The sequence below is a fragment of the Spea bombifrons genome, chromosome 2 (genome assembly GCF_027358695.1).
Source record: "Spea bombifrons isolate aSpeBom1 chromosome 2, aSpeBom1.2.pri, whole genome shotgun sequence".
Classification (NCBI taxonomy): domain Eukaryota; kingdom Metazoa; phylum Chordata; class Amphibia; order Anura; family Pelobatidae; genus Spea; species Spea bombifrons.
In genome coordinates this window covers 117496763-117564795 of record NC_071088.1, presented here as the reverse complement: position 1 = coordinate 117564795, position 68033 = coordinate 117496763, and the positions used below count along the sequence as shown (strand labels likewise).

At 40.2% G+C, this 68033-nt stretch overlaps 1 protein-coding gene across 1 annotated transcript; it reads right to left on the bottom strand.

The window, feature by feature from the left end:
- Window positions 1-8297: 8297 nt before the first annotated feature.
- Window positions 8298-45567, bottom strand: ITGA5 (integrin subunit alpha 5). The gene is made up of 30 exons (XM_053455960.1): window positions 45313-45567; window positions 27135-27265; window positions 23034-23149; window positions 22580-22703; window positions 22433-22494; window positions 22203-22248; window positions 21939-22064; window positions 20649-20693; window positions 20409-20452; window positions 20067-20123; window positions 19857-19909; window positions 19353-19558; window positions 18581-18772; window positions 18083-18128; window positions 17850-17957; window positions 16522-16577; window positions 15982-16136; window positions 15734-15871; window positions 14896-14963; window positions 13919-14069; window positions 13280-13372; window positions 13023-13102; window positions 12126-12206; window positions 10774-10879; window positions 10410-10568; window positions 10119-10220; window positions 9708-9857; window positions 8939-9040; window positions 8676-8798; window positions 8298-8505 (listed from the first exon to the last, which is right to left on the bottom strand). Exons 1-30 carry the CDS (start codon window positions 45480-45482, stop codon window positions 8422-8424), a joined length of 3174 nt encoding a protein of 1057 aa, XP_053311935.1. The 5' UTR covers window positions 45483-45567; the 3' UTR covers window positions 8298-8421.
- Between the last annotated feature and the right edge of the window lie 22466 nt (window positions 45568-68033).

The window sequence follows — 68033 nt, the reverse complement described above, 5'->3', positions numbered from 1 at the left end:
AGTGTGGGGACCTGACACAAAACCCCCTGCAGCCTGATCGCTCCATGAGAGCGACAGTGCAGCGTTAACCCCTTCAATGCTGCGATCGCGGCATTTAGGGGTTAGTTCCCGTTTTGGAAGGGGCTCTGCTGCTGGTAGCAGACCAGCAACAGCAAAAATGAGCCCCCACAAGCCCTTTGATGACTCCTGTAGGCATGGAAGCCTACAGCAGTCATCAAAGAGACTCCCCCTGCAACGGCTGGCCTATAGACCAGCAATTGCGTCCCAGCTGCCAGAGGCAGCTTCAGGGACAGGGGAGAGGGTTCTTCGACCTCAACATGAGTGTGGAGACCAGCCCCAACCCTCCCCTGCTGCCCAATCGCTCCATGAGAGCGACGGTGCAGCGTTAACCCCTTCAATGCCACAATTGTGTATGACACATTCGTGGCATTGCAGGGGTTAACATTTGTCCTCAAAAGCTTGTGGGGACTAAATATCAGTCAATGCTGTGCTCCAATGGGACATCATCATTGAAAGAGTTAAAAAAAAAAAAATAATAATAATAATAAAAAAAACAGCACTGACCTGGAAGTTAGTTTTAAAAAATCCTGGCTCCTAACTTTTTTAGCTGGCGCCTAGATTCACAACAAATTTGTCAAGCCCTGATATATACACACTATCGTAGCACTGACAAAAATGTTTGTTTAATTTTTTCAGTACTTAGTGTTGTTATGTTGGTGGATTATACCAGCGTGGGACTGTCAGGAGAGGGCTAGCGACACTCTAGCCCTTCTTTTGCGAGGCATCCTCCTGGTAACTTAAGACTTGCTACAAAATACTCAGAAAAAAAAAACCTCATGTAGTGACCCAAAATCTTTAGATCAGATGAGCCCCGGGGGGCTGTAATAGAGCGCTCCCCCCTCTGTGCCGCAACATCGTGATTGGTGGAGGCTGAGCGCTGGGGGGAAGTGATATTTAATTTCATGACTTCACTTCCCCCAGCGCTCTGGAGTCTGGCAGCATCCGCAGACCGGCCGGTGCAAGCTCGCTGCCTGTGGACTCGGAGGAAAAAGCCTTGTGTCCCTACTCCTGCCTGCACTGATAAAAGTAAACTGAGGTAGGTGCACATTATGTTTCCGTGACAGGAAATATTGGGGGGGGGGGGAGGTAGGTGCACATTATGTTTCTGTGACAGGAAATATTGGGGGGGGTAGGTGCACTTTGTTTCTGTGATGTCATGCGTATATAATGAATTATGCAAATTAGCATGGCCAGTATATTTTTGCAAGAAAGGTGGCAATCCTTGGCTGTAACTGTGTACTGGCAGGCCTGTTTGAGTCGCATACAATATTCATAATCTAGTTAACTGAAAGCAAAGCTAATGTATTCCTTGTTAAGTCAGGACCTTTCATCATAAAATAATATAAGGTTTTGTATGGTAAATTGGGCTAAAATAACAGAATTAAACTATTTTAAACTCTCTGGTGTAAATCAAGGATTAATGTTGATGTAATGTTGGGTCTTAATACACACCCTAATATAAAAGACAACTTGGGAGTGCAATTAATTGGGATTTTGAATTGTATATATTACATTTTAAGGTTTACAGGGAAAAATGAGCAGACTAGTAATCATCTGCTGTCCAAGTCTATATTTCTAAATAGTGAAAACTTGTATTATGTAAAAACTACGCCACGCTATACAATTTAATTGGGGCAGTTAACATATACATAACAAGTATACGTTAATACCTACAGACATCAGGAAGTGAGAACTCTGTCCGTGACCTTGCCCTTTAGCCTTATAGTACTTTTATACAAAATTCCATGAAGGAATGGTGGGCTTATGAGGGCCTTGCTCGTGAGCTTACAATTATATACCGTATTGGCTCGGATATAGGCCGCACCCTAAAAGTTTGGTGCTTTTTTTAAAGAAAAAGTTTTTTCTTTTTTTCGGAGACAGAGGTAAAACGCATCTGCACGATGCGCTTAGACAACCTCCCGTGCCGGCATAACTCCCCCCCCCCATGGGAAGTGCTGGCAGGGGAGGCTGTCTGAGCGTATCAGACAGTAGGATACAGGTCCCCTGCACCGCTGCGGGGGATCTGTATCCTGACCCTGCTGCCTGCCCGAATATAGGCCGCACCCCCACTTTAAAGACTTAAAGTGGGGGGAAAAAGTGCGGCCTATATTCGAGCCAATACGGTATATATATATATATATATATAATAAAACATCTGGGTTTTTTTTTTTGTTTGTTTTTTTTAAATCACACTACTTACAGCGTCCTCCATTTAACCCCTTAACGACAAAGCCTGTAATGTACGGGTTGAAAATGCATTGTATTCAATGGGTTTAGGGACCGCCCATTGTCCTTAAGGGGTTAACCTTTCAATTCCGCAGTGGCACTTTGCATTTTGTTCCTTTTATGCAACTTTTAAAAGCATGTCTGTCGATGCAGAATTAAGACATTGACCGATTGTCCTCTGGGTGTAAAGTGAATGTTGTGTTTTTATTTTTTTTATGTTTTAAAAACATGAAGGAAATATGCTCACACTTTCTGATACATTTAACACACGCCCAGATCAGAGCCCTCTTTTAGAAAAAAGTATGCATGGTCTGGCTGCAGTTACATCTTAGCCTACTTTTGTACTTATTGGCAGAAAGCGCTATAAACGCTCATGAAGCTGTTACTGATGAAGAATATAGTGTGGGAGGATACGTTTGATGTCCATGATGCAAATAAATACATAAGAGCCACTATATAGCACCACAGCATTGACACGTGGCCCACACAATCCTGTGGGGAACCAAAGACATCTACGATTATGCCCCGGAAGCTGCATGATGCAGCTTTTGTGCAATTGCAGCAATTAATGAGTTAATGCTGCATGAGTGATCATTCAGCAAGGGGAGGTCAGGGCTACTCCCTACACTCATGCAGAGACCAAAGATACCATTGATTTTGTCCCAAAAGCTATGGTAGCTGGGAAGCATTCTATGTACTAATGTATAACACACAACCCTTCCCCGGACCTTTCTAATAAGTAAACAAAAAAACTAAAATAAAAAGGGGTACATTGTGTGTATAGTACAAAGCTACAATCCCATGTATCATTTTTTTTTTCTCTTTGAGATCATGATGGTAATATTCAATTTAGAGTTTTAGATATTACAGGGAACGGTCCCTACCAAACTGGACACTTAACAGGAAGGGGAAGGACAAGGGATGCAAAAGTTTTTTCCATGTTTTTCGTGACACTACAGTAGATGCTTAATGACATAAAAGGAAGCATTACATTTTTTGGTTTATGTGCATTGCATTTGGGGTATAAGTAAATCTATAGTTATTTCAGTGTGCATTCTCATTTCAAACTGGATTTGCTTTCTCCTGGGAAATAATCACTAAATTGCATTTAATCAAGTTAGACAAAAGGGGAGCCATGCATTTTAGACATGGAACAGAAGCTCATATTTGCACAGGTTTCCAGAAAGCATATTTAAACATGGAAGGAAAAACACAAAATCACTTCTGTCTGAGAAGACGGAAATGTTTAACAAGAACAACTTGCAGAGGAGAAAAAAAAAAAAAAAAGTTAGATTAAGGGAACGGGTAATATTCTTGATGAATCCTTCGGGAGGTTGAAATTTGAAGTAAAATGTTGAGTTAAAAATACTGAACACCGGGGGGGTTGTATAGGAGGTATTTATAAAAAGGTATACATCTTCTGGAAGAATAACAAAATGACGATAACTTAAAACATTGGCATTCATTTTACATCCAAAAGAGAAGGGAGGAAAAATGGAACACTTCAGAGGGTGTAAAAGGATGAAGGGTGAAGAACCAGTCTTGGAAGAACGAAGGGAACAAAATAAACAGGTCAGGGAAATAATGTCAGCTGTGAGTTCATCTAGGAGGTATGGAAAATGGGAAATAAAGTGACCCTTAAAAGGGAGATGGTCACCATCACAGCTTTTAGCCTAACATTCATTCATTGAAACCACCTATATCTTGTCAGTGAATCTGTTTAATGGTTTTGAAAATAGGAGTCATTACACAAAGTTAAACATTTTGAAGCCAGATAAGAGCTGTTCGGCTCATCTAGTCTTCCAGTCTTGCCCTACTGTAAAAACTAGAACCTTAATCATACAGCCTCTAAAGCAAGAGTCTAAAACAAGACCAAAGGACTACCTCGCTGTATTTCCCTCTACCGCTTTGCTGAAATTTCTTCCACTTATCTACTACCTCATGATTACACCTAAGCCTCAATGAAATTGACTTTTTAAAGAAGATGTTAGAACATTTGGACCCCTAAAGTTTGTGTCGCAGCTGCTACCTCACTCTTTACTGGGGGGAAGTTTTACCATCTCACTTTTTCTCAATCAGCAGTAATTAAGTGGACTTGCTTTTGGATGTTATACAAAATGATTCCCAGACTTTGAAGCTGAGGTTAGAAATAAGCTTATAGATGCTCGTTACTTGCCACCTTCTATTCTGTGGTATGCTTGGCAATAATCCTGATGCTAGTAAGATATGCAAAACGATTTATGATGAAATAAAAACAGATAGTTTGCCAGGTATGAGTGTATACGTGTTCTACAGTCCTTGAAGGAGCTCTCCAACTGTATTCTGAAATAGGTGCATATGAGCAAAGTCTTCCAACAGCCTTAAATATCCACACCGAAAATAACCTATCCGCCTATTAAGATTGCCAGGACAATCATGAGCGTCATTGTTGGATCTTTATTAAAATTGCAGCAAGCTTTAAATTCTCAAATGACATACATTGGTACAGTTCCTCTAACACAGCTGCATCCTTTAACGCACATTGCGAATGATACCCCTCATAGTAAGGGTATCTTTCCAGGAAGATTACTGCCACCCTGATATACATTTAGCCAATGATCAATAACACTATACTAGAGGAAACATGGCCAGCATTTCTTTTCTCTGCAAGTCGGGTGCTCTTATACCTCTAAGCTGTCTTTTTTCAGGAGCAGCAGTCACTCTATAGGCATGCACACACCTATAAACCATGCAGCTTGATTAAAAAGGCAAATATCTGCCTTGGCTGTGGTATTAGAGACTTATAGTATAACTGTCTGATACAGATGTCTTTTCCCTTTACATTCCTAAAGGCATTACCATACCTGGGAACTCTCCAGGTTTGACCCCTAGATTGCCGGGTCAAGACCCGGCTCCTCCGGGTCGCGGGGTCTTGACAGGCCGCTCTCCATGCCTATTTTTCCTATAAATGGGGGTGGTTCCTGCTGCCGTTGGCGGGACCGGCCCGACATCAGTGTGCAGCCCTGGACGCGTCCTGCAAGGGAAGGCTCCAGGTAGCTGGAGGCCAGAAGTTCCCAGGTATGGGCATTACACAAACTGTTAAATTTATTTTTTGATACACACAAAAAAAGTAAACCTTACCCTAAACAATCTAAAGACTCAAATCGCTTTACATTTAAAAAAAAAACAAACAAAAAAAACCAGAATATATAGATTCTAAAAATGGAAGGTGGAATCTTTAAGAAATGTATAAAATTAGGAATCTGCTGAATCTGAACATGGAAATAGTCTACCGCAGGCAAAACCTGGAATCGCAAATGGTAACAAAGATAGATGTAAAAGGGTCAGGTCAGCTTAGACTCTGCAGGAGATACCATGACAGAAGTTTGGAAAGAGACCATAAATGAACAGACAGCGACACGGCGTATGGGAAGCATGGGACAAAGTAATCCAAAAAACACACACTATTGGTTTTATACATTTTATTACAGTAAGATACCCCTGAGAAAGACATTTAAACTTCCCTCCCCCCACACAGGGCTATTCAGTTTTTGATCTGACGAGTGACATCTGCTTCTGAAGCTTATATGAAACCAGTCTGATCCAAAAATGATAAACACATGACATCCCAGGATGTGGGCAGAAATATCACCCAATATGGGAGAAAACAGGAAAACAAAACAAATATTGATTTTAAACAGCACAAACTGAAATATTTAAAACATTTGTACATCCAAATATTGCATTTTAAAGTTATTTCTGCTCTGGGATTAACCATACATGGAGATCTTCATAATTCTTTTTTTTCCATTCAAGACAGATACAGCGCTGTCCACATCGTGACTGCATTTAAAATGTGTTTTAGAATCCAACACACTAAAAATATATATAATATATCTCGCAAGTATAGACACTAGCCGTTTAACTGTTAAGCCACCATACCAAGAGACATACTTTGTAAATCTTTGCATAGATCTTGCTTGTAGGACATTGTGTTCCAAGCCACACTAACAGACTTCAAACCCCATCTTAAATGCAATCCTAATGTGTGCATGTTAAGTTTGCATTAATCTAAAAATATTAACCTTATCAGCCAGATGTCTGAAATTTTTCAACACTAAATTCTGGGTTGGCAGGGGAGATGCAGTGGGCTAAAAATCAAACTTGCCCAGTTTATGTACTATAAAAGGGGCAATCTCCCTGAAACGAGGGACGAGTTGGCCCTAGTAAAATCATTGTTAAAATTGGTGAGATTGTTATGTCAATGAAAATCTGACCAATGTATGGATTGAGTGCCTCTATAAATACCTTCTGATCCATCACTGTGCACAATGCACTTCGTCCAGGCAGCATGTCATGTTTCTACTTTGATAGCAGGTAGACGTTAAAGTTAATTCCAGCTATCCACCGGCACCATCTTTAACATAAGGTTTTATTCATTAGGATGGCTTTGTCATCACTTTAAACCATGAGAACTCAGTTTGCGTGTAAAGGTTACGGATGCTGCCAACTAATGCACCTAAGGGTTTGAATTACCATCACAAAACTGTCCCAGCTGTCAAGGGGCAACCCAACTCTTCCAGTGCCTCGAAAATGGTTAGGGGGAAAAAAATGAATTGTCATCACAGATAATGTGCAAAACCTGCCACTAAAAGTGGTTCAGAGAATTACAATACAAATTAAAATAAAAAATACCCAGCCCCGTGTTTCACTTCATATCAAATACATAGTTATAAAAATATTTAGTATAAACAGCTAAAAACACACTTATTGCACTTGCAACACATTTTTTTAAATATCTGGTAGATCTGGCCAAGCTCCTGTGTCCACGTGTTTTAAACACTTCATGGTAGGGAACCAAGCAACATGAAAAGCACCACAGTTTAATGATTGTCCCCAAGCTTTGAAGTGGTGGTTGTAGCTTTGCAGTGGAGTTTGTTTTTGGTTTTGTTTTTTTCTATATGCCATAAGTGGTTTCAGTCTTTGGTTCACAATTCTGACCCGTTACAGAATTCTTTCTGGTGCCTTCCACATAAATTTTTAATATCCGACAGGCTCTAGGTTTTTAATGTCAGAGTCAAGCCCCAACTTAGATGGCTGGAGTCCTATAGGCAACAGGCAGCACTCATGCTCAAGTCTTCAGTTCCCAGTTTTTACAAGCAATAGGCAGTTTGCACCAGGCTTACAAAAATACCCCAAGCAATTAGTGGCAACTCTCACAATTGAGGACAAGTTGGTTTCTATACTAAGTAGCACTTCATCTTTAATCCAACCCACTAATGCCACTAAATCTTAAAGCCTGTATATCCGAGTCCGCAGTAACACAGTGCAGCCTATTTTGTTACTCAGACAGTTGGTAGTCTTGTCTCGTGTGAAATACACAGAGAAAGGGTATTCAGCTTGAAGAACGCAATGGAACCAAACTTATTTCTATGATATGGAATTCTGTGCACCACTCTCCTGACTGTCAGCTCTTGGGTACAGAAGCCCTAGCTTCAAAGAGCTCCTACATGTTTTGCATAGAAAAGCACACTTCAGATGCGCTAAAAGCACAATAATTTAACCTCTCCCTCTCAGAAATAGTGAGCTGACTCTCATAATGGCACAAAATAATAAAAATCTTCAAACGATGAAGTACATTCACCGACTGCTGATATTGTTGCCAGACCCCCGCCCCCCAGAAGTCCTGGTAAAACCTGACAGTGCGAAGAATCATGGCTTTACAGACGCAATGGCACGTTTTAAAGAAAACCCAATGTCTGGTTCACATGGTGGCAGAACCCGTGGGTATAAATTATTCAAGAAGGACCAAACGTACACCTGTACTCAAGCGGTTTCTTCTTGTTTGGACCACAGGTCCTTTGACTTCCTTGTTTGGACAGCCTGAGGGAAAAGTCTTTAATTTTTAAATAAAAGCATTGTCCTTAAAAGTTCCCCCAGAAAATTCCTTGTCGTAGGAATCCAGAATGATTTAGTCTTCATCCTAAAAATTGGTACTTTCATACTCCAAAGGGGAATTTGTGAAGAAAAAAAAAAAAAAGTAATTGTGGATTCCCTCCCTCCCACAAAATGTAGTGTCAAAGCGATCTGTTCTTTATACCACTTTCCCTTTCAGAAATTCTTTGGCAGTGCAAGGAACTATGCTGGAGAAACCGCTTAGGCCTCAGATGCAGCATGAGGCTTGAGTTCAGCTTTCTCCATAGCTGTTCCATAAGGCAGGGAGCGTTTAAAGAAGCCAAGCTGTATGGAAACAAAATTGAAAACCCACGTAAGCAAAATGTATTAAAAAAATATCTTTGAATTGACATATCAGCTGATGCGCCCCCCCCCACACACACACACACACACACACGTTGCTGTTACTTCTACCCGAAAAAAAAACAAAACAAAAAAAAAACATAGAAACATACCTTGTATAGAACGCATATAAGCAGGGCAAGCAGCAATAGGCCAATTAAAATGGCCAGGATTATTATCCACAGTGGGACATAATGGCTACTCTCTGGCTTGGCCCAGTATACACTTGTGTTGACCTATAAGAAAAAAAAAAAAAAACCAGGACATTAAAATGCAGCAGATACCAAACAACTGAAGTATATTTTGTTCCACATTCCTAGAATAGTGCAGTCACTCTTGCAAGTTTACAATCTAAGTAGTAGATAATGGCATTTACCTGATGACTCCCTTGTGGGTATACAGAGGGCTGAATCTTGTACGGAAGCCGGTGAATATGGTACATTGCTTCACACTGCAGAGCAAATCCCTGGTTTTCCTTCTGAAAGACAACAAACCAGTTAATAGCCATCTCAATGCCTACATATCACAAATACACACCCCTCAACATCTGAAACACACCCGATGGCTGGTTACTTGTAGTCCAGTGAAAAGAGGAAAAAAAAACCACAAAAAAAACAGGTGAAAGTAGTAAGGTTATATTGCATAATTAACACCTAGCGTACAAAAGCTATTGTCTCTGTTGTATGGGTGACACAAGAAACAATTAGTACTGAAACTATAGCATAGTAAAGGCAATAGTAATTTATGAGAGCATATCAGTCTAGTTGACTACTACTGAAGACCCATTATTAGCTTCCAACTAATGATTTTTCACTTTACACTTTTTATAGAAGTGTTACACAGGTAAATTACACAAGGATATTCTTCATATACTGTATGGTTTTAACTCTTACAGATATTTTATACCAGTGCTGGCAAGAAATTATATGGAAAGCTTCTGTTAACTTTACTGACCAGCAGGTGGCACCACAGTCCCAGAGTAAATGGAACATTTTTTGCCGATTAGCTCATGGTGGGTCATTGTCCCAAACTGACCTGAACTTCTAATACAAGGCAACCATGTCGTGCCACAAACGATTCAAAGACTCTATCCAATGATTGATACATGTATACACAAGTTAAAATGTTGTAAAAGGTTGTTTTACCGTTGACAAGGTGTTGTACAAGTAGTTTCCTTGTAGGAAGCTTTTAGCCCATATGCGGAAGCTAACTCCTAGAATGGCGCGTTGCTCTTTTTCAAGAGGTCCAATGTCACAGCGCAGATGGAAACAGTCTGTGTGATGCTGATTGCATTTCTTCTCAGGCAGAGAAAAAAAAAAAAAAAAGTTAAGTTTGGGTAATACATTGCCATCAGACCTAGAAAGAAGCAGCAACCCATGAATGTTCCTTGTGACACTTTACAGATCCTATTTCTAGGGTGGCCAGTATTTCCCTAGTGTTTTAAATTATTCTGACACCATTACACCACCAACAGTAGACTACCAACTGGAGTGTCACAAGCCAGCCACACCCTGGTTTACATTAACAGCCAACACTGAAAGTTAAGGACATCTCACCAGGATATTAGACCCTCCTGGTGCAACTCGGGATGCGTCTCGTCGTTCAACATGATGGACAGTGTTTGGGATTGACGTTGGATTATCCTCTGCTGTGGAACGCTGTGAATATCCAGATTTGCATTGAAATCGATTATGTCAAAGAAAATGCAAGGGGAACAAAAAGCGCCAAAGACACAGAGGCCACTTGGTCAAAATAAGCAAACACACAAACCTTACTGTGGGCTGCATTAGAGACACCGGCACATATAATATTGGCAAATTGTGGTATACAATTTTGCTGGTTCTTACCTGTAGGCGGAGTGGGTTGACAGGCTCACTGGAGGTGCAGTTTACCAGGCCTTGAGCAGAGTAATTCATAACGTACATCACGTAATCTTTATTGATCTTCATAGGGCAGCTCATTTCCAGGACACCATGACTGATCGAGCTTGGCCCAAGATTTACTAGCTGTTGGTTCAACAGAGAAGCATCACATAAAGACCTTGTTTAAAAAAAACAGATTGTGACCATAACATTAATATAAAAATGTAACAGCAGAACAATTTAGCCCTTTTAGTTTATATCACCTTGGGAAACAATGCAGATTGACGTCGTAACAGTCAGCTCTCAATCACCTGTGCTCACTGGGACACAGTCCAAAAGTTTGTCTTACCTCATACACATGTTTAACCTCAGGACCAGCCTTGTCTTCTCGGGTGGGCATCACGCCAGGCTCCAAGTCTGAAACAGGGAAGATGACACTCTCTGGTTTTGAGCCACTGTAAGGGAAGAGACATCGGATTGTAGTGTTACAAGAGACAAAAAGCATTCATGGAACTCTGCAAAAGAATACGCTTGGCTTTTAGCAAAGAAGACTCTAAATAACAAATAGTATTACTGGAGCTTTTTTTCAGGGCCCATAGTTGTAGCCTCTACATAACCTCCCCCACACACTATTTTGATGCTCAGTGGAGGTGACATAAAACATATCCTGCAGCTGTGTTAATACCATTAATTAAGCCTTTTAATGCAGGAGGGAAGTGCACCCACCTTTGGCCCTTTGTTCAAGACATTTACAAATGATACAGATCGGTTGGTGGGGGAGTAGTTTTGACAATTAGCTGCTAAAAGGGTGTTCTTGAGAGAGGGGCAGAAAGTTGACCTGCCCTAGGCCAAGGATTAAGTCAAACCAGGCCAAGAAAAAAATCTCTTAAGTGGCTGATAAAGCACAATGCAACACAGTAAAGTGTTGACATGATGAAGTGTGAGCAGAGAGGTCATTACAAGACCCCTGCAGCATTGTGAAGGCAACAAATCATATTCTCACAAACAGACTTCAGGTTATATAGAAAGCCATTTATTCGTTACGGCAAATCGGTTATGAAACGGAACCACTGAACATAAAACATAAGCAGCACCAATGGAAGGTTTCCTTATCGATCAACACACCATTACAGACGCACCGAGTACACTCTAGTATTATACTGTAATACCTCAGCCTGGTAGATGAACATAATTATATGGCTTTGTGAAACATTAAGCACCCAGGAGGACTATTTAATAATTAAAAGGTCTGCATATAAAAAAAGATGTATGAGTGTTGCGCAGTCCCTCCTAATAAAGAAAACAAAGTTTCATGTTGGAAGCAAAGAATAACAAATGAGTCAAGGAGGGGGCAAAAGCTCAAAAAAAAAAAATAAAAAAAAAAAAGCTAGCTACATATAAAGACCATGTATCAAAAGGTTGAATTCATCCAACGATGTTATCTTCACAAACCCATCTCTACAAAGCCACTCAGTGTATGACTTCACTTAAAACATCTGACAGACCAATGACTCACAGGAGTGCGAGCTATTATTATCTACAACAAATACTGACAAGGCACATGGGTTTGGGGTTTAATGCCAACAAATTGTGTTTTCTGACAGCAGAATAAATGGGGTGTAAAGCCAGAGGAAAAAAAAAGTCTCACCCTGAAGCTTTCAGGGAAATTACTCTAATTCATGAAATATTTTGACAACTTACCTAAAAAATGAAACTTCTGTGTAGGCTTCCACTTTGAGAGCAAATGGTACCAGCTCACTGTGAGAGTTATTTGCATTTTTGCTGCACAGAAATTGGAAAAAAAAAAGCCATAAATTATGCCATTTTACAACTAATTGCTAGTGTGGACTAGTGGTGCAGGCCACTGAGAATCATACAGATCTATGGCAATAAAAACAATCAGTTTGCTTGTGTAGTCCAAACAATCTTATAATATCTTGGAGCAGGCCAACATTCACAGAGTAAGAACAAAGCATTACATGAAATTTCAAGCAGTCAGATTCCAGACATCAAAAGAAGAGACCTCTGAGGGCCAGAAACTTATGTAATTCTGGATGTTATTTTTTAGGAATGTTGATCAATTAAAAGTTATCACAAGCTACTCGAAACAATCTACTTTTGGACCAGAGGCAGAATTAATTTCTGTGTTTCATAACACATCGCAATCCCACACCAGCTACATAAGAAGGTGACTTCAGTGCATTAAAGGTCATGGGCAGATTCTCTCTATATATCCATGACTAAATTTCCATATTTCTTGTCCCCACTATAACATTTTGTGTGACCCACATATTATTATACTTTATTTATAAAGCCCTGCCAGATTCTGCAGTGCTGTACAAGATGAAAATTTTACAGATACATTTTATAAATTGTAAAATAAAATTTAGAGGCAAAAAGGAGTTGTTAAACTAATTTGCATATACCTAGAATTTTTTACATTATATATTTTTTACGTTCGAAAAAGCATGTCTTAAGCTTAGATAAGCAGTTTTTGAACATTTTTAAAACTATATTCACAAGCAAACTGAGGGGCCCACCTGTGACTTATAATAATTATATTAATACATATTCCATATAACAGAAAAAACAAGGTACCTGCGAATCTGGAAGTCAAATTGCACCTTCTTGCTGGAATCCTGAAGATGGGGCACAGTGAATCTTAGTCCTCCCCTCAGCTGGAATGCAAAGAGACCATAAATGGACCATAAATAGAAAAAACTAAACCCAACAATGGTTTCTTGAAACCCGTATGAAAACACTAAAAACTTAAATTCAGTCAAAAAAAAATATTGCATACAGAGGAAAGACTATAAAAACAAATATGAATAAAGCTACATTACGATCCCACTCACATTTGTTCCAGACTTCATTGGGTTTCCAAGGTCACAGACCACGTGACGCGTTTGATTTTCTGAATAATATTCACAAGGTAAAATGGAAAGGTTCTGAAGAGGAAAGATTTACTGGTAAGACATCAGACAGGGCAAAATTATCAGACTACTCCTAAAACTGAAGCCATAGTGCCACCAAATCACCCTATAAGCATGTTGAGTAATAATTTGACTGCTAGTTCCCTTAAACATGGAGAGGCACTAATTATATATATATATATCCCTACTCAGAAGCGGACTGGGATAAATCAAGTCTTATGTATTGAGCAGGTAGCTCAAACACCATGCACAATTTAACATGCAAAGGTTGCAGGATAAAACCATATTGGAAGTGCAGGCAGATATCACCCAATCTACCGACTATCAAACATTGGATCTTGAAGAAATTCCATCTATATATCTACATTTGATATAGACAGTGTGCCAGGGATGAGTTCTTTATGTAATGTGCTGTGGGTGTATAAATGCCCCAGCATTAAAATACATGCAAAGAACAAAAGAAACACAAATTGAATTGTCGGGTTTGATTTACAAATGGCACAATGGTTATCTGCAACAAACTAATGGTCTGCTGCTAAACATTTAAAAATGCTATTTTACCTCATTAGTTCTCAAAACACCACTGTACTCCGCTTCTTGAGGCAACGTGACATACAGCTCGGCTTCGTAAGCGCCTCCCTCACCCTCGTTCCAGGCATTGAACAGCAAGGTCAGCGCATTTGTATCACCCAGGTACACCGATTGCCGGTCACTATAAATCAACAGGATTATTTAGACACTGATATGCAGAGAACACACTGGAGTTCGTTGTAAAGAGGGTTAAAATCACAACTTTGATGAAGGCCAACCATGATGCTTTTGCAAACTGTTGAACTTGCTCTGTAATTCAGTGAGAGAAGTAACCTGCAAGAAATCTCAAGCCAACTATGCATCAAAGCTTAATTAGCAGGAGACTCTTTCTAAGTCATTATGCATCAGGTCAGTGATGTGTTCAACTCTCCTGCCATCTCCCAGTTTAGTGAAAAATATAAATACCATCACAACCCGCTCATCAACGTACAATCTAACACCACCACAGCTCCCCAAACAAAAATCACAATCTGCCATATAGCAATATGCTATGTTTTAGATATATTGTGGGTTTTTTGCTCATTAAAAAGTTAAAAGGTATAGTACACATGAGCAATGTCAATATTAAACATTTTGCATCACTGCAATGGAACTAGATATTTTCCAGTTCTTATACAGATTTATTAATTTTCTACAAATCACTTAAGATTTACACACAGAGCCAAACACTCTGTACTTTGGGCTTGTGATGGGAGGGAGAAAGGACGCATTTGCTAACACTGGCGGCCAAGTAGATAAAATAACCATTTCTGCTACAGCCCTCACGTTTTGGGTTCAGGGTCGCTACATAACCATTCATTCCGTGGATTTTGGAAGCAGTAGGGAAGCAGCGGTGTGATTTTGGGTCGCTATAGCTACATTGTAAACAAGTCCAGCTGTGGCCAGGCCGGCAGCACACGCAGAGACGGTGTAGTAAAGCATCACTGGGCCTCTGCTGACAGACTTACGCGGAGACATTGAGCTTCAGGTCTGGCACGCAGATGTTATCCTCGCCACAGTCCAGCTGGATCTGAGCCTGATCGGGGCAGACAGATAGGAAGGACATGTGATTACCAAGGGATCACAGAACATACTGATAAAACTGGCCTTTTTCCAGGCTTGATATAAAATCCCCAAAGCAATAAAGGTTTTGCACGATTTTTTTTTTTTTTTTTTTAAATAGTTATTTTTGTTTAGTGTGTTAATGGAGTGAGCAACATTTAGTAATAAAACCGAAGTGTAAAGGGTTTGGTATTGAATAGAAGGATAATAAGTTAACCAGTTCCGCAAGAAACCGGAGAGCATGAGAATCTAGTAATTTAGAAAAAGAAAATCAGAGAGGTCCAAAGTTTGGAATGCATTTAAGACAAGCCTTGTGCAAACCACAACGAGCTAGTGCCAGGCTGTGGAGGGATACGTTTTTCATGTTCCAATATCTACAGAGCAAATGCTGGTTTGCAAAGTAACTGCTACTCTACAGAGACATACTCCGTGCTAAAAACACATGACGTGCTAATCAGCGACTTGATCAATTACTTTTGCGCAAGATGTTCAATCTCATCTTGGAAAGTCAGCACTGGTGAGGCCCAAAGCATGGAACCACAGCTAGTGTAAAGTTACATGGTTTTCAGAATAGTGGGGAATTGGGTTACTTATGACAGCCATCTAAGTTGTCCAGTACGATGGTGCCAGTAATTCAATACAGTTTTAGATTATCCAAACACCCCCTGCATATATATCTGCATCATGATCTCAAGATATTGAATTTGATAATGACAGTAGGATTATACATTTCTGCTTCCGTACCTTCTGCTCAATGTAGTTCTTGGTCCGGTAGTTGAAGATTGGCAGCAGCCCATGGGCATCTGCTGGCGCATTGGGATCCAGAGAGAAATTAAGAGCAATGTAAATTGGAGAGAGCTTATCCCGAAATTCCGACTCTTCCTAAGGTGAAAGCAATATAGTGTGTAAATATTTGGAATAACTGAGATTTCAGTAGTTTCTGAACAAGTGGGACAAACAAAGTACTGGTAACTATACACTATATGAATTACCCTGAGGTAGATCTTCATATCACGGCACTCCTCCTGACCTCCATTGCGCAAGTGAATGGTTTGGATGAGGTTGGGCTGGCGGCTTTTCAGGAAGAGCGCTCGCTTCACAGCACCTTTTTGTTTCAGTCTGTCCAGCTGCAGTTCCACGTTAATCCCTGTAACACGTACAACACGCAATTTAAACAGGTGGACAGCATGCAATGCCAAAATGTTCATTTAACAGGACAATACACCTCAACTATTGGATCAACGTTAAAAACATGTTCTAACAGAAATGAAGATAGATATACACATAAAGGGAGTTTGTTTAATTGCTGGCTCCTTTATGGCCTAAAATGACATTTCTCTAGATCCATACAAAAGGATTGCTCTTGTGCAAACAAATTTCTCATCCTCATGTATGAAGGCAAGTGGTGTTTGAAATGGCTCTGTACAAATTAAAAAGGTATGTAAAACCAGAAGGTGTTAACCATTACTCAGCCGACAAATCAGCATATCATAGCCCCTGAAAGGTTGAGCGCAAAAGAGATTTATACTCACCAATAGAACTAGGCACGTGTTTCCCTGAAGCGTTTAGGCAGAAACTGAGGTTTATGCTGTAAAGGGAGGAGACACATAAAGAAGTCCAGATGTGAGAACACTTCACTTTATGGAATGCCATTTGTATAGGAAATAACAGTAGCGACCACGTGAACATCAATTCTTTTGCAACACTTGAGATGATCAACTTCTAAAGACCGAGTCAATTAAGGGAATTGGCAATGGTGGAGTTTGTGTACACAGAGTCCTGAAGTTTATGGTTCTGATCTTTGAATTAATAAATATCAGATCTCTGGCGAAGGCTTTATCGGGCCTGTGATGATGGAGAAGCCTGTAATAAACCCGCCAGTTTCCCCTTGAGCGAGGAGAGCACGGAATCACAGAGCCATGGGTTATACCACCCTACTCCAACAAAGGCAAACACAGAGAAATATCTACAACAAACATCTCCAGCAGCAGAAAGGTTAAGCAGCTGTTTTCCAGCAGCCTCACAATTGCTCATTCATCCGGCCGAGGCATCCTGCCAGGCTTTACATGGTAGTTTAGCAACAGCCAAACTGCAGCATTCTAAAAATATAGATTATAGAACATAATCAAATGACTTCACTTAGGGGCCCTTAAACCATACCGAGATACGACTAACCCTGTGACTTATCAGATGTGCAGAACAAATAATGTGCTGAAGAAAAACACCAATTCATTCAAAGACCCTGACTAGCACACATTTATGTTTGTTATTTTAACCCCTTGAGAGCCAAAGGAGATTAATCTAGGTCACTCGCTGAACTTCGTCATGATTAACGGCTACATGAAGATTGTATAAAAGCTCGGTTAAAGTAGAAACCCCCTTTGAATAATAATTGCTCCATACTCTTAAACCCTGGATCAGAATTACTTAGACAGTTTAACACAAGCCCATCTTAAATGATGTACAGAAGACTCTCGCCCTCCATCCTCAGGCTCTCTCAATAGCAGACATTTACAAATCCCTCAGAGGAGCCCAGGTTTCTTTCGAACTTCTACTAATTAAAGAGCCACCAACTGCCACATGAGGAGAAGGGCCTATGTTGCCTTCAGGGCTTCTGTGACATTAAAATATCAAGGCTTCCAGTGGGCTGACACCACCTAAATACCGTGAGGGACATGTGCTCTTCAGGTGTTAAGGGGGTGCAGAAAATATAGAAAGGGGGGGGGGGTCATACACCTGGCAGAAAACAGCAGTGCTACAGAATGAATGAAAGTCTGAAACCAGCAACCAAACAGGAGGATAATGATAGAGCTGTTGAATGCACCTGAGACATTTGAATAAAACATTTTAAAATACTCACCAGGAAACCTGAGTGTCTGTGCCTTCAATCAAACAAGTCTTCTCCTCTGGGTTGAACATAGTAGGAGAAATGTGAAGAGAAGCACTAGCATGGACAATGGGGCGCCCCCTACAGGAGAAGACAGAAATATAAGTACATCTTACCAAGTAATTTTGCAGTAAAACCTGAATCATGCCTCAGTGTACAGACATGAAAGTAAACATTAACTAGCAATGTGTGGCTACAGCACGTACCTGTACACCAGAGCCTTATCAACACCAAAGGCACCTACGATGAGATCTGAAACACAGAAGGCAGATTCTTAAGATTTATGCCAAACATAATTGGTATGCATTTCAGGGGTGCACCAAGTAGAACATTTAGTTTTGGGTCATGTATTATAAACATACATAGTCTTTATAATGTGACTAACAATTCTAAAGGGTAATAAAGTATGCCTGTTGGCAGAGTATTTGGGGTTTTAACTCCACTGGCAGGTATCCCCAGGACTAATGCACAATTCAATGTGTGAGGAGACCGATCTGCAGCAGCTCACTGGGGATGGCTGATGCCCCCAAGGCCTGCTCTAAGTGATGTTTTACCATATCTTATAGATGTCAAAATGTGTGTGTGTGTGTATGTGTATGTGTGTATATATATCAGAAGTGTTTTAAATATTGCTCATATTTTGAAATAGTTAAGCTTTGTAGTGGTCTCAAAACACACAGGTAAGCATAGGGGGGATACAGTACCTGGGTAGCCATTTCCATCAAGATCTTTTCCACCTCTGGTAGAAAAACCAAAAAATGATGGGGCTAGAGAGGAGCCCCATTCTGCTTGCAGCACCTGTGAAGGATTTGGACTCAGGCCTCTAGAATGACCGTTATAGATAAACACCGCTCCTTTGCCATCTTTCCCTCCAAATGGGACTCCAACTGCAATATCTGTAAGGGTAAAGGATGGTTATCATTGAATGCTATGACCAGCCTATGAAATTATGTGAAAGTGTTTTGCGTAATAAGCCACTCACAATGTAATCAGACTTCTAGGTTCATTAACAAAAAATAGTTTTGCACTGGCATACGTTAACGAGAGATGTGTTACGAGAGTTCAAATAATTTATTGCTTGTTGAGATACAAGCAAGTCCCTATGAAGATTTATCACTTCACCTCCCATTAGGCCCACAAAGTCCTCCTAACATAGCTTAGCTAAACTATATTACTTACACAAATACTGCGGATAAGATGGTCTGCTAGAACGCTACATTTAAATCGTAGCGTACCTGATGAAGAGGAGATTGGTGCTGTAGATCAACAAAAGGGTTAAGAATGGTACAAGTACCTCTTATGATAATAGGAATCTTGGCCAACAGTTAGTTGTTTCACATTCATTTAGTGAAACCAGTGCAAGACAGCAGTAAGCATGAGAAGCTGATTTTGGCATTCAACTCAACCTGTAAACCAAGCCAATGCAGCACACAACTTCAATTTAGTGTAGAAAACCAACAAGATAAATTTGCATACCATTGTATCCATCTTGATCGAGATCTCCTAAGGCAGCAATTGAACTTCCAAAGCGACCATATGGCTCAGTTCCAGTGAGTATTAAGTCTGGGTCACTGGACATACTTTCTCCCTGCATGTACACATAGACTTGGCCAACTTCCTGAACTCTTCCATCATGGGTCCTCTCCATGAATAACGGAGCTCCAATCAAGAGATCATCCAATCTGCAATGGATATTAGGTAAATATAGGCAAGCCATACGAATATCAATATCGCTATAGGACAGAGGGGGACAACCAATTTGGCCTCATTTTAACCAGTCTTTTTTTTTTTTAATTAAATTAAAATGAGCAGAATAAGCATTATGAGGGTAGTCATCGTTTATTTCCTCTGGGTATCGGCTCAGGCAGATTGTGGCGTTACAAGAATTGTACAGCTGGTCCTATAGCCTTGTGAAAGCCTTTACTTTAAAATAGATTTACACAAATGCATTTCGAAGGCTCAAATATAGTGCATGCTTACCCATCACCATTTACGTCGCTGGCTGCCACAGAATAACCAAAATATGACGCCATCTACAGAGATCATAGAGAATATGTAAATATAAGATTCCACAAAAAAAAAAATCCTGCTGACAAATGGCTTGTGTTGCAAAGTAGTGCGCGTCTCGCCAACAATTTAATCACCGTACAACACGCAAGGCATAGAAATAGTCGCACACAAAAACCTCACCTGGATTCCCGAGAAGTTAAAGAGAGACTTCAGGTCTGTCCCATTCAAAATAGTTACCTTCAAAAAATAAAAGACATCAATTTTACACTAAAATCATTAAACTGTACCTTTAGAAACTGTCTACTTGTCTATATTTAGCAAAGGTCTGCCTACTTCTCAGCCCCGAGCAAAGGGAAAGAACCAATTTATGATGAGGAACGATCATGTGAATCATGTCAAGATAGATGAGCTCAGTAAGGTAAGAATTTGTAAAGAAGACATGGCTCTTTAAACATTGATAAAAATATAGAAATTTATAATTGCTGCGTAAGCGACAGCTATATCAAAGCAGGTGGTACCTACATAGCCATAAGTCATGTTTCCCTTGGGGACTCCAGCCACAAAATCTAGAATGGAAGTGTACACAGAAAAAGTCAATCATCCAGAATACATATGTTTGCATTAGATCTTTAAGAACCAAGCGAGAACAATGCTGGCCTTGTCAGACAAACATTATCAAAATAAAGGCAATCTTGTACCTAGGCTGCCCCACACACCCAGTTACATGCCAACGGCTGTAGTGTTTAACAAAAAATTCCTCACCTTCGGTGAAATCGCCACTGAATTCCCCAACAGCAACAGAGTAACCTGTTAATACAATTAAACGTAGTTACATGCAATTCAGAAAATAAACGGTTTAAAATTGCACAGATATGGAGAACGCATTATGGTGTTATTCATATTTATAAGATTATATTTATTATGTTTCTCACGAATCTCTGGGGGCAACAACTTGCAATGCAATAACCCTACTGACTCCACCACGATTAGCACTCGAGTCCTCTATTACTAGAACCAATTTAAGCTAATAATTTATGCATCCACCTGGAATTGTCTCATTCCTGCTCCAAATATTTTTACTGCTAGAAATTCACTTAAAATGCAAGGGAGTTTTATGATGAGAACCCCCCAAATACATACCACTATAAATAGTTAGCACTAAATATATGTATCCATCCTCCCACCTATTTTTAAAAAATAAAAGTATTCAAGTACAGCAAGACACATTCCCAGCAATGCCCTGGAAAAGCTTTCTTTTACTCGACAAAAGGAGAGAAGCGCCTAACAGCAGATTTGCCTGAAATAGAACAAACCAACACGTGCAGCGCTTGCTGTCATGATCTGGCATAAAAAGACACGTCTTCTGCGTGGGTTACAATAGTGAGTAAGCAGAGAGCAGTCGGGGATCCTGCTTGTGTATTATGACCATGCAGAGCGAGGACAAAGAACCTCACGCAGCCAGAATAGCCAACGCTTTCAGCCTTTTCATCTCCGTAGACTGTTTGCTCTGGACTATAAATGTGCAAGTGGCCAGCACTCCAAGCACAACTGTTAATAAAAGACTTCCTAAAGAAAAAGCCTAGCACAAGCAAATGGACTGTGAAGGCAAAAACAATCACTCAACACCAGGCTTTTTAAATTAAAAAAAGGGGGTCTTTTGTGCCGGTTGTTCAGTGCAGCGCAGGTTACGATAGTACAGAGTGTCTGAGAATCAAAACTACTTAAATTTAATGTGCAAAAAAATCCAGTCTGACCTGAATCAGCCACATTTACATTCCAGGCTGCTCTTGGAGTGTTAAAGTTAATATCTCGCAATGATTTAATTGTACTTTTTATTAGCTCTTAAACAAGCCTGTCCAAGATACGGGACAGATCCGCAAATCCCAGGATGCATGTTCCCAGCACGTGTAAACTCATATATAATATGCGCACATGCAAAAAACTGATTGTTGGAAAGAAACATTAAAAAGACCAGCAAATTATCAGCACAACCACACAGCAGCTGATAAATACACGTAACTAACATTTGTAGAGCGCCATTATTTGTCTTACCCATGTAACTGTCATCGTGAGTGCTGTGGGCTTGTCGAGTTTGCATTTGCCCCTTGATCTCAAGAACAAAATATTCTGGGTAGAAAGAGTCCTTGATCTCTTCTTGTGTTGCTGTAATTACTTGACCTAAAGAGGGGGAAATGAGGAAAAAAAAAATAAGTTTCTACTGAGAAGTTGTTCATTGAAATGTATTACTCAAAGAGACTCGTGGGCTTTGCAAGAGTAAAGTAAGAGGGGAACACGTGTTTTTTGTTGGTAAATTACCTTGCCAGTAATAGCTGCCTGGGCCCCCTAGTAGTATTCTTCCATTCTGCAAGAACATAACAAGAAACAAAAAAACATTTTTCCAGTTTTTATTTTAAGACTTGAGATAGCAGTATTGCTTCTTTTATCTACATCCAATCTTTTCCATTAACAAGCAAAATGCCTTAGTACATCCCCTCAAATACAAACGGCAGTCCACACACACAAAACGCATGAGGACACTTAGTTACCTTTGTAAACGCTGCACTGAAGCCACCCTGGCAATATCCTTGGCCTTCAGGTTTACCAACATCTGTAAAGATTATATAATTAAAATAAAAAGTTAAAGCTTAGCCTTTAATAAGGACCCTGCAACCCAAAGAGCATTCACAGCTTACCTGTCCGGCACGGCGAATACTCCATAAAGCTTGTAAAGTTGTCCACTGAAAGGTAACAAGTCCCTACAGGTTTCTGGTGGTTATCATCTTGCCCTGTTAGCCAGCTGTATCGGGGGGCACAAGCCTAAAAATGCAAGAAACAAGATTTTGTTCCTGTGAGTAGATGCTTAACCGGGAAGAAAAACCCAAAATATGAGAACTAAACAAAGTTTTAGAGAAATATCTTTCCATTACCCACATTTCCTCGCAATTTCTCTTGATTACCCAAGATAATACAAGCCTACTGCATACATACAGTAGAATCTACTCCTCTATCGCATTGTATTAGGTTTGCATTGTAAATACTATCATAAAAAACAGATAGGATCCAGTAAGCTCTCACTCAGCTGCATGAACAGAGTTAAACTCAATAGGCTTCTCTCTATTGTTGGCGCCCATTCAACTCGTTCCTTACCAGTATTGATTTATCATGGGACCGAACAGTGGCTCCAAACCACTGCTTAGACTTGAACTCCACCGGCTCCCGTGGCCCAGTGTCAGCGGCATCTTTGAAGTCTCGCGGCCGATCACCTGCGCAAGGAACACCAAATCTGAAGTCAGGTTACTCAGGTTCACGTGAACATGTATAAAAAGGAGCACATCAGATTATCTTCCGCTAGCACATGAGGCGCCTAGCCAAACAATGTATTTATGAAAGCCTCATTTGCAGATTCCATATTTACAAACTCCCGTAATGCTTTCAGCACGTTCGCAGTGATTCCAGGAATATACAGTCCCTCACCGGCTAAAACTGTCAAAATGTAACGAAGACCCCCCGCTGTCCAGGCATCAGCGCTAAGCCAGTCACCAACAGGCCGGGCTTACTCAGTCCCTGACGAGGGTGGAACTTCCCATTTTCAGAGGCGCGTATGTATGCATCAGTATGTTACAGTACGATATGCAAGTACTGTACAGCATGTGTATACTGCATGTATTTGTAAGATTACGGTATATTTATTAAATAAGGTATGTAAGCAGAAATACACATTAAACAGGGTTATGTATTGATAAGCTGAAAAAAAACATTGACATCTGAGAGGCATGCAGCAACCTAAAACTATTTCTCCTAGTAGCAATAACTACAGAGAACTACTATGAGAATTTAATATTTTATGTAGACACACAAACTTCTGAGCTATTTGGCATTTACTATGTGTTAATTAACTATTATATGCCTCTAAATATTTTTTTAGTAATGGTCATCTCACCCCCTCAGTCTGTAACAAACATGGAGGCTTTATTAAAACTCTGGTTCTTGAACGTCGGTGAAGTAAATTGCTGTCACAGCCTGGTCAACCATGGAGCCTGCCTTTTGCTTCCAACACCTGGCTCAGTTTGAATAAACGCAGTTCCGCCACTGGTGTACATATTTCTACTCAAGATGATAAATGACTTACATATTTCAGTGTTTGATGTGTATATAAAATGAGGTTTTGAGGTTTCTGACAGTACCAGGCTAGCATGTGGAATAGATTGCTTAAAATATGTTGGTAAGCAGTTTATTTGGTTAACAGAGGAGAATAGAGAAACTGGCAAATGCTGAGAAGGCATGTCTTCAGAGCAGTTCTAACAAATCCTTAGCATTAAGATCATAAGTAATAAAACACGACATTCTTAATTGTACACAAAATTTCTACTTTAGTTTCAGTGTCTGGCTGCAAACTGGATCAGCTACTTGTGTTTACACAGACCTCACATGCTATACACGTATGTAGTCCAAGACCTAGTATCAATCTGAAGAGTTGGAGTTACACAGTCTAATCTGTGTACCCCCTCTTATGAACACCTAAATGGATCTCTAGCTATCTATACCTAGCAATAGCATATTTCTCCAGGGACTCACAGTTGCATGTAACATCCAGGGAAGATCCGTTTCAATCTTGGTTACATTTTTATGGCAGCTAACTTTCTGAGAAGATGACATTTTTGAATTGGCACAACACAATCAAAAGCATTAACATGTTATGTGACCTTCTTGGTATTGTTTGATGGGTCTACTTGGCTTTTTCCATTTTTTGTCCGATTCAAGTGAAGCAGGAAACTGTTCACTTCAACAGCCTAAGGCCAATGTCCTGTCATCCCCACAATTATCAGGATGATTCAGCCTCTAATCTTTTGATGACTTTACAACTAAGTTAAAAGAAATTGTTAGTTTTGCCATATGGATAAGGAAAAAAAATTGTGTCTTTGATGACAGCTACAGTACTTAAGACCTGCACGTACCATTACATTCACACGCTTACAGTGTTTGTTCCACCTATTCTGCTGAATTTAACTTATATCTAAATGCAGTATTTGAGACACTATTCCTAGTGTTGACTGCTTGAACTTTTCCCATTGATTCTTTAATCAAATGTTTTTGCAGACAGGGGCATACTGTAATATGCCTCAATAAACTTAAGTTTTTATTTTTTTATTTTTATGAGATTAAACCTTCAGATGAGAAAATAGAATATGTAAGATCCCCATGTGTTGTAATTGCTTAACATACCATATTGTACAATTAAATATTTTTGCTTGGAGCCTACAAGGACCTTATTTGTTCACATTTTACATATAAATCAATTAGTCTGCCTGTTGTAACTGAATGTAAAACTGAACAAAAATATGACATTACACAAGCACAAACAAAAGTGTTCAGCAAATAAAGCAATATATGCCAAATATTTAAGTAAATTATTAAGCTATGTGAACCTTAAATAGGTTTAGCATTGCAAGCAACACTAGCAGCCATAACTACAAAGGGTTCTTGTCAGATACAAAAAACAAAACAGCATAACGAGTCATATTTACAAGATTTACACTTTTCCAAACAGCTTTGACAGCAAGTAGAACCTATAATTCACCGAGATCAACGCATCAACATTCTGACAAGCTGAACTGCAGCTGTATCGTCAAATGTAACAACTGGCAACACAGATCAGATAACGTTACGTAGCCGCAAACCTTGCCTACAGGCAACAAAATGATTCCGAGAAAAGTTTTTTGTTTTTTTTTTGTTTTTTCCCCACACTTCAAAAGTGTCGTTTGTTGAGGTCACCTTCTAACAGTTTTTAACCCCTTAGTTCCCCTATAGACGTACCGGGACGTCCAAAAAACGCCCACAAAGAAACCCCTATGGACGTCCCGGTACGTCCAGCCTTTCGTGCAGCGCCAGGGACATATCCCTGCCGCTGCACGGGAGACCAGGCTGTCGTTTGACAGCCTGGACTCCCCCCTGGCAGCAGAAGCCGGCATTGCCGGCTTTCTGCTGCCCGATCTCCCGTAACAGCTTCCGGCATGAAAGCCGGTAAGCTGTTACAGTTGAAAGTGCCCGATCGCGCAGTTGCAAACGCGCGATCGGGCATTCCCTTCCGGGTTACGTCACTGCTGACGTAACCCGGAAGGTCATCGGAGGACAGGATATCCCCTGCGGGGATATCCTGCCCTCCGATGAGGCACAGAGACGCTGCGATCTCTATGCAGGTCTGTGAGGACCTGCATAGAGATCACAGTGTGATCGGTGCAGGGGGATCGCGGGGAGGGGAGTGAGAAACCATCTCTCACTCCCCCTCCCGTCCTGAAACGGAAAAGCTGAAAAAAAAAAAAAGTTAATGCATTTAAAAAATAATATTAAATAAATCATTAAAATATTAATATAAATACAAAAAAAAATTATAATGTGGGCTGTGATGTCATTGTGACATCACTGGCATGTTCAGGAGGTCCCTAGGAGGACCTCCAACCATTACTGTGTAAAAATAATATATAAAAAAAGATAAAAAAATTATTAAAAAACCTTACTTCCCACTGCCCTAGCATAACATCTAGCCAGTATAACCCTCCTGCCCCCATTCACAACCCCCAAACCCGTTAAGCCATAGGCATAAAAATTATACAAAATTGTACACCTAATAGAACGCTCCCTGGTGCTGGGAAAGTCTGGAAAATCTATATAAATTAGGTATTTCTGAAATCAGGACACCTGAATTAATAAACTTGGAGGGGATTTTCCATCACTTTACCTAATTTTGTGAGGATTCAGAGGGAAAATGTAAAAAAAAATTAGTTTAATTTTCTAATCTTCGCTAGTTTTTACTAAATTTCTCATTCTAAATTTCCAGCTAATCATCCAACAATGGTATCAAATGAAAGCTCTATCTCTCCTTGAAAAAACGATATATAGTTTATATGGGTACACTATTCACAGGAAAAGAGAATCATCGCTAAACCGACATACCCCAAAAATGGCAAAATTGCTCTGGGCTTTGAGGTACCAAAAACCCCTGGGATTGAAGGGGTTAACAAGTCTGCTAGCAGGACAATAATGCACAACCATCACTTCATATAAGATCACTTCATGTAAAGATAGTTAGAACAGCAAACAAGCTTCACAATACCAACTGTGGAATTGCTCAGCTGATGTCCCTACAATATTTCCTTGCCCTCAAGATGACATAAAAGTGTTCAATGACAGGTGTCCTTAGGAGTGCCATTACCCTAATGATCATCTACCAGCACTTTATAGTACACATACCTTTTGAATCAAACTCTATGACTGAGCAGTTGCGGTCATCGTTCTGCCAGGGGCAATAGTACACAGCCCCGCCTTCTAGCACATCAGGTTGACTGGTGTTTGACTTGGGTGCCCCAACCAAGATACTGACACTGTGAACAAAAAAAAAAATTAAAATTTAGAGACACTGAGGCAGGAGTAATGAATTACAGTACTCCGCAAACCTATAGTACAGTCTACTGCTAGGAACCATAAGGCATCCATGTACCGAAGATAAATAAAACCTATAGATAATTACTTTATCCTAGAAATATACCCCTACATTCACACCCAGGAATAAATTGTATTACATTTTAGGATGTTGACCAACAACAAAAACCAAACCCAACTTAATATCACACAGCTGGAAGGAAAACGTGAACCCAGACCAACATCCTCCCAGGTATAATATGAGTAGGAAGAAAATAGAGTAATATATAGCAATGAGCTAGCAGGTAGGGTAGAAAATTGTCCTATACCTTAGTACAGCCTGCCACATGGTTTCGGTATAAGGTATACAAAGAAACTGACTTTAGTGGGTTTTTGTTTTGTTTTTATATAACACACACTTTATGCATTTGCCACATTCCTCACGTTCCTACCCAGCACCCAAATTTCAGTCTATCATAAGCAACAGGTAATGTGCGGCACAGGTGGGGAGAACAGAACAGATGAAGAGAAATCTAGGACCTTATTGGCAATAAAAAGCACTCCCGCAAGCTAATTGCCTCTTTGTTACACATAGTTTATTACGCAACAAGGTTTGTTTGATGAGAACCCAGGTGTTCAAGTCAGCATGCATACCACCTCCCACACTGCATGGCAGATAAAACACAAGTCTATTATGTCTTAGAAAGAAAGTAGCCACAGGTGCACCGAGCATCACAGCATATGTGCGTACTACAACTTCCCTTATGGCTGGATACATCTTACATAGAGGAAGATTTAGAGTTAATGACCAGCTGTAGAACTTATATTCAACGCCAATTTAAATATAGATGTGTATACTCCTAATGCTAGTCAACCAATTGGGAAGTCATTAGCATGCAGCTTAGTGAATCAGGGCTCTAACAGGGAATGACCCCATGAAGCCATGTTTTACTATACATCAGAGTTCTATAGCAGGAAGAGCTATAGGAAGAATGATAGAAAAGTTTCCGCCAAGTTTGCATGCAAAAAATGCCTTTAAGACCAAGTATTCATCGACATGAATTCTTTAAAAATCAGGACATATATCAATCAACTTGTGGAAGGAGATATCATCCTAGGCCACCCCGCTCTGTGGGAAATGGCCAAAACTTCCTGTTTCCCCTGTAGTCTCGGGGCATTTTTAAGCAATTGCATCAGCATAGCAACATGGACATCCTTCCCTTGCTCTGTTTTCAGGCTCTTCACCATGGTGATGTCTGGAAGGCAACACATTGTATTTTGAAAGATGACAGCTTACTAACGGGATAGAAGTTAGTAATGCATTGTTCTCCTATGGTCCCAAACAGCAGTTCCAACAGAAAAGCAGGAAATAGCGGCATTATCCTATGGCGGGTGCCTGGCTTGTAACCCTGGTCTCCGGAAGGAGGTGCGGGAGGGGACAATCCTCCACCCAAACATACCAATGCATAGAACTCATGCAATGGCTGGAGAACAAAAACTATGTCACATCCAAGCTAACCATATATGTCTGATGCCTTCATAAACCTGGAAACTGCAAGCAGAATGCTTGCTCACATTGGAATCCCGTCTTCTTTCACAGACGTTGTCTTGCCAAACCCCTGGCTATTCCCCGAGTAGTTGAAAGGAAAGAACTGTAAGATCTGTCAGACACATGTATCTGCTTAAATAAAATTAAGATGGTGGGTTAAGCATTTAACTTTTTTCTTCCCAAAATAATGTAGTAGCAGTAAAGTTATTGTAGCTGGAAGGATAAAACCAGTAAGGGACAAAAATAATAGAAATAAAAAATTTATATTACAGGGTCAACTACTTTCTCTGCATAACTAAATACACACACACACACCTACCTACTACACTGTATTGATCCTCTAATATGTTTGAAAGACTTGTGGGTTTTCAGATGGCCAGATTTTTTTCTGCTATTATAGCATGTACCAAAGAGGTATAATTGCTTAATTATGTTAGCAATAATCCTTGCTAATTGTACCTATTGTATGAACTACTATTAAATTGTACATATACTGATGCTAGGTAAGTTGACCCAACAGGTCCCAATGTGCTATATGGGCATCCTTGTAAAAATTGCATTATGCTTTTGTACTGTTACCAGTAACAATTCACAAATACTATTCTCTAGCATTCCAACATTTATTTCACTTTGTAGTTATTAGACCCTTGCCCATTGGATGAACTCTCATGATTGTAAGCTTCCAGACAGGGTCCCATTCTCCTAATGTATTGCTTTGTCTTAGTCTCTGTCCTGTTTGGTCATACCCCTTGAATATATGTATTATACGAAGCGCTGCGTAAATTGTTGGCGCCATAAAAAAAAATAAAACAAACAACAACTTTACAATCTGAATTAAAATCTCATTTCATGTACCTCTGTCGTGTATTTATATCTGTATTAAATAACCCACCCTAATAAATCAGGAAACATGAAAACCATGCAGAAGATCCATGGTACCCAGCTGTGTCTTGTTTGTGTGTTTTACTGCCGTTCCATTTTCCATACATACCTTCACTTCCTGCATTCCTCTATAGCCTTTCATCTACCCCACTGTGTAACACATGTGCAACCCGCCTGCCTCTTTCATATAACTGTCAGTAAGTCACACAGCTTCAGGTTTCTGAAGAGGCCGTCCTCTGGGGTCAGAGAGACCCATCATTAATGCATCACTAGGTTACATTCGATTAGTGGAGTCTAACCATAAGGTGTACTGAAAGATCTATAGAAAACGCCTTCCAAAACGGACATGAGGCACCAGAAAAGGTTTTCACTTAGACCCTTGGCATGCATATGGACAAAGAAATGATGAGCAACAGATCCTAAGATAGACAGGCAGAGTTGTGGTACTGGCAAGAGAGTTTCCAAGTTACCAATAAAAAAAAAAAAATAGAAAGCAACCTATGAGAAGGTATATTAAAACATTAAGCCAATCACTTGCAAGTTTGGGTAAATTATATATTTAAAAATTACTAAACGTTCAGATCTTTAAGACATTCCAAGACAGTGGAGACATTGGGTTTATACCATGCAATTTGATGTTGGGGGAAAAAAAAGCCTTAAGAACCTGGCACTTGTGGTCTTACCACAAATGTAATGGCATAAAAGAAACTCTTTAATCCTTTTAGAAGTCAAAATCTTAGCTACAACTAATAATTATCTATTATGGGCTTCAATTATTAGCAAATATGTAATAAGTAAATATCTTTGGTGAGTTTACACACACTGATTATAACACACACACACACACTGAATATATGCATTTTTAAGAAGCGCTGTGTAAATTGTTGGCGCTATATAAAAAAAGATAATCTCCTTGGTAAATAGTATGACAGAACCCCCCCCCCAAGCAATATAGGTTAAAGGCATACAACCACCACAACATTCAATCCAGTCTTCTGATTGTCTCACGTTCAACAACTAGAATTGCTTTCATAAAGGAGGAGTATAATGCTTCTTACAATGAAGTTTATTTAACTCATTATGAACCAACTAGGTCTAGAGACCGTAAGAAAAGGCTCAACTTAACCCAGGCTTTGACTTCTAAAAGAGGGAAGAGGGTCTATGGATATACCACTACTTCACTGGCTCCTGCTTGGTTTCTTGATTCCATACAAAAAAAATTTCACGAGAAAGAGAAACGCGTCAGGGTAGATCCTCTATCACATATAGTGAAACACAAGCAATGCAAAAAGCTGGCAAAATGTTAATCTGATAATAAGAATGCAGGTTAATATTAAGATCCTCTCATAGCTAGCAGCATTATGAACGCCGAGCTGAGCACTATGCTGCAGGATACTTTCGCAGTGACCGAGTTAAAGTCTTAGTAATAAAAATATATTTGGCTGGGAATGCTGCCAAAAGCACGGCACATGGCCAATCTACACAGAATAGAGAGAGATCCCTGTCAGGGGTGCCCAGGCCCGCAACACAGGCAAAATAAAACCCCATGTCAGAACTCTAAGCACCTCTCACTGAAAATGTTCATGAAAGTTGAGGTGCAAGGCGCTAACCAGAGCTAGACGCCCATGATATTGTACCTTCCTGGCACAACCACGTTGGGGTCCTTGTTTTCGTTATTATAGCTGCTCATGCCAACACACATACTAAGATGTTACGGCTCATGCCGCATTAAATAAGGTCTGTGCTAAGAGGACTTTGCACGCTAATCTCAATTAAAATTTCACATACATCCTACAAACAAAAAGGTCTACCCGTGTTCCCATGGAAAAGATATCAAAAAACGTTAAAGCTTCTTTAAATCAGGTCAAAGATGTGGGTTAATCAACTATATTTAATATGGCACCCAAGGTCAAAGGCTTCTATCATCTTTTACTTAGCAAGTTTCACACAAAGAACACACAAAGTCTCAATAAAAAATGTTCTGTACTCTGACCCATCCTCAAATTTTTATTAGTGATATTGCAGAAGGACTTTATGGTAAGGCATGTCTTGTTGCTGAAAAATATTTAATGTTCTTAGAGGGATAAGCCAAATGGCAAACTGGTTTAGGTAAACTGGAAACATGATCAGAGCTGTGGGAACTGATGTTTAATGTGGATAAATGCAAGATAATGCACCTGGGGCATAAACACCCAAGGGCAGAGTGTAGAAAATTTAATACAGTCAGAACCTCTACATTTGAGGAAAGGGATTTAGGGGTGATTATTTCAGAGGATTTAAAGGTAGGCAGACAATGCAATAGAGCAGCAGGTAATGCTAGCAGAATGCTTGGTTGTATAGCGAGAGGTATTAGCAGTAGAAAGAGGGAATTGCTCATGCCGTTGTACAGATCACTGGTGAGACCTCACTTGGAGTATTGTGTACAGTACTGGAGACCGGATCTCCAGAACGATATAGATATGTTGGAGAAAGTTCAGAGAAGGACTACTAAAAGGAAATATTACTTTACTGAAAGGGTAGTGGCTGCATGGAATGGCCATTAAGCAGAAGTGGTCAATATTAATACAGTGAAGGCATTTAAGCGAGCATGGTGTAGGTAAAAGGCTAAGCTAGATGTAAGAGAAGGCCAGGGACCAAGGAAAACATTCAGAGTTTGGGAAGACTAGATGGGCCAAATTGTTCTTATCTGCCGTCACTTTCTATGTTTCTAGAGCCTTGCACAAAGCAGTTTTTTGTGTTATGAGTGCTGCACATTATGAGCTGAATATCAGATGTGAGATAATACGGATACATTTTGTTCTATCCATCCTTACACTTTGAGTGATCAGTATCAGAGGACTTTCTGCTCACCAACTAATGTAAAGTGACAGTTATATTAATGCTTGCTTGTTTTTTTCTCTTTCCTTTTTGCAGCAAACATTCCCGTCCATAGGTCACCTGGGGACAGACAGCATTGCAGGAGCAAAAGAGAGGAATTTGGACCCTGTTAAAAGGAGGGATTACAGAGGAGAACCTCGTTAGCTTGTTCACATTTCTCGGCACCCATCCCTATGAAGCTGCTCTCCAGCCAACATGAACACGTTATCAGCCCTTCGTGTCATAGCCACAAACAACAAGCTCTGGGCCAAACCACTAATTCTGCCGGGGCTTCCTACAGCTGTTCCCTGACCAAAGAGATACTCGAGCGGGAGCGCCAAGATGACCAAACTGAAAACTGGTGCTGTCAAAATAAGTTACATTTGGTGTAGGCTTTTTTTTCCCTAAACATATGAAAACAGAGTTTTACATATGTTTTAATCTAAACATAGATTCACCCATTACGTAACTATGCGTAATGGGTGAATCTGCGCATGTACATGTCATAACTTATTTCTGCCCCACTTAGTCATGGGACAATTTTTACCCCCAATCCTTTCAACACCGTTCCCTGTGCACACAATGTGCCCCTTTCATCCAACTGTTTTCCTTGTTACCATGGCAACCACAACATAAAAATTGTTCTTTAATTGGTTCCCTACCCAGATTCCAAAGAAAACAGGCAGCACAGGTCACATGTACACAGCTGGCCTACAGGGTGTGAAGTGGGGGTGGGTGGCACTGCGCTCATCGCAGAACCCCTAGCATTCCAGGAAACACATGGCGGCTGCGCTACACAATGTTGTGCAGGTATTAGCAACCCTGGACTACAAGTCCCATCATGCTCTGCCTACTGCAATGGCAACAACAAACGGGAAAGCAGAATGATAAGGCTGGCAGCAGCGGTTAAGACGTACGTTCATCCAGAACGTAACGGGAACAGCAACTGGAAGGTTTTTTTGTTTTTACGCAACATCTCTAGTGAAGAAGAGACAGACAACGGTTTTTAGGCATAGCTTGTAACATATGATAAAGGATAAGAAGGCAAATGGTAAATATTACAATAGATAGAGGGGGGAAAAAAACTTCATACTTCAAGTTAAGTGCAGACTGCCTGTTAGAGTATTTTATTTAAGTGCTCGTCCATCACATCAGGTCACAACATTAACCCATCCATTTTTAGTGATAGTCTACACTTACACACAGGGCTTGGTGATCTTGCTATTCAAGAAAAGTAATTGAATAGGTTTTGAGGACATTTTATATTCCCACCCATGTTACTGGATTATATTCTACCCTGGGGCGTGTTTGCTTTTAACTAGAAAACAATTACCTGTTGGAACTGCTAAAAGCTGTAATCAGCTGGCTGCAAACCAAGAGGGCAACTCTAGGTCTACAAGTTAACTAATAGATTCAATTAACATTTTATAAAAGTATCACTTTACAGTGAAACAATAAAATGTCTAGCTGGAACAGAGCTTAACCCTTTCATACACACCAAAAAGCTCCAACAATGTTATAGAGTCTTTATAAACTAATTTCAGACTTACAATATCTTTTGGAATCAGCTCATGAACAAAAGTGTTTGTGAGACATTCTAAAAGCTCAATGAATCTGACTCCAAGAAGGTCACTAACACTTTGGGCCAACTCTAAGCATCACTGATCAGATTTAACTATAACAGAATATTACATTTTCTACACAGATTAACTTCTTATTCAGACAGACAGTCATATCTAGTTATAGCGAGCTGTTATACTTATTGGCCATTTTGAAATGCCAAGTTATATTGTACACATCATTTTTCCAGCAAGAATTATCTAACTCAACAGAGCCTAACTGGAATGTGGAACTCCAATCTCTGGTGCTTCACACTGGCCAAATTTTGGAGCCAGTCCAGTTGGCCATTTCAACAAGCGCTATATTAAACAATTATGTACATTTTTTTGACTGCTTAGTGGACACAAGTTCCACGTGACATAGGGATATCTTAGTGTCGACAGCAGTTAAGAGAAAGACTTCCATGTGGCACAACAGAAAGGAAATTTCATGTGATAAAAAGGACAACACAAACACAGTTAAGGAAACTTAGATGATTGGCAGTGCTGGTTCAGAAATAATGTTTGATAAAAAAAAAAAAAAAGTTTTAATATGCTTGTTTCAACTTATTTAGCCAATAGAGACATTTTTGCCAGTGGGGACATTATAATACGTAGGAGAACCAGAATGCGTTTAAAGACTGTGGAAGTTTGTCCGACAGACCATAACCTTTTGAACACCCAGTTGGCACCATTATTTTTTAACCTATTAGAGATGTCATTGAGATACTAATTTTAGATCAAGGGCAAGTCAAGACACTAAGTGACAGATGTACTCCAACAGCAAAAAAGGATTGACCTCTACACAGTAGAGCATTTCATCTGTAGCGTCCATCCACCCATTGAGAAAATCCACAATTAGGATTTTATTTGCACAATCATATCAGACGTTTACGAAGCAATGACGCAAGTGTGGCCAGACCCTAATGAATACGGGTTAAAAGACTCCGTCAAAAAAACAAACAATTGAACATCATGAACAATAATGCAATCATTTAACGGAAAAACACCACACAAAGGAATTTCCTTGTGCAGAATAAGGAGGTAAAACTTTAGAATGGAATCTAATTATTAAGGGAATGATTAACCAGTGTTGTCTCCAGCTCAAATTCAGCAATGGGACACCAAGAAAAGAAAAAAAAACTCCTAATTCCTGAAAGTAATTACAACAAACAAAGCAACAGGTGTGACAGATGCAGACCTACAGCATTGTGAGGAACGGTCTGCAAACCATTCCATGGTAAGGGGCTCACTGTTAGAAAGAAATTGAAGGTCATCCATTTTATGCAGCGCTGTAGGCAATGGGATTTTAAAAGCTTCTTGGGTCGTTTGTTGGTCTACAAGAAAGTCTAACTAGATAGTGCTTTTAGTACATCTGTACATCACAAACAACCACTCTGTACATAATTACCAAACAGCAACGCAGAATATGTTGTCACATTTATAAGCAAGATTCTTAATAGAGCATGTTTAAAGCTTTTTCTAAGCGTAGAAAAAAAAAAAAACGCCTGGTTTTAATCTATTGTATAAAATAAAACAGCTTTGAAAAAAAAAAAAAAAAAAAAAAAAAAAAAAAAAAAAAAAAAAAAGCTGTTTTCTACCCAGGGAGATCTACCGGTGAAGGGAAAGTTACCCAAACTTGTTAATCAGGTAGAGTGCTGGCTGGAATTTTGTCCCCACATTACATCCTGTCATTATATCACAGGAAGTCCTCAATGCCGGAGCTGAGAAAAACATGAACAGGAAGAGCCGCGACTCTCTCACCGCCATGCCGGTTAGTTTTTCCAATACAAGTAACACTTATTATGGTCCAATGTTTCCTTTTCATGTAAGCAGCCCTTCTGCTGCTTCCCTACCCAATAGCAGGGGGACAGTGACCCTGTCCATGAGGCCTGGGCTTCTCTAGTCAAAAACATAAGGATGACCATGCTCATGCCCGACATGTTATACTCATAGATGTGCAGTAATTGTGCTGTACAGTAGCAGCGGTGGACACCATTTCTAAACTCTTAAGGTCCATTAAGGTGCTAACATTCACATCTTGGCCATCATGTGCACATATATTAGAGTTTACAGGAGGAAAACAAGCGTGAGTACATGTCATGAAGTCATACTTTATTTAGAACATCAAGGTTTCCAAAATACCACCAATAAAGAATTACTTTGCTGTGTTGGGACTGTTCTATGGCAACCTTTTCCAAACCATTCAGGATAGTCTTGGTCCTTGGCTATTTTATGGTTAGAAAGTGAAATTAAGCTGTAAACAGTTTCACAGGTACTTTATTTTTGCTGGTTTAATGTATGTATATTAAAAGGTAATTGTAAAGTGCTTTAACATAAAAGCACTGCTCAGGAAGCTGCCTGGGACACTAGAACCATAAAACATCTCCAAAACCATTATATGCTTGACAAAGGACAAGCTACATGTTTCAATAACGGAGTTCGCCCATGGAAAAATCAGCGACTTTTTGCAATATTGTGAGAAGGTTCCTCAGAAGTTGAAGAAAATCCCAGCATGTCGAATAATATGCATTTACAGTTGTATTTAAACCCCTTAAGGACAATTGAAAACAATGCATTTTGAGCCCGTACATGAAAGGGCTTTGTCATTAAGGGGCTAAAGACAGGTAAACAGACAAAAACGGGTACTCACATAAGGAGCTGCCTAGGGCATTTTATACTTTGTGGCCTCATATAGATCTTCATTGATCCTGTAGACCAGAGAGGCAAGTGTTTAAAAGTATAAATTCTCCATGATTCCCAGCTGTTCCAGAGAATTATGGGAGTTGTGCTTCAAACAGCCAAAGTTCTGCCTTTTAGGAAGAGCTACCGGTATCTTCCCCCCTCTATGTTTAGCTGGATGCTATGTATACCCAGTTGGTATAATCATACCTGGGAACTCTCAGGGTTTGACACAGAGCCTCAGGGTTTTTGCTTTAATCTCAGGGTCACGGTCTGGATCTGATTCATCCATGCTACAAATTGACCTGATGACAACGAAGATTCCTAATTGACGTTTTAGCAATAGCATGTCATGATTGATATATCTCTTTGAATGCATGTTACTCAATTAAATGTATCTTTAAATAATGAGAAGTCAATGTTACCATGAGAACAGGTACTGGCATTATTGGGTTAACACATTTGATGAGTTGGTACTTAGAACCTGACTGTTTAAAGGTTAATATCTAAAGAGTATCAGGGTCGGGTCAGTTCATTTAGAAGGTTTTCAGATATGGGTATAATGGTAGCAGTTTAGCCTCATGACAATGAATTTTGAAGGGAAAGCACCCGAGCTGGCACTGCATAACACATCAGACGGCAGAAGATCACAGATATCGGGTCTCCATAACCAAAAGTGAATTGAGTTCACACCACAACTTTCCTAATAACTCTACAAACACCCACTTCAGTCAACAAACCTAAATGAGCTCTTTCTAAAGACATTTGTTGTTTTAAAAATATATATTTGTCCCCGTACTTTACTTCAGCAAGGTTAAGTGTTTAATGACACACTGAACCAAACGGAAAGCAGTCACGAACCCCTAAAGCCAATAAGTCATTTGGAAAGATCCCACCTGCCAATATCATGGGGGCATTGTTTCCTTGTCAGCTGGACGGGTTCTCTCATCTTGATTGACAGCACCATTAGTAACCAGTCTTTTAAAAAGTGAAATTAAAACCTTTTCCACTCTTGGCAGGTAGATACGCAATTCATTTTACATGCCTTTGTTGTAACCTGATTAGAGACCTTTGAGTTCCCCTGCTTGATTAAAACTATCCGTAAGCAAAAATAGATCCCCGCGGGATGCATTAAAAACAAAGATATACAGATTGTACAGTGAATAATGTAGGCAAAGAAACAATGAAAGGGTTACAGTAAGACAATAAGTCAATTGCACTCGGACACCTTACTGTCTAACCACAAAAGAAGCCAATTAGCTCTGCGGACAGACCAGGATCAAATTGAGCTTGTCTCGCCAATACAATTTTAAATACTATTTTCGGTTGTATGCTTCGAATTATGGCACTCCAGAGATTCCATGGTTCTACATTTTATTTTTATTATTTTTTTAAATTTTTTTTTTTTTTTTTTACAAGAGTTGCCAAGCTTTAAGGTGATAATGCTGTCTTATTAAACCAGATGCATATGTTGGGCCATGTATTTTTAAGCTTTGCCAAACTCTAGTGCCTTGTGATCAAGCAACCCAGCATTTGTTACAGGATGTTGAAGCACATCCATTAGAACCACAACATTTTATACTGGGACTTTGTCCAAATGTAGGCCACCTTAGGAAGCACAAGAGGTGTTCTAAACGCAAGTCTTCCTTCTGGCAAAAGAGGTTTAAAAAAAAAAGTAAAAAAAATAATAAAGGGGGGGGTGGTATTTAAACCACTTTATCCACTATTCGCTTTACATTTTTAGGGCATCTCTTTTAATGTCCATGCTGCAACAATATGGAAGCAAGACTGATATATTTTAAATATTCCAAATAATATAAGCCAGCGTTTCTGAACATTGTGTTTATTGCCCAAATCTTGTACAATTTACTCCCCCCCCCTCTGTTTCTTTGATATATGATGCACATACCAGATAAGAATAGATTTTGATGAGTGCTTCTTCCAAAAGGGGCGAGGCTGATTTTTGGATTACATTTATTTAATAATGCTTGTGTCAAATTCTGTTATACATTATAAACACATTTGTGAAGGCATCATTATAAAAAGGAAGTGTTTATTTGTTCCCATCCATTCCATTATCTTTCTCAGCAAACAATTGGAACGGTGGGGACAGAGTGTCTGCCTTATATGTCTGCTACAAATTTGTTGATCATAATTAAACTATGGTCATAGCTTTTTGCCACGGGATCATTAGATTTGTAAAGCTCTGTCCTATGCCATCTTAAATGGTGGTGGTCATTAAGGAAACCAAAAAAGTTATGATTTGCCACTCTTGGTAATAAAATGTTAACATACTGTTTATTTAATGACGATATTATAAAAGGAACCACAAGGATCAACAAGTGGGAGTTTTTTCTCCTTAAAAACGCTAAAGGTTCACAAGAGACACGATTAGTAATTAGTTGCAGTTGTGGGGTTTTTGTTCCCAGTTTTCTGGCTGATGACATGAAAGTGTGAGTAATAATCCACAGAAAATTTCCCTAGCCTTCAAATGGTATGAAGATTTGGTTTATGAACATTCTTTACATGTACAATATGTTTAACTGCACGTTCATACACAACCAGAAAGGCCAAAGTAACAGGGCTCACAGCAAGGGTGGCCAACCTGGTACCACACAGCTGTATAAAAGCAAACTCATCATCCAGGCGGTGAAATCGTCACACCCTACTAGAGGAAAGACTATTTACTCTACCCAGTGGAACACAACAGATTGGCATGCTTTTTGCCATACTATATTTACCTGTAGCTTGAATACCCATTAAACTAAACCTTTACAACATTTTGAACAGCAAACATGACATATTCCAATTAAAAAAAGGGAGTATGCTTTGAATTGCATTGTACCATACAGAATTCCATATAAATTGAAATTTGCCAGCTACACATTCAATTAGCATGTTAAGGAATGATAGTTAAAGGGGTTAACACTACTGAAAAAGTCATCACCCGTTATCCGTTGTATAGATCTTTGGCACAGACCTGAATCACAAGTGTTAGCCAGAAACAGAGATATAATATTCACATACGGCTTGATTCGGATATAAATTTCCTATGCAACAAATTACTGTTAGAATGTCCTCCTTAAGTATCCAGAACATGTTACTTCAACCAAAAACCTTCTGTAAAAATATAAATGTATATTTTTTTGTGTTGTCTGGTATACACACAGGGCACCACAAAACAGAACCATCTCAAAAGACCAAAAAAAAGCTTTAGTTGTGTGGATGTAATGAGCGCCTTTCAAGTCCTCCGTGATAGATTCCAGAAACTATTCATAGAAGCCCAGAACCGGCAGCTTTTACACAAGGAAAAGAGTTCTAGGAATGGTCTGACTTTGGAACAAGATTCCAGATCTTTATACCAGCGATGCTCTTTTGTTTTGACCATTATTCTGTGAACTACGGGATTGAGTGTATTATTGTTGGTTGTAAAAATATTGTCCAAATGCCAACGCTCGCTGCGTTTCATTAGTTATGGCAACAGTGGCTTATAGAAACAGAATACCGAGCTAACGGACCGCAGGAATAATCCGCCACGGAGGCAGCTCTCTGTAGAGGGAAATGAGTTAACACAATATACCCCGGTTCTGATAAGGCAATTCTTTGCACTGGAATGGCTCCCTAAATCAAAATTATAGCCAAGCTATTCTTGGGATGGAAACAGACCAGTAAACATTAACTTATTTCACCCCCGTAAAAAAAAATTTAAGAAATGTTACAGCATGCCTTGACATTAAGAGTCAACGGAGCTCGATAAAGCAGAACAGAATTCTTTCACCAAGCAACAAATGTAATAAAATGCCACCCGTAGCATGTATACACAAATCAACATGGTGGCTTCTGCGTCACCACTAACTGATAAACTAATCAAAGTTCCCACGGCTTGATGCCAGGCAAGGACTGTAACCTGGCCCCAGCTATGATAAGCATTCCAGAACTAAAAAGTGTAACTAATTGCATAGCTAATCAGAACGCTTCCAGCCGTGCACGGAGCCAAAATTCCCACGTGCCGGAGGAAAATAATTCACATTACTCAACATCCACCAGTTTCTAGAGCACTGCCATGGTCACAGAGATGAATCGGGATGAAGCACCTGCTCCGAAATGCTTCCCTAGCAGAGAGCCGACAGCTGCCAAGGGCCAGGAGGGGTTGGGGTGGACGGCTCCAAATTGCTGATACCGCTCACCTGTCGTTCCGTTTCAGGTGATGGGACAGGAAGCTTCATGGGTTGGATTAGAGAGATCCCTACTATAGCCCACACGTGTGTATAATTATACACAGTGGTTCTGTGGTTTTGATTCTACATTCTTTTAATCCGCAGAGGGTAGATTTTCATTAGACAATGTACGTGGTGTATCCAGCTACTAGGAACTACATTTAAAGGGAATTGTAAAGCTGGTTTTGTGAAGACACATCCACTATTACAGCATTCCTCACCTTTCTGAAGGTTGGCGTCTAAGAACTCCCAGCCTTCCTATAGCAATTTAGTAAGGCCTAAATAAAGTGTCACCAGCTCTCTGACCATAACGGTAGGAAGAGAAATGGGGCGACATGTAAAACAGGTGTGTTTCCAAAGAGGAAGAAGTTCTACTTGAACCCTCCACGGTAAAAAACAGACAATTGGATGGAACCCAGTAGGATACACCCAAACACCCATTGGCGGACTTACTTAATCCAGAAGACTGGAAGTTGGGAACTGCAGTAGCACGTCACAAAGCAAGGAACAGGGAAGGCTCAGCCAACTACAGACCAGCAAGTCTTACATCAGTAGTTGGCAAATGGATAAGGCAATGGTTGAGTGACAGGTGGCAGACAGTTGTAGTTAATGGTGTATATTCAGAGAAAGGATCTGTTACTAGTGGGCTACTTCAGGGATCAGTATTGGGACCCGTACTCTTTAATATGACGAACGGTCTTACCGGTAAGGCATGTCATTTTGCAGACGATCCAAAGGTTTGCAACAGACATTCGAGTGCAACAAGTCAAATGGCAAATGATTTAAGTAAATTAGAAGAATGGTCATGAGTGTGGTACCTGCAGTTTAATGTTGATAAATGTAAAATAGGGCACTTCAAATGCCCCACAGCAGAATATAGTATTGGGCACACTGTTCAGCCAGTGACAACGGAAGAGGGAGGATTAGGAGTAATTCTTTCTGATTATTTAAAAAAGGTAAGCAGACAATGCAATAAAGAGCTGGAAAAACTGAGCAGGGTACTGGGTTGTATCTGGAGAGCTATATGGTGAAGCTAAGCTGTAGACTCAAGTCCTTAGTTAAGTGCCGAGTTTGGGTCAACACAGGACTGCTATGAGCAGATCAGACCAAGGATTGAACTAACACAGTAACTAAAATGTTTTATCACGCTCTACAAATCTAAAAAATGTGGACGTTTGTGACGGTTGCCATTTTTTCTTCTTTTGAGCAGTTTTTATATTTTCATCTTTGAACTGCCATTCCACCTCTACTAGAAGAGAAAATCAAGGACAAATGTTATGAGTAATCACCGTGGGGCCCGGGTGGCTAGGTAGGCCTGTCTATAGAGCAGAAATGCAAGCCAACTCTTTCGGGCTCTATAGTCTGCATTTGGGACCCCAAGATCATCATTCCAAGTGAGACCAAAGACAGGGGCTCAAGGGTCTCAAAGGCTCAGAATGAAGATAATTCCAATACGGCTTCCAGTAACTATTTTGTGGGCATGGCTTTGGTAACTCTGATGTATAAACAGCTGTAACTACACAGTTTGACAAGAGACAGAAACCACTCACCTCACTTAGTCTGCCAAACCCCAGTTAAAAAACTTCATCTAAATTAATTCAAATTATCATATGCCCCATGCATTTTTATGAGTGTAGGCTAGACAATGCCAAATATTACAGCTTCAATATAACAAATAGATAAAATAGAGATAAAATCCAAAGTTGACAGACACACACAAATATGGGAAGCGGCCAATAGTCTTTTCTTACCGCATACTTTTGTCTAATCTAATTAGGTGGTGGTGGGGGGGGGGGGGGTCATGAAGCCCTAAAAAATCCCCCTGCTAAGAATGACGTAAATAAGTAGGAAATAAATGAACAACATTCTTAAAACAAGGGTTTCTGGGGACAGCGGGAGTTTCCTTTGCAATGAGAAGAAGTTACTATTGTTATATGAACCAGATTGTATGACACTCCAGCTATCCATATGTGAACAAGAGATTAGAGAAGGATGAAGCTGCTGCAGAACGCCTTTGGATCAAGTCCTAGGCACAAAACAGCAGGAACAAGCAGCTATAAGTCATTATAGCTCAAGATGTATTTAACAACAGTAACCAGAAAGTTATTGTGGCGGAATATCAGATTTTATTGACAAGTCTACTTTATTGTATTTTCTTGTGCCCCCACCCCATCTCAGGACATCTATTTAAATGCATGCCTCGAAAGCTTAAAAAAAAAAAAAAAAAAAAAACACCCAACGAAGGTCTTTGTGTGCCACTCCAGGCCGTCACATTACAAAACCATTACAGTAGCCTTATAAGCCGGATCACTTTATAGGCACATATCGGAAATTTAATGACATAGCTTAGCACGACACGCCAGCAGCAAACCATTCTGCAAACGCTGGCAGGCGTACGTCAATAAGCCATATGCCTGATCATTTACAGGGGTCACACAATGTGTTTATTGTATAAAATTAAAATATATATCAAACTCACATCAAAAAGTGTATTCTATGATAATTTGTTAACTGTGTACAGCGCTACAGAATATGATGGTGCTATACAAGTTAATAAATAACTAATCTTGCATTTAAGCTGCTAGAGACTACAACTCTCCATGCTGAGCCAGTCTGATGATAGTTGTCATGTATGAGCAAACGATAGGAGCCGTTTGTCCCGGTTATAAAGCGGAAAAGTTTTGCAGTTCACTTTTAATGAGAGACTCTGGGATTCCTTCCCTTGCAACGAAAGGAGTTGGACGCAATCCTCAGAACTGCTGAGTGTCCGATTTCAGGAAACTCTGTCCTGTTGAACATTATTACTCACTTTCCTCATGTGAGCTCTGAGCTGCTAGGAAGATGTACTCACATCCTCAGCGGTCGTGCTCTTACGCAGAGGGGCTTATTCACTAAAAGGAGAGCTGTTCTTTTAACGCCCTCGCTTTCCTATACATTACAAAGGAGCACTGCCAAGTTTCTCCAGCAAAGAGGGCATGATATATCGTTCAATGGGTAGGGAGGCAGAAAAGCTCACTTAAATAGCTATACATTGCACAGGGCCTACCAACCATTCCTGCATCGGAAGCTCACTGGGATTGGCCCTTCATAATGTATAATAAAGGAACTGAAACCACAACACTCCCTTTAGTGAACAAACCCATCAGAGGGGACTGATGGAGCGCAGCATTCTGGGACATATAGAGTTAATTGTTGCAGGGGCAAGAGTTAGGTTACCAGCTGAAGATATTTGCATCTGATAGGATTGTTCTTAATTGAAAAGGACTCGGAAGGAAGCAAAACAAGACTTATACATTCATTTAGTTACAGCCTGGGGGTTCCTTATTAATGCATGTAGCTTTAAGTGAACAGAAATCACTCCATTAAACAGAGTTGTTTTTTTGGGGGGGGGGGGGGGGGGGTCCTGGAATTCCCAGCAGCTCCAGATTGAAATCACACAAAGGCAACCCCAATCCCCTAGAGTTAAAGGGAGGAAATACTCCAGATTCAAGCCCTTAACGTGGCTACACCTAAATGCAGCAGGAGTTAGGTCATCACCTGGTAATATCATCCAGATGGAGCACAGGATTCCCTTCCAGACACAAAAGATGTGTGAGAGGGAGAGAGTGTATGTGTGTGTGTGAGTGTGTGTCAGGCTGCCAAACTGTAAAAAGAGGGGATCTAGGAGGGGGTGACTTCCCAAAGAGACAAAAGAACAGACAGAGAACTTGGTTAACTAGAAGACAATGCAGCAGAACAAGGCTCTGGTGTGTGAAGAGTTAACAGCACATGGGAGGGGGGTTAAGCCCAATAACTATAATGGAAAGGTGGGATCCAGGGCTAGGAGTATCAGAATGCAAGCAATGGGGAGGAAGAAAACCGGAGGCAGAGATATAGGAGGGGAAGGGAGTGAATATAACGGAACAGGGAACAGTTTCATGAATAAGCAACAAAAATAATAAACGTTGCATTAACAAAAATAAACAGACTGGCCATTTACGCAACACTGTATCAGCTCCACTAAACACACACAGACAGGAAATGTATAGGCTCTCCAGGAAAGGGTTAATAGTAACAAGAGTTCCAGATTCCCAATTCCACTACTTTTCACAGTCATCATCCAAAGGGGGGGCAGGAGGATGCGAACACACAGCCATCACATGGAAGAGGGCGAGAAGCGGCTCCCGAACTGCCTCCGCCTGGGGTATATACAGGACATGCCCCCGCACTGCTCCCCGGGCACTCACCTCTGCGAATCCGGGAGGTAGAAATCCACTGAGAAGCCAAACAAGCTGCCGTCCGGTCCAGAGTACTCCGCGGGCTGCTCCACAGCCAGATTAAATCCACGCACCGGGCTCAGGCTGATGAGCAGAGCGCAAGTCACCAGCACGGAGCAGCGCTCTTTGGAGGACTGCATGATATCTGCTCTGGAGTGATTCGCTTTCCTACAGCAGAAGTTGGGACCATGTGAAGGGGGATCCGCTAATGTGCCAACTGACTTTCAAGAACCGAACACTACTCCAGTGGAGAAGAGGTCCCTCCTAAAATTAGCTACAGGGTGTTCCCTGCAAAGGGGCGTGGTCACAGCAGGCTGCGGCCCCGCCCACGTTTTTGTTCAATGAACAGAGCTGCGCTGTATGGCTTTAATTAGCTTTAGCTCTGTTCTAGGCTGTGTTTCTTGCACTCCCTCATTTTGCATCCATGGAGCCAGACTCTCCCCCCCTCTACTTTTCACTCATTTAGGAGGCTTAATGCAATTATTTGAAACCTCTTTTGTTAGTGTAGGTAAACTGTTAATTGAATCTTGTATGAGTGGAAGCTAAACTGATTTAAACATCAAAGACCCAGGGGCAGTGAGGGAAGAGGGGGGGGGTTAAAACTATGCTAAGTGGTAGAATAAATATTAAGCCTAACAACCCTAACAGAATAAAAATTAATTAATTGAGTAACCGACTGCTCAGGATGAACAGCGTCATTGATTTATTGACTGATTTATATAGCGCCATAATATTAAGCAGCGCTGTACAATGGGTACACAGGACATAACAAGCAGTGCATCTCATAATATGGAGACAAAAGGTTAGGAGGGTCCTGCTCAAAGGTGCTTACAAAAATGGACAGCAGGGTTTCTTTTTAGAAGAGGACACGTGAAAAGTAAATATCGCTACTACAATGGGGTTATTTCAAATGACAATTGTGTGCACAGTGGGACATTTGTCTTATTACCATAGCAACCAATGTAATGGGCCTGTTGGTTGTACTATTTGAATTTTGCACCAGAATTATTAAATTGTCTAACTGCTACGCATTTTATAAAGATGTAAGAGCAAAAAAATCTGTCTATATTATACATCCACTATAATGTAACCCAAAATATGTTTGCGCAATATATCAATATCTATATACTACCCCTGCCCCAAAAAGCTAGTGTACAGATTAACCCAGAGCAGGCTTTGTTGTCCTAGCAAGAAGGTTAATGTAATTTTGTTAAAAGGACACTCCAGCTATCCTGTGCCATCTAATGTATACAATAACGAAGTCCCTTTGCAAGTCTTATTTTACGTTTCACATTTCAGTAAAAAAAAATGAATTTCGCTTATTTACACATATTCCTCAAAATGTATATTACTATCAAAAACCGGCACTCAAGTATATTGTTCTTTTTACCCTATGCACAATTATTATTTTTATGGTTGATGATCCAATGAATTTTTTTGTTAGGGGACCCTGGAGCCACCAGAAATATTCCATAAATTAGATTGCAATAAAACAAACCCTCCCTTTATTCTTGACTCACTTCTGCCGTACTACCGCAAGCACTCATTTTGCCAGAACGACCCAGTGCCGTTAGTCACACAGAATAGCACTGTCTCCAGAATAAAACCAGATTTCAATGCATCCTTCAGTTCCCCCGCACAGAATAGGTCATTGTACTTGAGTGAAAAAATCATGAATGGATCCTAACTGCCTGGGAGTGTCACCATGTGGAAGAAGGGAAAGCCAAGTCACTTATCACTCTTATGTCAGTTCGGACTCATGCGTGACTGAGATTATTATAATGATGGCCTTTCGCATGATAAAACGGATTGCAGATGTCTCAGATAGTAAACTCTGTTGGAAGTGACCACAGATAACACATAACTAATCCGCACTGTAAACACTGAATAAACACATTGCTACTAGCCTGCACTATGTCCTTACATGGGCTATTTCAGAATTAGATTACTATGAGTGCTTCAGCATATTAACCCACTGATACCACGCCTTGCAGAAGATCATATACAATTGTGGGCTTAAACCTATATATCCATGGAACTAAGGGAGGATCTACTAAGTGTTGTTTTTGCCTGATGACATACCCAAGTTAAAAGAGATCATCTCCAGGAATACATGAAAAAGTCTGTAGAGCCAACTTGGTCCCTGGCCAGTCCTGCTTTAATGCAGGATGTATCTCTACAAGTTGCGCAACTCGTGGAAAACCCCCAGCAACGTGCGTGCCGTGACTATATTACACGTTGCACTTGTAAGTTCAGTTTTCATGCCCCTTCTAATGGTAACATCACTTTTCACCAATACATTTGCTAGAAAATAAACTGAGACAATCTCTACCAGGAGCTCCCACCATGGTTTTTCTCCCCTTTTTAATACTTGAATCACTCAAAAACAGTTTTAAATATATAGTGTCATTTTCTGTTCAAACAATCAGTTTTCACAAAAATACAATGGTTCTGCATAATGTTTTTCTTTGCTCAGGTCACTTATACTGCCTATGTGTGCTCCACCAACTCACAAGTTGTTATAAGGACCTGACTGTGGCACACCGGGCAAATGCCTGTAAGGTCACAGGTCATTAGCATCCTGCACTTACCCAATCTGCCCCTCCAGCGGGTGCCCGGCCGCATGTTATGTGATCATAAAAACGTAGTGTGCAGTAAAGCATATTTAGCCATTGGTTAACATAGTTCCTTTGCAGTAAACAATAGAGTGTCTCAGTCTCAATTATCCTGAGGGACCCTCAGACTACTAAAGTTTACAGGTAAAGGCATTTCATTAGCATTAGAATTTCACTTCGTTAGCATTTCATTAGCATTAGAATAAAAGAAAAAACTGTTAAGTGTGACGTTTGAGTTTAAGTTCAGAATTTAACCGAAATCTACAATGGCACCCCTAGATCAGCTGATACACTGAATACACTGCAAAACTCAAAGGAAAATGTTCTATATCAGACTTCCTGCTACCTTCAGGACAAGATAATGGGGATTACAGCCAATGTAGGTAATATTTACACGGCAGGCAGTACGGGTACACACTGTAAATTCTGGGTATATTCATAAAACTGTGCTCAATACTCACACAAAGTACTGTTTCCTCTGTAACTACTTTGATGAATCAGCCCTACCGTCTAACTTACACAGCAGTTTTGAGGAACACAGGCTTTCCTGTAGACCCCACCCTTGTATGGGACACTGGGACACAAACTGTTCATCCCAGTTCCATCTACATTCAATGTGTTTTCTTTAGAAGTCAGCATGCTTATTCTTCACATGCCCTGAATTTTACATTTTCCTATTTTTCTTCTCAGGAGAAGGAAAAGACAGAATGGCTGCAGCTTGACTTTTAGCTAGAAACAAAAGGATGTTGCTTAATTTTCTTTGTAATATGGTTAAGACCAGCTTTGGTCTTATGTCTGAGCATGTTTCATGGGTTTACATGTTATTTTCATGTGTGCTTACATTTGAAAATATTTAAAAACTTCAAACATTAGTAAAGATGGGTTTGAAAATCCTTTAAACTCAACATGCATTGTAAGCTTGGACCACACTTGTCCTGTTTGAAGAGAAATGGTAACAAAGCTTGACTTTCACTGTCATCAAATGGTGTGTTACAAAATTGGTCTTCCTTAATCTTAATCTCTGATTTTCAGGGCAAAAAGTTCAACAAATTTGCCCTTTGTGTACATGTGTGATATTTTCAGCTACATTGAAAAGGATTTAAAAAGTCTATGACTACTCAAATGCTATTCATACCCAGGAACTCACATCACACTAAGAGTGACTGGACAGTATATCATAATCACAATGCCTGAAGCAGACTCATGTCTATACTACGCTATTTTATTGGTGTCTAAGCACCTCTGTCTGCAATTTTCTGACTAATATACACTATATGGAAAAAAGTATTGGGACACCTGACCATTACACCAACAGGGACTTTAATGACATCACATTCTAAATACATAGACATTAATACATAGGTATAACAGCTTCCACTCATCTGGGAAGGCTTTCCACAAGATTTTGGAGAGTTTCTGTGGGAATTTTGCCAATTCATCCAGTAGAGCATTTGTGAGGTCAGGTAGTGATCTTGGAGAAGGCCTGGCTCGCAATCTTTGTTCCAGTTCATCCCAAAGGTGTTTGATGGGGTTGAGGTTTAGGGCTCTGTGCGGGCCAGTCAAGCTAAATTGTTCCCACAAGTTGGAAGCATAGCATTACCTAAAATGTCTTGATATGCTGAAGCGGACATATCGGGACAGAATCAGAATCTTGTTTGAAAGCCTTCCCAGAAGAGTGGAAGCTGTTACAGTTGCAAAGAGGGGACCCGCTACATATTAATGTCTATGGGTGTAGAATGAAAAGTCTCTGTTGGTATAATGTTCAGGTGTCCAAATACTTTTGTCCATATAGTGTAGTTAAAATCAGTGTAGGGCTGATCATTTATAATGACCCCAGGTATGTTTACTGAGACTGCCGTGAGACAGCTGTGACCTCATCCAAGACAATAGTCAGACCCTGGAGCACATCTAAGCCTTTGGGGAAAATCTGATGGTCTTTATAATGCTCTTTTTTTCCATTATGCGGGAGAAGGAACTTTTTTTTTGTTAGAATAAACGACGTAAATATTAATATACTAGTTTTTCATGGCTTAAATCCACCAATCACACAGAACTGGTTTAGCCTTTGTAATCGCATGTACTTAACATTGTGTGACAGTGGCATTGAACTAAAGTGCATTGTGTCGCAATGCATACGCCCACCTCGCTGCGCTGTGTTTATCCAAGTAACAGCAGCGTGCTCCCCAGGGTCCATTACAAGGCTAAAACTGAGAAGCGAAGATGATGCTGGCTTAACCCCTGCTGACCCAGGGAAATTACTCATGGTTAAAAACACGCCTCTTGGAAAATAGCCATATAAACACAGAGCCACTGTAAAACATTTATACATCTACAATAAAGGGAGAATGTCCCGCTAAGCAGCTAATTGATTGCTTCGTTTAAATCGGTTATTATTTCTTTTAGCAATATTTAAGATAAAACAGTGACAAGCCTTTGATGTTTCTCGTCATACAACCAGAAACTCTATACAAACAACTAGCGTGTTATCTAACATGAGTTATCATCAATGTATCCAAGGTTGCAACACAGGCTTATCATGGTGTGCAACATTTATGCTAAGTATGTTGCGTATTGAACGGGGTAGTGTATGATATCACAGTATTGTGTCAAGTACTTGGTGATGTTTCCAACTGTCCATTGATTTCTGAAGACACTTTATGAAAGATTAATAATGCGGGATTGTATAGGTCAAATTATGTTCTGACGGAAACTGTAAAATACTATTTTTATAAGAGAAATGAGATTCTGCAAAGCAAAGTCCTTTGCACAGAATAAGATAAGTGTAAAACACTCGTGTGGCCAAAACTGTTGACTAGGCACAAATAATGCCTTCTAAATGACCTTCAAATACTGCAGAATGAAGAATACATATTCATAGAATGCTTTGGTTTATGTGTATCTGCCTTTTTATAAATGGAAAATGATTTAGCTTTTTATTCTAAATAAAAGAAGTGATGCATTTTTGAGTGAGGATGTGCTAGAATTCCCATTGGAGGTAGGGTGCGCCATTTTACTATTATTATTATTTATTTATATTTAACTGTCAAACTGTAAAATGGGCTTTTCTTGTGCACCTTTAAGAAATATTTTCTCTGTAGGCTAGATTCAAAGATTCATTTACTTAGATTCATTCTTCGTACTAAAGGTTCATTTATTCACTAGTCATTAGATTAGTCATCACAAAAAATGTTCAGTTTAAAGGCTAAATGTTCTATAAAGTCCAGTATCATGCAGTGGCAGTTTTGGATATATAGTTCTAATGCTACGGCTAATCTGCCCCCTCCTCAGCTAGGTGGAAGAAATGTTTTAAACATTGATTGTTGAGGCTTGCAGTAGATCAATGACCCCTGTGACATGCTTTTTCACGTTGTTTTATTTTAACAGTTTGAGTGTTTGCCTGCCCAGGGGAGAGGGTATGTTAATAAGTAGAGACTAGACATTCTGCACCAGCAAATTACTACAGTTGTACTGAATGTACATTATATATTGGAAGTTATAAGTCACATTCAAAGTACAGGGTCCCTTACATTCTCACCACTCCCTTTAGGAAAGTTATTTTCTCTCATCACTAAAACTGAGAATGGCTCTTACCTAACCCATCAAATGTAGGTGTTTACACCCAGTGTCCTGGTACACCTGTTGATCTGATGAGTTCTGTAGATAACACAATTAAATCACATAATGCTCAATTCATGGCTATAGGCTGAAGACCACAAAGGTTCCCAAGCATGGCACTGTCACTTTTCACTGTGTGCATTACACCATTTGTACTCTGCAAATGTTGATTAATATTTTGTATATAGGTGTTAGAATTAGAGTAAGTGGTAATATGGACCATGACAGTTTCTCTTTAAGAGAATATACAGTCACCTACTCCTAATTCTAGACCATAGTTATGACCTGTTTTAAACTTGGGTCACAGTATTCCTGGGACATGGCCATTTTTTTCCAGGCTAACCTACATTAAAGCTTCTTCAAGAAGACACTTTTTTTCTTCCTTCAATTGCAGGTAGCATACTCTAGTTATAGAGAGGTGGATTGGCCTATTGACATACCTGGGAACTTCCAGGATCCAGCTACCTGTAGCCCTCCGTCTCGTGGAGACTGATATGACGTTGGTGGGGTCAATGACACAGGGATAGGGATAGCCCCAAACAAAGGGTTCCTAAACGCCGCTGACCTGGAGAAGCGGAACTTCACCCAGAGTCTCAAAGTTCCCAGGCATGCCTATTGGGCCATCAGGCTCCTAGGTATGCTGTTGGGAACAGTGGATATCTCTGTGGCTCATACACACTATAGAGTGAATTGCCCCATATCCGCAGTTCCTCTGAGGCAGAGAACTGGAACATAATGTCATATCCCGGTGCTCAGTAGAAAGCATCGTTTGCTCTCTGTGTTGATTCTGGGGCACTGCCTTGATTAAGGTCTCGGGTAGCAACCCACATAAATGCGTCTCTGAAATAATTTACATTAAAGAAAGACCACCAACAACACAGTAATCATTTTTCAAGTTAATTTGACATTAGGGACTGTTTTGCATCAGTGAGGTCAGCAAACCTGCATAACTAATTAATTTTCTGTCTTGACCCTTTGCAACACCCTTTCCTTACTCCTCTTCTCTAAAACAAAAAGGTGCAATAATAATTGAAATGCAGAACCAAAAGCGAAATACGTAAGTGTCATCATCATAGAATAAATTCCCTAAATGAATCAAAACTACCTAAAGCGTATGAGTTTTGTTCTGTAATCAGTGTAATTGTTTGGGGCATGGTTTGCGTAAAGTTAAGTGACTGTTTCACTTTCTGGAAGCTGAGTGATATTTGTGTCCAAAGGTAGTAAAACTACCAAGTTAATTAACTTCCTGTTCTAAAGTTCCATATCTCACTTCTTCTTATTGATACCCCTACAAAGGATGCTATAACAGCTAACAGCAGAGCATATCCTCAACATTCTGGGTGTCCAAAGTGGGACACCTCTGTGAGGAACTAAGGTTATATCACGGTTCTCTGCATGTCCAGACCTCGAATGATTTCACAGCTCAGTGAGTAGTCAGGGTTATTCAGAGGATCTGCTCTGCTAAACAGCGGGGCAATTCCTGAAAATATCGACTGTCCTGTGAAAAAATGGGACATTTGGGAAGCGAAGAAGAATGTGGATGAATAATTTTATGTTTGCTATGAACTAAAGTGTGTAAAAAGTGTAGGAATAACAATAATGATAAGTACACATGCAAACCCTTATATATATATATAATAATAACCAGAATTTATATTGCTTATTTTAATACATAACAACTATGTCTATTACATATATTGAGATGTAAAATATAGGATTTCTGGGATTTCCTTTTCAGGAAAGACTCGTACTTTTGGAAATAAAGAATAATGTATGTATACACTATACATAGAGAGGGAATATTAACTAAGTGGGACTTTATTTTAACCACATCAATCAAAGAACCAACAAGATGCACCTCTTATCAGAATCCAGGAACAAGAAGAGGAATGATATAAACTGGTCAGTCACTGTCCACTCACTAGCTGGATAGACATCAGTCGGTGCCAGGCTGTCTCTGTGTTACGGACAGGACACTCAGTGGCCTGGGTTAAACAGTAACTATGGTTAGTTTATTAAACCCCACAGTGATTCATAGTCTTCTTTTGAAAGGTCCTTAATGTGACTGGGTCCCAAATGTCCTTCCCAAAGCACTACTTTAGATGTATAGACAAGCTAAAATTACGCATATCTGTGTACTGCCCAAAAGGCTGTGTACTACAACTAAATATGTCGCAAGTCGTGTAAAGGGCCCATATAATTAGCCATCACCACAAGCTACGAAATATACAAGGCCCTGAGAAATCAGCAGCAGACTCGGCTTAACGCCTTTATATCAAAAATTGGAACAAAGGGCTCGTATTTCTATAATGTAATCCAGAATAAGTGTTGTGTTTAATAATTGATAACGTGAAGGATAGGGAGACGTAGGACCACCTTGAAGGCCAAGGGGATCTCTGGTGAGATATAAGCATTTTGATGTTACTGCAGTTCCTGTAACGCGTAACATTTTCTGAAAATGTAACCATAAATTCTTATAAAATATATATTTAAAAATTCAACAGAAACTCAATTATATTTAAGAAGAAGATTAATCGTGTATTGTGATATATGATTTCATGTTTTGCTGTAATCAAGGTTTAATGTTGGACGATGATATAATGATGATATTACGGATAATAAGGCATTGATGCTATGGTAGCAAACTCATTGTATATAACTCTCATAAGAAACTTAAATTAGCATCAGAAGTCATAAGTGTCAGATTAAATGGGCCTATTTATGAACCGATAAATTTTAGGGGGCTTTTAAAATCAGGGACATAAGCGCAACCAAGACAGAAGGCTACGTTACGCCCTTGATTATTGAATCACACTGTGATGCTGTGTGTACTGATAAAGCCTTAACTCATTCTAGCTGCTTTTCATCTTTACTCATGTAATACACAACCAGACGCCAGCTAGTACATAGTACAACCCAGCATTTCCGGTTATCAGGGACCATCTGTCATTGTAAAGACCAAAGTGACACACAATCTACCCTCGACATGCTTTATTTGGCATGCTTTCACATGAAGAAGTTAGAATAATATAATATAATATACCCAATTAGAAGTATTGTTAATTGTAGAGTTTAGAACTGGCTTGCTGGGGTATTTCCCAAAGAAAATCTTAATCTAGGAATTAGCCCCAATGTTGCGTGAAAAGAACCTATTTTTTCCAGCATTGTCCATTTTCCACTGCAGGGGATCTCTCCATCAGCCTCTAGTCATGGCTGAGACATGTATTGATGATGTATGCTTTCCATCAGCTGTCAGTCTGTTCACTATAGAAAATGAGGTGAATCTCAGAAGATACACCTCACTTTATGAAATTTCCAAAAATAGTTTGCAAAAAAGTAAGAAAACAAGAAAAAAGTTAAGTTATTTTAGTGGCATTTTAAGCGTAACTGACCCTGTTACAGTTAATCTGTTCACTCGGAGTCAACAATGCTGGCTCCTGCTGACAGGGGAGAGTCCAGGCTGTTACTAGACAGCGTGATCTCTCATGTTTCAAGAGGGAAACGTCCAAGCTGATTTCAAATCCTTAGGAAGTATTATAACAATGTCCTGGTGGTCATTTATTCATTTATAGGTTGTAAGAGCGTGTTTTAATGTCACGACGGGATCATTGACCCGTTCATTGCTTGCTTGACATATACTGATGCTTTCATGAACTCTTTGAACTGCTTGTGAGACTCCTTTGCCATCATTTGTTTAATACTTAACACTGTTTTGTTTTTTTAACAATTTGCATATTCTTCTGTGAGGGTATAAATACAGCGTCATCAGTATGTACCGTATTTCCTGTCCCATAGCTCTGGTCTGTCCGTGTTAAGTATGTCCATGTTCAGCTTTTTATATTTACAAGGACTGAGGCGGCAAATACAAGACGTGCTTCTAATATGGCTTGTTATTAATTAATATAATTAAGAATATCAACATAACATTATACCAGTGTTACAATTACAGTTAGTCACATAGCATGTAACAGTGGCCCATGTGTGTTTTAAACATGCCAGTATCTATACATGCCTTTTTTTAATTCTGGACTGTCTTAGAGACGGTCCTGGGCCGACCCTAGGCCTGGCAGGGCTTTAAGTCAGGCTCCTGCATGGTACTAAGTCTGTGCTGGGTGAAGGAAGGGAATTCAGGACAGACAATTAATTAGTTTGATTACATTTGTTACCTTTATTGTCTAGTCAAACATCACCAAAACAATTGCAAACACTACATTCTATTATTTTAATAAAATAATTATTTTAATCAATTAAGCTTTGTAACTTACAGTACTCATCGTTCCATGATTAAACATGACGAAATACAGTACCGTGTATGTCTGAAAATAAACATCTTCTCATATGCCCAAATGAGCTGTCACATTACCTTCTCTGAAGGTTTCTAAAAGAATGCTGACTTTTACCATGTTCCCAAAACTGGAACTCTGGTCCAACTTCTAACTGCTGTTTTGTACATGAAAACATTTCCCGGTTTCCTAACAGGCATTATTATGTGACCTACAAAACAATCATCCTCTCTTGGGATAGAGCAGAGCTCAAGAATTAGCATACAATATCTTTTTCTTAGAGCCAGACTGTTGGGATGGTTGTTACCCTATGTTTTATTTAGTGTTATTGTATGACCACTATGGACCAGATCAATCTGCCAGATCATAGTAGTGTAACGGCAATAGTGGTGATCACTGGTTTCTTCTTTGCAACTTTTAAAGAAGACACAATTATCCGGGACACAAAGGAATAAGAAGGCAAAAGTGCCATTGTTCTTTGTTAATTTTCTACCCCCGTTGGCTTGGTTGTGATGTATGGCCACAAAGAGAGCAACTAAGCTTACCACACATAGCCTGGGGTAATGTGGATGGGGGCAGACATGCTACAGGAAGTAATTTAGGGCTATAAGGAACAATTCACAGACCTAAATTAAGTTACAAAATAATATCTGGGTACAATATATAATAGTCAACAAAATAGTTGTGAAATAAGAATAGAGGGCACCTTGAGTGACTCCCCATAAAGGTTCTTTATAAAGGTTTTAATGTTGTAAGCTAATGTATTTTCTACTGCTTAGCGAGCATCATGGTTTAGCGTCAATACATAAGGAATCTAATATAATTTGTTTACAGGGATAATTTCCTTTTAAACATGCGCCAGAGTCAAATGAACTCCATGAATTGCACTTTGCAGTCTGGATTAAATGTGTTCTGTTGAGATGATTCAGTTTTGCATTTCCACTTATTAAACCCTGGCCTTGGCTTGACCTAAGCAGAAATTCATGTTATCATTGAAATGGTAAAATTGGAATAAAAAATGTTTATGACCTTTTGAATCTTTATATGCTTCTATAACACACAGGAAAGAGGAGATGAAATCAAACCGGTATATCCCAATCCATCTTATTATAATGTCAGTTTCAAACCTGTCACCTATAAGAGCTTTACATTAACAAACCTTGCATATAAACAGCCTATATATTTATCAATAACTGATTTGTGCTAACATTACCTGTCTGGTGCTTGGCCTCCTCTCACCAAAGGGCCAATAATTTTGTTGCCTTTCCCCAAACGCACTTGGGCGTGCGTAGACACCAGACACCCTATACGCAAAGCTGCATACTGTACTACCGAAAAAAGCCCCATTTGCTGGATTTATGGCAATCCATGGCTGGTTTATGGGACCCTGGACTTCACTTGCAGCATCCATATTTACATGCTTACATTACTATGTTGCATGTGGTGTAATAGGTATAATGTTCTTCCAGGCCTTCAGGACAAGTTTATGGGTAGGTGAGTACTAATGTACTTAAAGTAGGTGAAGTGTAATAATCACGCAGATTTAAGCTACATCATTAAGCATTAAGTATGTATTACTCACATACTCAATTAAAAGTATTGGCTTTCATCCACTCGCTTCCTTTTATTGATGCTCATGTGGCAGATCCAATAGATTTGGACAGCAGGAGGCCACAACAATTTTAGAGCCATCAGAGACAAACTCGTAATGATCATTCCGCAGCAGCCTAAGCTTCACTCCGCTTGGATGTGGCTTCACTCACACTTTGCAATATACAGATTCCTGATGCAGATTATTTACTTGTATTATATCATGTATTTCAATAGTTTCCATAATATGTTTCCTAACCTTCAAAGACTATAATCTCAGTTTAATGTTCTGCCCAGTATTAGTAACAATTTACATTGTGCTTATAGTTATTAATAATATTTTTGGGCTAGTTGCTAGATGTGGAACTAACACCATTGGAATGTCCTTGCTGATCACTCCATAAAGGTTGCTCTTCATTAAGACTGTACTATAGATATTAAGCAGTTTTTTGGGGCCACCATTGGTATAAGGGGCCCCCTCGGAGCGCATGGAAGTGTTGAGGCACAGATTACCCTTACGCTTCTAACACTTTAATGTATCTCCTTCTTCATTAACAAACTTATGATCAAAAGTATTATGTTACTTGTGTTTATGTGTAAAAATGTTCATCAATTGTGGTTAAGATGGGAATGCCCAAAATGTGCCAATGTACCATAATTCTGATGCTAAGGGGCAAAAGACAGGAATTGCTCTATTTCCATCACTTTTGCACTAAAATTGGTCATCCTACATTAACCCCTTTAGGCCAAAATTATAAACAGGGCAAAGTTTTAATATAAAGCAATCGCAGTCAAAATCAACAGAATATCCTTTTTGGGCATGCAAGATATTTCATGAAATGTTACAGAATTTTAAGCACTGTTTTGATTTCAAGTGTTATATATTTAATACATTCTGTGATATGTCCTTCTTTAGAAGCCAAATTCAACAACCGGAGTTGTTGTGTGAAGCATCCTCTATTGTTTTTCTTACCGGCTATTAATAAGTAAAGAAAGCGTTGGTAAATTCCTGAGCGTCCCCTCTTTGGCTGTTTGAAATGTTGGGAGGTATGATGTTATGTCTATCAGGTTCATGTACACCGGTGACGGACATTTTGTTTTTCTTGGCTGTAAAGTGATATAATAAAGGGGTAATAAGAGTCTGCATACATCTGAAGCACAGATGTTGTGCCCCTCTCACAGCTAATGAAACCAATCTTGTTTAGCAAGCTTCATATTAACTATTCGTGCATTTTGTAACAATTTAAAAAAATGATGATATATAGTCAATGAGTCACAATTAGAATGTTGAAGTGTGCAAAATAAAATAATGCAGCTAATAGCAGACATGACAATCGCTGAGTCTATACCGTACTATAATAATAATATACTATAACCATGACTGCTAGTGTAACTGTGCTTCGTGGGAATGCCAATGTTAAGAACACTTGGCATCTACTTACCTGAGGGTAATGCCAACAAGAACATGGCAGTTTGTTTACTAAGGGTTTAACTGTACATTGTAATAGGCCTTGGCACACGTTTCTTAGCTGTTTTAATACCGTTGCATTGTATGTAAAGTGGTGGCATTGTGGAAATCATGGTCCTGTGTTCATCACAAATATATAACTATACATTTTTGAGATTTATTATTTTTACCTATAAAGTATATTTCCCTTCCAAACTCTCAGAAATATCAAATTAATTATACATTTTGTGTCATTGAACTGTTCTTCGTCAATGTTATATGCTTTCTTTTACTGCCTAATTAAGGTCGGACTGGTGATCGTAAGGCAGCCATGGCACTTTAGGGCCAGTAGCCACCTGATGACGCAGGTGTGGCAGGGGGCTGAATGTGTGTTGCCGTAAGCTGCATTTTATGGTCAGCCCAGGCGTCCTTATAATGGCATGTAATTTAATTACTTATGTAACCCTTTTTTTACCTTGCTCTGCTGCCAGGCTGGTAGTTACATATTTCAGTGACGCTGGTGACAGGAAACCTGAGCCTCCGCAATTGCTGGGAGATCGGGACATCTTCTTTCTTTATGCAGTGCCTCCACTCAGTGATTTGTACTACGTTGAGTAGGGGAACCCACCCACTGAGAAATGGCCCCTTTCACACAAGAAAATAACACACACAACTGAAATGCTAATTATTTATAGAATATATTAAAATAAACAGGTATTATAATATAAGGACCCAGCTGCTGTGCCTATGCAGTTCAGTTCTAGCAGTGGGTGCACAGTCCTGAGAATATATATATAACACAGATAACTGCCAACAGCCGCTCCCCACCCCAAATGTAGGTGTTCTTCCCACCCAGATGTCCCAGTGTTGGTGCACTGTTGGGGCCCTTGATGCAGGTAGCGCTACCCGGGGAGACAAGGATATATTTATGTTGATAGATATATATATTAGTGAAGTACCTCTCCTTAATGTCTTCAAGCAGCTCTGGGATGCTGCCCCTTTAACCTCCTGGCTGAGAATAATAACTGTCTTCCCACACAGATGTCTGTCTGCAGCTCTGCTTTCACCTCACTGGTACAGGATGCAGGACTTGGACGCTCTGGGTACTTGCAGTCTCTCACTCTCACTCAGGAACATACAGCACCATGCTGTATTCTCTGCACACTTCTACTTCAACTTCAGTGTACTGCTTGGATGTCAGCAGTACACACACTAAAGGCAACAGGTTTACTTCAGGCTTGCTTACAGGGAGGGCAGTCTGTCTCTCTTCCTTCTTCACTCCCCTGCTTAGCTCTGCTCTTCCAGAAGTTTCTTCCTAGACCCTCTCCTCTGATAGGCTGAGAAACATTCCCTAGCTTAGGCAAACTGACATATGTCCCATTGAGATACTGATTGGCTCAGAGGAGACAAGTAACCTGGTGCTGGAAGGAAAGGTCAGTATCCATGACAACCCAGCTGTAATGTTATTAGACAAAATAACTGCACTGGGTTACACCCTCCGCCTCGAAAAAAAATATCCTGCCTCCCACTGGCAGGAACAGAACATCCTAGCAAAGTATAAAACAGTAAAACACAACATGGTACGTGATACACAAACAGCGACTTAGAACAGTAAAGCACTCTCACCAAGAATTTCGGTTAGGGCGTGCAACACATTTATCAATTTATTGTACATGGGTTGGGACTGAAAGTAGGTGGGTTCCCCAATGTTGTCATATGTTAGAAACCTCGGTGGCCTTCTATTTCTCCTGCTGCGGCCCAGATTCCTCTGAGGAAGTCTTCTGGTATCTTCAGCACAAGGTCTTCCCCTTGCACTGTTGGGGAGGGGTCCAGTCGCTTGAGGCTCTGGTTCTCCCATAGTACTTAAGTCTCTTTCAGAGGAACCTGGGACAAAGCTAGGGCTTTCAGGATTCAGACAATTTGGAGGAGAATCGTGGACAGAAGGTTGGGGTAAAGTCCACCAGTCTTGTTCACAGCCAGATTCAGCAGCTCCTCTGCTAACAGGAACAACTCCACTAGAACCTTCTCCAGGGTCAATTGTTGATGGAGGTTGCATACTAGGGCCCTCATTTCCATTACTCTGAATATTTTCAGGAAAAGCCACAGGTAATAAGTGATTCCTGTGCCATGCCTTTATCCGGCCTTCAGGCCCCTTGATTCTGTACACGGGAATCCCTGGGATCTTGGAAACAACTTCAAACAAGATGTCTTTCCAAGATTGTGTTTTCCTGGAATGCCTAAATTTCTCAGTAGGACTTTGTCTCCAGGCTGAATGTCCTTATAACGTACTTTAGTATCATACCTTTGCTTGTTATCTTCATTCAGCTTGGCTGTGGCCTGCTCAGCCAACCCATAAGCCTTTTGTAAGTTCTCCTTTAATTGCCTGACATATCGGTAGTGAGATCCATGGTTCATTCCATCTGAGGACACTCCCAGGCGGATGTCAATGGGCAATCTTGCTTCTCTTCCAAACATCAAAAAATACGGGGAGAAGCCAGTGGATTCATGCCGTGTACAATTGTATGCATGAACCATCGCTTCTACATGCCGACTCCAGGACCTTTTCTCACAATCTTTAAGTGTCCCTAACATATTAAGCAGAGTTCGGTTGAACCTCTCAGGAAGAGCATCTCCCTCAGGGTGGTATGGGGTCGTTCTAGACTTTTCAATCTGAAGTAGCTTCAACATCTCATGAATAAGCTTACTTTCAAAATCTCTACCTTGATCGGAGTGCAGCCGGTTTGGGAACCCATAATGTACAAAGAACTTTTGCCATAATACTTTAGCAACAGTGGCAGCTTTCTGATCTTTTGTTGGGTATGCTTGGGCGTACCTGGTGAAATGATCAGTAATCACCAAAACATTGCTGGTGCCAGTAGAATCGGCTTCTATGCAGAGAAAATCCATGCAGACTAAATCCATGGGGCCCGAACTCCTAAGGTGGCCCATGGGTGCAGCTCTGGTAGGTAGGGTCTTCCTCTGGATGCATCTTCTGCACCTCCGGCAATACAGCTCTACAGATTCTCTCATCCCAGGCCAGTAGAAGCGATCTCGTATCAACCCAAAGGTTTTGTCTACTCCTAAGTGGCCATGGTGGTCATGAAGAGACCTCAGGACCATCCCTCTATACCTTTGAGGTAGGACTAATTGTTTCCTGCCAGGATGATCATGGTATTGTATAATACGATACAGGAGTTTATTTTCAATATGGAATCGACGCCACTCCTTCTTAAACTGTTGTTGTAGCTCAGCGGGTAAATCATTCAAAAGCTTAAGATTATTAGTCTTCACAGCTCTTAACAAACGACCAACTACAGGATCTTGGTTCTGGGCTTTTTGCTTTTCCTCTATTCGAATCATGGACCACAGGGGAATTGTGGCTGGAAGGCACATAGCCTCTGGAATGGCTTCAGGCGTACAGCTGAGAGAGTCTATACACCGCAACTCTGAGAAATTTACCCACTCATTTTCCACTGTTGAGGTTTGGCAAAGGGCTCTGACTCCTGGGCCAGGGATCTCAACCCACTCCTCTTCATCTCTCGCTGCAGGCAATCCAGGTCGTCTAGATAGAGCATCAGCCCCCACATTTGTTGGTCCTGCCTTGTATTTCAATGAAAACTCATAATTGGATAACGCAGCTAACCACCGATGACCTGTAGCATCCAACTTGGCTGTAGTCAAAATGTAAGTGAGAGGATTGTTGTCAGTTCGCACCTCAAACTTAACACCATACAAGTAATCATGCAACTTCTCCACAATAGCCCACTTAAGGGCAAGGAACTCTAATTTATGTACTGGATAATTCTTCTCACTTCCGGTTAAACTCCGACTGATATAGGCCACTGGCCTAAGCCCTTCAGGATATGGTTGGTGTAGGACACCCCCAAGTCCTTCCAAACTCGCATCCACGTGTAAAACATATGGCTTGTCAGGATCAGCATAAGCTAGAACGGGCGCCTCAGTCATCTTCTGTTTAAGAAGCTGAAAAGCCTCTTCACACTCTGAAGTCCACTTTTCCCCAATAGGGTCTTTGGGGTGAAGAATTTTCCGCCCCTTTTTAACAGGTTCCACTTGCAGAAGATTGTGGAGACTTCGGGCTATCTTGGAGTAGCCTTCCACAAAACGCCGGTAATAGCCACAAAATCCCAAGAAAGAACGCAACTCCTCAATGTTACTTGGTTTGGGCCAGTTAACAACTGCTTCAATTTTGGCAGGGTCTGTGGCCACTCCTTCAGCGGATACGATGTGTCCAACATATGTAACTGAATTCTGAGCAAATTTGCACTTATCTAATGAAAGTTTGAGACCTTCAGCTTGTAAACGATCTAACACTTTCAGCAGCCGCTTTTCATGCTCTTCGGGATTCTTTCCAAATACAATTATGTCATCCAAGTAGACCAGACACTCCCTTGGATTCAGATCCCCTAATGTCTTCTCCATTAGTCGTTGGAAAGTGGCTGGAGCTCCTGTTACACCTTGTGGCATACGGGTAAATTGGAAAAACCCCAAGGGACAAATGAATGCAGTCTTCTGCTGATCTTCTTCTCTCATAGGCACTTGATAGTATCCAGACCGTAGATCTAAGACACTAAACCACTTGCTCCCGGTTAAGGCATTCAGGAGGTCTTCTATCCTTGGCAGTGTATACTGATCAGGGATAGTTCTCTTATTCAATGTGCGATAATCAATGCACAGGCGCACTGAACCATTCTTCTTTCTCACCACGACTATGGGAGAAGCATACTGACTTCTGGACTCACAAATAATTCCAGCCTCTTCCATTTCTTGAAGTATGTTTCTCACATCTTCAATATCTCGAGGAGCAATTCGTCGGGATCTCTCACGAAAGGGAGCAGGATCATTCAGCCTAATGCTATGCTGGGCACTTTTGGCACAGCCCACATCCATATCTCCTGTAGAGAAGGCCCCTTCTCGGGATCTAAGAGCCTTCAACAGTCTCTCTGTCCATTCTGGGGATAGGTGAGACCCATCCAGATTGAACTTTAGGTCTCTGGAAGAATTGTCTTCACAATTTACTGTCAGCATCGTGAGAGGGGTTATCTCTTCCAGAAGGTGGATAACTCCCAACTGCTGACAATGATCTATACAAATATCAGTAGCAGATCGATTGAAGACAGTTACTGCAAATATGTCGATCTTCTGACTTCTCCAGTCTTTCACTTCTGGCATAATAGTCCAACCTTTAATGGAGTCTTCCTCAGGAAGGGATTCCAGGCAGAACTGACAATCCCCAGAAAACATACCTTCTCCCAAGACTGCAACAGCTGTAACAGACTTAATTTCTCCAGGCTTTAGAGAAACAGGTTGGGGACCCCAATAATGAAACTGTCCAGTTTGGGTCTCAAGAGCCAATTTATGACATTCTTGTCTCAGGGCTGGTTCTAGTTCTTCCATCCTTTTCATATAGACATCTCCCACTTCCTTAAGGTAGGTTTGCAACAGACCTCGAACCATGTGAGTGTTCGTCCCAAGTATAATGGGAATACCAGGCCGAGCTAGGTTTGGACACACTAAGGCTTCAACATCCATAGGATACACCATTCCAGTGTCCAGCTGAGGAATCACAATCTGCACCTTGACGACTCCTTCGACAGGATAAGCCTGGGAACTTAACCCCCACAACTTCACATCATCTGCTGGCAAGATAGGTAAATGGCTTAGATGCTCATCGTAGAATGGACGGAAAATTATAGTTACTTGGGAGCCTGTGTCCAGCAATGCTGAGGCATGAATCCCTTCAACCATAAGAGATATGAGAGACTTTGGGCCTATCCTAATATCTGTAGACAGTTCATCATTACTTTTACTAGGTAGCTTTTTCCTTTGCTTCCTTTGCTTCTTCTTCCTCTGAAATGTAAGCTCTGCAGAACTCTGTTCAATAGTTAGGACTTCTACATTAGCAGAACCAGCCTTAAGAGGGCATTTACTTAGCAGATGTCCCTTTTGTCCACAGTTGAAACACTTAAATTCTCTCCTCATCTCGGGCTGTAGCCACGCTCTAGGAGTCTTCTCTGAGTCTTTGGGTTGAGCATCCACTTTCTTTTCCTTGAACTCAGTTTTCCGTTCTTCCTTTCCAGAGGCTTTGGTGTCAATTCCCTTTTGGCTAGCTGCATAGGAGAATTCCTTCTCAATGGCTTTAGCCTCCTTTATTAGATCTGAAAAGCTAATGGGACCTCTAGATCGCAATAGAGCAGTTAAGGACATAACTCTATTATCCTGTGATCGAGTCCCTCTAAGTACTTGTTTTCTTCTGTATGCATCAATTTCACCTCGAGAAATTATCTTCTTTTCAAACAGTTTACCTAATATCAACTCTAAGCGAACCAAATAAGCAGGGAGTTTCTCCTTTTCTTTCTGGATGGTATTATAGTATTGAGTACGTAGTTCATCCTCTGTATCATCATCTCCATAGACTTCATTCAACACCTTGATTATATCATTGGCTGTTGAGTCAGGGTATAGCAAGAGATGATGTCTCACTAATTCCAATGCTGGAGTTTTCAAACCTTCAATGATTCGTTGACGTTTAACATTCTCAACACAGGTCCACTCTTCTAACATCTGGACTGCATTACTTTTCCAGGTAGAGAAATCCTCCTCACCTGTGGGCACAGGCATAACACCGGAAAAGGTTTTCAACTTCCTGTAGTGCTGTTCATGAGATGCTTGTACAACACTTTTAGACAGCTGAGCCAGTACTTCAGTTAAGGATGGACTTGTCTCATTTCTCTGAATAACAGAGGTGGTATGATACTTCTTTCGAGATCTGTCTCGCGTGGGCAGCTTAAGATGCTTCCTTACAGTTTCACAACCGCTCTCACTGTCACTATGGATTTCGGTATCAGAGTCGGGGCTGAAAATGTTGTCATTGTCCCCATCGTTGACTTCACCGTCATCGTCGCTATTTTCATAAGCATAAATCAAAGGACTGCCAGGTATGTGTCCCTGGCAACTGTATACACATAGGACCATCTTCCTTATTCAGAGGTCCATAGCCTCTTACTAGAGCCACAGCCAATCCTGCTGTTTCATCCTTCCGGGTCTGTACTAGACGAAAATGCTCTAATCCTTGTATCTGTCGAATGGCATCATCAAAATTTTTTCTTTTTAATGCAAGAGGTATATTGCATATAGCCACAGCCTGGTTAGGTGGAATAGATTTTCGCAGTGCCCATTCCCGAACTTCTAGGGAGTTGGGGTACGAAATGCTACTAATAACTCTATTAACGTCCCAACTGATCTCAGCAGTGCCTCCATCTGTAACCCTTTTTTTACCTTGCTCTGCTGCCAGGCTGGTAGTTACATATTTCAGTGACGCTGGTGACAGGAAACCTGAGCCTCCGCAATTGCTGGGAGATCGGGACATCTTCTTTCTTTATGCAGTGCCTCCACTCAGTGATTTGTACTACGTTGAGTAGGGGAACCCACCCACTGAGAAATGGCCCCTTTCACACAAGAAAATAACACACACAACTGAAATGCTAATTATTTATAGAATATATTAAAATAAACAGGTATTATAATATAAGGACCCAGCTGCTGTGCCTATGCAGTTCAGTTCTAGCAGTGGGTGCACAGTCCTGAGAATATATATATAACACAGATAACTGCCAACAGCCGCTCCCCACCCCAAATGTAGGTGTTCTTCCCACCCAGATGTCCCAGTGTTGGTGCACTGTTGGGGCCCTTGATGCAGGTAGCGCTACCCGGGGAGACAAGGATATATTTATGTTGATAGATATATATATTAGTGAAGTACCTCTCCTTAATGTCTTCAAGCAGCTCTGGGATGCTGCCCCTTTAACCTCCTGGCTGAGAATAATAACTGTCTTCCCACACAGATGTCTGTCTGCAGCTCTGCTTTCACCTCACTGGTACAGGATGCAGGACTTGGACGCTCTGGGTACTTGCAGTCTCTCACTCTCACTCAGGAACATACAGCACCATGCTGTATTCTCTGCACACTTCTACTTCAACTTCAGTGTACTGCTTGGATGTCAGCAGTACACACACTAAAGGCAACAGGTTTACTTCAGGCTTGCTTACAGGGAGGGCAGTCTGTCTCTCTTCCTTCTTCACTCCCCTGCTTAGCTCTGCTCTTCCAGAAGTTTCTTCCTAGACCCTCTCCTCTGATAGGCTGAGAAACATTCCCTAGCTTAGGCAAACTGACATATGTCCCATTGAGATACTGATTGGCTCAGAGGAGACAAGTAACCTGGTGCTGGAAGGAAAGGTCAGTATCCATGACAACCCAGCTGTAATGTTATTAGACAAAATAACTGCACTGGGTTACACTTATAAAACAAAAAAACTTGCTTTTAAGACCACATTGGAGCTTCTAGTCATCATCTGATCAACTTTCAACAAATCAGGGAGAAAAATGCTCTGGCGATCACTGATGTGATTCTGTTCACTGATATTTTTATACTAAAAGCACCGAGTGCTAGCGAGACAGGAAAAATAATTTAATCTTTTTACCCCTGATATTCCCAAAAACTTATCTTAAAAGCGCTTTCTTCAGTAAACACTGTATAGGTTATTTTTAAGGTTTACTGGATATTTAATGTATCTGGAAAGGAAAAGAGGAATAACTGGTGGAGAGCAGCCAGGATGCCTGTGACTTTTCATTCACAATTACAGAGAAAAGGCATAACAAAGAAATAAATACTCCATCTTAATTGATAAAAAAAGATATGTTTTTTATTTCTTTCAGATCCAGGGCTCAGAGCAATTAGTCTTAAATCCACAAATGAAATGCTGTTATTAACATATGTAACCATTCTCAATGCAGCTGTTATTGTATTTCAACAGCGGCAGCCACATCCGTAGTGAAAATAATACATAGTTGCAGATTTCGGACCTACAGCAGCTGGCCATGGGTCACATATATATATAAGTTCTCGCTAAACCTCTTAATTCATTTGAAATGGTTTGTGCGTTTAGAGAACGGTAATAGATATGTCCAGGCAGAGAAATGTAGCAAAAAGAAAGAAGAAAAAAAACCCAAAAAAAACGCTCCTAGTGTCAGAACCAGTTTGCAAAAAAATCTGGGACCTCCTGACTGATGAGAATATTTTACATTTTTTTTTACAAGGCAAAGTGGTCAGAAATACAAGTTTA

Excerpts from the sequence above, each read along its gene's own strand:
- ITGA5 (XM_053455960.1), bottom strand. The coding sequence starts at position 45,482 with ATGCAGTCCTCCAAAGAGCGCTGCTCCGTGCTGGTGACTTGCGCTCTG. Across the intron at positions 18,129-18,580 it reads TGATGGAAATGGCTACCCAG|ATCTCATCGTAGGTGCCTTT; the intron begins GTACTGTATCCC and ends TCTGTGTTTCAG. Across the intron at positions 10,221-10,409 it reads TCAACCCACTCCGCCTACAG|CGTTCCACAGCAGAGGATAA; the intron begins GTAAGAACCAGC and ends GGATATTCACAG.